This window comes from Peromyscus eremicus, chromosome 7, assembly GCF_949786415.1.
Source record: "Peromyscus eremicus chromosome 7, PerEre_H2_v1, whole genome shotgun sequence".
Taxonomy (NCBI): Eukaryota; Metazoa; Chordata; class Mammalia; order Rodentia; family Cricetidae; genus Peromyscus; species Peromyscus eremicus.
The window spans coordinates 11,091,612-11,152,559 of NC_081422.1; the positions used below are offsets into that span (position 1 = coordinate 11,091,612).

At 46.2% G+C, this 60,948-nt stretch overlaps 1 protein-coding gene across 1 annotated transcript; it reads right to left on the reverse strand.

The window, feature by feature from the left end:
- Positions 1–19,538: 19,538 nt before the first annotated feature.
- Piwil4 (piwi like RNA-mediated gene silencing 4) lies at positions 19,539–57,034 on the reverse strand. The gene is made up of 20 exons (XM_059267337.1): positions 56,841–57,034; positions 55,807–55,873; positions 52,991–53,122; positions 50,821–51,035; positions 46,694–46,815; positions 44,823–44,903; positions 43,937–44,134; positions 42,478–42,589; positions 37,523–37,646; positions 36,454–36,571; positions 35,305–35,416; positions 33,563–33,747; positions 31,007–31,079; positions 28,515–28,715; positions 27,321–27,424; positions 24,581–24,651; positions 23,230–23,383; positions 21,358–21,486; positions 20,752–20,899; positions 19,539–19,712 (listed from the first exon to the last, which is right to left on the reverse strand). Exons 1-20 carry the CDS (start codon positions 56,925–56,927, stop codon positions 19,596–19,598), a joined length of 2,550 nt encoding a protein of 849 aa, XP_059123320.1. The 5' UTR covers positions 56,928–57,034; the 3' UTR covers positions 19,539–19,595.
- Positions 57,035–60,948: the final 3,914 nt, after the last annotated feature.

Sequence of the window (60,948 nt, forward strand, 5' to 3'; positions counted from 1 at the left end):
CCTGACCCTCTCTGCCACTGCCGTGTTGATTAGCCCCAACTTATTCCTGTGTCTCCACTGCCATTGGGTGGAGAAACTTGGATGATCACAGTGACCTGATTTCTCTCCCCATCTCTACTCTTGCTCCTCTCTAGTCCCACCCTGTTCCCAACCCAGCAGTCATAGTAGTATTTTCTTACAGCAAATCTGAAAGTTAGAGCCTTGGTTAATGACGTCAAGGCTCCCATCGTTCTCTGAATCATGCAGAATTCTGACGGGAATTTTAAGGTCCCTGACCCCTTCCTGCCTCCTTAATTTACCATGTTTCCCTTTCATGTTACCAGACTTTTCCTTTGCACAAAGATGCCAAGCTATTCCCCACATCTAGAATATTCTCCCTTGCCAGTCTCTTGGATAGCAATTGTTGGTTTTTAGATCTAGCTTGCTGAGTTTTACCATAGGAGACTGGGCAGGTCTTTCGGCTAAGCTCCTGTGGAATCTTGTACAGTTCCTGCACACTCTGTAGTTATCTGATGGGTGGTTTAGAGCATGTCTGCCTTGTTCACTGACATGCCCCCATGATGTAGTATTGGGCACTAGGACGACCACTGACACATCTTGGGGAAAGCCATGAGTCAGCCAAGGATTTGTTTGTTTGTTTGTTTGTCTTTTAATTTCATTTATTATATATACAGCGTTATGCCTGCAGGCCAGAAGAGGGCATCAGATCTCATTATAGATGGTTGTGATTCACTATGTGGTTGCTGGGACTTGAACTCAAGACCTCAGGAAGAGTAGTCATGCTCTCAACCTCTAAGCCATCTCTCCAGCCCGAGCCAAGGGATGTTATGAGGAAGGTCCTGGCTTCTTTCCCCGTTTCTTCACTTCTAAGCTGTGTGATCTTGGTTAACTTGTCTTGATCTCAATTTTCTCACCTAAAAAGGTGAACAATGAGGCTGGGATGTAGCTCAGTTGGTAGAGCACTTGCCTGGCACACATGAGCCCCTGGGCTCCATCCCCAGCACTGAATAAACTAGATGTGGTAATGTATGACAGCAACCCCAGAATTCCAGAAGTGAAGGCAAGGGCATCAAAAGAAGTTCAAGGTTATCCTCCGTTACAAAGCAAATTCAAGGACAGCCTGGGCTATATGAGACCCCACCTTAATAAATAAAGTGAATGATAGTCACTTTGTACCCAAGATTGTGGAAACCAAATGAGAAATGTCACTTGCAACAGTCTGGAAGGTGTGGTACATTACGTGGCTGTCATGTGTCCTGTGTCTTTCGTTTGGGGTGATTATTTAGCCTGACTCTCAAATTGCATGCCTCTTAGCCTTCAAGACTTCCATTCTGAATAGCCAGAGGATTGCTGGTGCCCATGACTTGGTTGACTCTGGCTAAGAAACATGGGGTGAGAGGGCAGGGGGCTGATCCAAGTGAAGCGTGGGATGCAAAGGGAGCCGGGGTCTTTCCTACTGAAGTAGCACCTTGGCCTCACTTCTGCATGGGAGCCCCTTGCCCTTATGTCCTGTCTCAGCCAGTATAATTTCACACCTGCTCTGTCCCCAGGATGAGGGATCCTAACCATGTCCCCTCTTCTCTTTCTCTTCTCCCTGGGGCCCAGGAGCAATGCATTCTTTACGACAAGGCATCAGTTGCGGGACATCTGCTGAGGAATGGTTCTCCTGAGACTTCAGTGAAGGAAGAGCCTGCAGCCAGGCTGCAGGGTGCAAAGTAAGCCAGAGCAATGCCAACGCACTGAGCTGCCTCTCAGGTCACTGTCTGCAGAAGCACTGGAGCCATGGCAGGCCAGCTGAACAGCTGCTCACTCATTTTCTGCATAGCAGATTCAATTGAGAGTAAGGGTTCTAGTCTCATAGGCTAAGAAAGTCTGATTGACAGCTGGGCATGGTCTCACCGGAGGCCTAGGGTCTTCCAAACTCACAGCAGCATGTGCAGAAAGCGTGTTCTCACAGCTGTAGAACTCAAGCATCTTGTCCCTTGTTGACCAGCAACTAAGAATGTGTCCCTTTTCTTAATAACTTCCAGTCAATTAATTAGAGACTGCAGAAAGAGTTGCAGAACCCATCACAGCTAGGAACACTGGGCATGGAGGTCACAGAGGCTGGGAGTGGAGGATGCAGCTCAGTCTGTAAAGTGCTTGTAGAACAAGCACAAGGCTCTGGGTTTGGATGCCCAGAAGCATCTGAAAGCCAGGCGCATCAGGACGTGTGCAAGAGGATCTAGGGTCCACTGTTCAGCCAAGTGGAGCAAAACGCCAAGTGCCAGGTTCACTGAGAGGCCCTGCCTTGAACAATATGGCAGAAAAAGAATGAGGCAGTGAGCAGTTGAAGGAGTTCATGTACACACACACACACACACACACACACACACACACACACACACACGAATAGGAAGAATCACAGAGCTTTCGGGATGGAAAGATGAATCAGTGGTCAGTGGTGAAGAGCACTTCCTGCTCTTGCAGAGGACCCAAGTTCAGTTCCCAGCACCCCACATCTGGGGACCACAACCACATGTAACTTAAGCTCAAGAGAATCCAACTCATCTGGCCTCCGCAGAAACTTACACCCATGTGCACACACTACACAAAGACACACAAACATACACATAGTTTTAAAATAATAAAAAAATAAAAATTAAAAAAGAAACCACAGAGGCTGTTTAAAAATTCTGCCTACCACACCTTCCATGTGCTGAGCTGTGTCTCCCCCACTTCACACTCACGCTGTCTCTCCCTCTCTCACACTCACGCTGTCTCTCCCTCACTTCACACTCACAGTCTCTCCCTCACTTCACACGCTGTCTCTCCCTCACTTCACACTCACGCTGTCTCTCCACTTCACACTCACGCTGTCTCTCCCTCTCTCACACTCACACTGTCTCTCCTCACTTCACATTCACACTGTCTCTCCACTTCACACTCACGCTGTCTCTCCCTCTCTCACACTCACACTGTCTCTCCTCACTTCACATTCACACTGTCTCTCCACTTCACACTCACGCTGTCTCTCCCTCTCTCACACTCACACTGTCTCTCCTCACTTCACACTCACACTGTCTCTCCCTCTCTCACACTCACACTGTCTCTCCTCACTTCACACTCACGCTGTCTCTCCTCACTTCACACTCACACTGTCTCTCCCTCTCTCACACTCACACTGTCTCTCCTCACTTCACACTCACGCTGTCTCTCCCTCTCTCACACTGTCTCTCCACTTCACACTCACGCTGTCTCTCCCTCTCTCACACTCACACTGTCTCTCCTCACTTCACACTCACGCTGTCTCTCCCTCTATTCACACTCACGCTGTCTCTCCCTCTCTTCACACTCACACTGTCTCTCCCTCTCTCACACTCACGCTGTCTCTCCTCACTTCACACTCACACTGTCTCTCCCTCTCTCACACTCACACTGTCTCTCCTCACTTCACACTCACACTGTCTCTCCTCACTTCACACTCACACTGTCTCTCCTCACTTCACACTCACACTGTCTCTCCACTTCACACTCACGCTGTCTCTCCCTCTCTTACACTCACGCTGTCTCTCCCTCTCTTACACTCACGCTGTCTCTCCACTTCACACTCACGCTGTCTCTCCCTCTCTTACACTCACACTGTCTCTCCACTTCACACTCATGTAGCCTCTCAGTCTTTCTTCACATCTCTTGCTCTCCTGCCCTGTTTTCTCTGTAACAGAGAACAATCATCTTTCTTCAGTTCAATAGCAAAATCAGGAGAATTTCTCTTAAGGAAATAAAAGTGTCCTGTAGGTTGGTCCTCTGTGGCACATCCTGGCCGCAGGAGTTAGGATGGCCTTCTAACACCCCAGGCAGCCATGCCCAGCTTCTCCAGTGCCAGAGTGTGTTCCGTTCAACCCCAGCCACATGCTCACTCATCTCATTGTCTCTGGCAGAATTAGGCCCTGTTTTTCCTTCTCTCTCCTGGACCCACTGCTCATGTCTATGTGGCCATCTGTGGCTGGAGTAGACAGACACAGGCCACAATCATTGCTGCTAGTACTCCACCTCTGGTGGCCATGTAAAGAGAGAAGCTTGGGGGTGGAAGGGAAAAGTCAGTAGCCCTCTTGAGAGACGCTCCCTTCCTACCCCACTCCTCCAAAGGTATTTACTGACCAGCAGTTTAGGACTGACCGGAAGTTGAGCTCATGGGAAGATAAGGCTGGAACAGTAAATCTATATATCCTGGACTTGGTAAAACAGGACACAGGGAGTTAAAAAAAAAGTCTCTGTAGATACCCTGCATCCTGTCAGCCACTAGTAACCTCATGCTTATAGTTCATCCAGTAACTTCAAAGAACTACCTTACCCCAGCCCCCTCATCCAATCCCGAGATATGTAACCCTCTGCACATAAACCTTTCCTATATAAACCCTTTAAAGTGAGTGCTCGGGGCCGTCCTCCTCCACCCGCTGTGTCAAGTGTTGGACACAGACAAAGCCCCAGGCTTGTTTTGTTATTAATAAATCCCTGTGTGCTTGCATCGGATATTGGCTCTGTGGTGGTCTTTCGGGGGCGCGGGTCTTGCGACCTGGGCACAATAGGGGTCAGGTCTCAGAAAAAGCGGAAGTCCCAAGAGATTCTGGACTATGTTAAATACTGTCATCAGTGGTCATGTCCCAGTTCATCTGGGGTATTGGTTAAGAGCAAAGCCATTTGGTTGGCAAGGAAGAAGCGGAGTGGGGCATGTTTTATGGGGTCCCTCGGGTCACGCCACATCCTGTAGGTACCAGGAACTTGACTTCAGCCAGCAGCAGCTCTCGTCAAAAGGAGTTTAATGCTCTGGCCCATTAGCCCAACACTGAGAGGAAAGCTGGCTTCCACGGAAGGCTTCAGTAGCTACAGGAAGGCAGGCCCAGGCACAGAGAGCCCAGGTCAGAGACAGAGCCCCAGCAGCATCTTAGGAAACCATTCCAGGAGTTGATGGGGGGGGGGGGTGAGGTGGCGGGGTAGGGGGTGACGGGGTGGAGCAAGTGCAGAAAGCAAGGAAAGCAAGGAACACTGGGTGATCATAAGCCCTGATGGAGGGAGGAATGTTCCAGCACAGAATGTACAGCTCACATTCTCATCAGAGCAGAGTGAGACACAAAAGATAAGAGGCCGAGACCGGAATTTAACCTAGGCTAGTTCTGAAGCACTCTTACCAGTTCTTACCTAAGAGGAGCTGGTGTGAAACTCTCTCGTGTGTCCTGCACAGTTGCTCTCTGTGCTTATGAACTGGGTGTGGCTCTTGCCCAGGTGTGGGTGCCTTGCCAGAAAACTCCACTGTGGGCTTCACAGAGTTCAAGGATTATTCTCCACACTGACATCATGGGTGCTTGTAACCCTGGATCAGGTTCTGACGCTCCCAGGGCTCTGGGTCACCTCTCCTCAAATAGCCTTGTGTTACTGTGGCTCAGGATACTCTCTGTGTTTCAGAACAGGCTCAAAACTGGCTCATGTTAGAACCTCATGGTCATGGGCAGCTGTGACCAAGGACTGGCCATCGCTCTATCATGGTGCCAGAATGACTAAGTGCTCAGAAATATCCCCAGGGACTGGAGAGACGACTTGGTGACTAAGAACACATGTTGCTCTTGCAGAACACAGTTTGATCCCAGTACCCACACTGGGTACCCCATGACCTCCTATACCTCCAGCACTGAGAAATCCAGTGCCCTCTTTGGGCCTCCAAAAGCACTTACACACATGTTCACATATGTTCTACACACACACATATATATGTATACATAATTAAAGCTAAAATAAAATCAGTGATGGACTTTGGGTAATACTCCTCTTGCATGAGTGCAGTCACAAATGTCCTGACCTAATCTTCCATTTGAGCAGGACTTTGGCTCATGTGTCATTCAAAAGGTCACACTTTGATGGAGTCTGAGGTTCTAGCCTTTTCCCTTGTGATTTGTGAAATATTTCCTGCTCCAACTTCTCAAAGCCCTTCCCTATAGTTTCTCCTAGTTGTCAAGTTTTGTCATTTACATTTCAACATGAAACTTCTCTTTCTTTTTCTGCTTCAGATAAGAATCCCGCCCCCATCATGAAGCTCAGTTCTCTTAGTGCAGTCTCCTGGTGTGTGGTACCAGCATCACCCAGTGATGAGGGTCTCTATGTGGTGACTCGTTTTGAGAATTTTGAAGCTGTCTGTGGATAGCTCAGGTTAAAACACACTATTCCAGTCAGTCAACTCTATAATAGACTTCGGTATCTGGTAAAATACATAGTTCTTTCTTGATATTCTCAGGGCTACAATGACTATTTTTGGACTTTTATTCTCCCACATGAATTTTTAAGTAAATGTATAAAGTTTTATATTAGGATTTGTATTGGAATTGCACAGGTTGATGCTTTGAGAACAAATCTTTACCACATTGATTCTTCTCTCAGGAGCATAGTTCATTAAGATCAACTTAGGAAAACGTCAGTGACACTGATATTTTCTCAGTCAAGAAGTTTACAAATCTTTTGTTTTGTGTACTTAGGCAGTTGATTATTTTCAGTGAGAATTTTTTCCAGCTTGTGTAAATATTGCCTTGTAAGAATAGCATTGGATGCATTTATGATTCATCTATAGAAAATGTTGGTTCTGTAGGACTGCCTAGACTTTGTAATAGACCACCATACCAAGCAGAAATTATCAGATCTCCCTCCTCCTCCTCTTCTTCCTCCTCCTCTTCTGTCTCTCTCTCTCTCTCTCTCTCTCTCTCTCTCTCTCTCTCTCTTCTCTTCTCATTTCTGTTTTTATAATTTTGGAGACAATCTCATGTAGCTTAGGCTGACCTCAAACTTTAACTTTCCATGCAGCTAAGGCTGGCCTTGAACTCCTGATCTTTTTGCCTCTGTTTCCAAACTTTGGGACTGTAGGCCTGTGTCCCACCCCAGCTTCCTGTTCCTAACTTGAATGGAAAAGCCACTATTACACCCCTTATAACGCATTAAATGCATTACACAATGAAGGAGTTTTAGATGCTTTTTGTGAGGCCAAGAATTTTCAGGTTTTCTTGCTTCAGAGTTTGTTGCCTTTTTAAATCACAAATGAGTGCTAAGTATTCCTGAGTGCTTGTTCAGTGCCCATAACTGTCCTATGGACTGTGACTTTTAATCCGCTATTTGATAAATAACACGATAGTTTTTCCCAAAGCTAAGTCTCCTATGCATTCCTGGGGTAAACCAAGCTTGACCTTATTTTTTAAATGTTTCCTCTGTACTAATCTGGGTTTGCAAAGATTTCAGATTTGTTACATAGATGTCTCTAGATGGGGTGGCATATCCTGTCCTTGACTAGCTTAGGAATCAAATTATATTGTCTCATAAAACGAATGGATGGCTTTGTCCTTGGCTATTATCTGGAACACCATGTATAAGATGGGACGATCTGTTCTTTGAGTGAAGCAATCTTTCCTGCTGCTTTTCTTTTTGGGGAAGATGTTTTTGGTGACCGACACTTCTTCTTCTTTTTCTGTTTTTATCGCACTGGCAGAGTTAATACACCAAATGCCAGCTTCGACTCTAAGCTATAGCATTCCTCAGCTGATATTTACTTAGTCAACACAGTGTCTTTTGGGCTGCTGCAATTCTTACCATTGTACATATGAGGAGAGATGTGAAGAGGGGTCGGGCCGCTTGTCCAGCTCACTGTAAGTACAGCCAGAAGTCAAAGCCAGCCAGTCTGCATTCCAACCGCGGAACTCGTGCGCCTAACCTCACACTATAGTGGCTTTTTCTACTCTTTGTCCTGCCAAATTTTGTTAATTTACAAATTCTTTTTTGGTGTTTTTGTTTTGTTTTGTTTTGTTTTGTTGTTGTTGTTGTTGTTTGAGACAGGGTTTCTCTGTGTAGCTTTGCGTCTTTCCTGGAACCCCGGGCTGGCCTCGAACTCACAGAGATCCGCCTGGCTCTGCCTCCCAAGTGCTGGGATTAAAGGCGTGTGCCACCACCGCCCGGCTAATTTACATATTCTTAAAAATTACCGGGCGGTGGTGGCGAACGCCTTTAATCCCAGCACTCAGGAGGCAGAGCCAGGCGGATCTCTGTGAGTTCGAGGCCAGCCTGGTCTCCAAAGTGAGTTCCAGGAAAGGCGCAAAGCTACACAGAGAAACTCTGTCTCGAAAAAACAAAACAAACAAGCAAACAAACAAACAAAAAATTATATAACAATGTGTCAAATTTCAGAAAGATTAGCAAACGTGTTCTAACAGTCTCACATTTTGGCTCTTGCTGAACCTTAAGTTTTTCATTTTTATTGTGCCCCCTTTCGCTTATTTATATTTTTGTATTATTATTGCTGTGTATATGTGGGGTGGGGTGGTGCACATGTGGAAGTCAGGGGACAGCTCTGTGGAGCTGGTCCTCTCCTTCATCTTCAGGTGGCTTCTGGGGATCAGATGTCGGTCTTCAGGCTTGTGTGGCAAGCACCTTTCCCGGCTGAGCCGTCTTGCCTGCCCGGGGCCTGCTTTTTAAATTTATGAGTTTCGCTAAAACTTCATCCTCCTAGTCCACCCCTTCCCAGTCTAAGTCAATGAGGTTGGGAGAGTGACTGGGAGACAATGAAGTAAATATGAACACACTGGGCGGAGGCAGCCGGGCTACGCGCTATGCTCGTACTTGGATTTGGAAGTTTCCACAATAGAAAGTAAACAAACGAGAAAGAATGGGACTTCTTATTGGGCGGTAAACCCTGTTTCGGAAAAAAAAATAAAAGTGGGGGGATAGGACTTCTTTTCATGTTTCTTCTAGATTTTAAAATTTAATTATTTTTCAGTAGGGTATGGCTTCGTCTTCAGTCTCTAACTTTTTCTTTTGGTTTTTGTAATGGTTCTTTTTTTTTTTTTCTTCTTCTTCTTCTTCTTCTTCTTCTTCTTCTTCTTCTTCTTCTTCTTTTTCTTCTTCTTCTTCTTCTTCTTCTTCTTCTTCTTCTTCTTCTTCTTCTTCTTTTTCTTCTTCTTCTTCTTCTTCTTCTTCTTCTTCTTCTTCTTCTTCCCATTAAATGCTTATCTAAGGGCTACAATCGTGGTAGTGTGATAGAAGCCCCAAGTTCAGTTCCCAGTATTTCCAGGAGAAAACAGCTGAGTTAAATAATGTTCAATATTACTTTTTAGTACACACATTTAAGGCCATAAACTTCCCTGTGAATATCAATTTCACTATATCTTACAAACCTTCCAGTATGTAGTACCTTTTTTTAATTTTTAAAAAATTTCCAGTATGGTGTTTTTTAAGCCACACACTGCCCAGGGCTGTGTCCACAGATGTCTTATAATATCAGTTATTTGCAAATAGTGGAGATGGACTTTGTACCTCTCATTAAGTCACATTTCACAACTACTTTAAAAATGATCTCTACAGGGCCAGTGAGTAAAGCGCTTGCTGCTAAGCCTCAGTTCAATCCCCAGGGCCGGCATGGAAGGGGAACCAACTTCGAACAAGTTGTCTTGTTATCTCCAGAGACACAGTGCAGGCACCCTTTCAACACACACACAATACATAATTAAAGAACTTCAATAAAATTATCATTATTATTATATGTATATATAATTTGTTTTTTAGGTCTGGTGTTTTGTTTTGTTTGTTTTTGTTTTTATTTTTTGGCACAAGGTCTCTCACTGATCCAGGCTGGCCTTGAACTCTTGATTCTCCTGCCTCAACTTTTTAGTACTGGGATTAGAGACATGCATCACTCTGCTCAGACTGTCTGTCTTTTTGATCAGTTTTTAAGAAGCTCATGTTGAAGTCTCCTTGCTTTGCTGAGAACTAAGGGAATATTAAGCTTGTCTTTGTGATGCTCTGTCTTATGTTCAGACTTCAGATCGCTGTCACATGTGTGCTTGCTCATGTAGTTATTACATGATTGTTACATCCTTTCTAGATTCTTTTTAGTGTTTTTTAGAAATACATGATATCCTTACTTATAGTTTTTGTTTTCATTTGATACTTATATACCTATTATAAATTTATTTCAGCTACTAATACAAAGTATGTGTTTCCTTATTTTGAAATTTATTTTTCTATGTATGAGTGTATGCTTGTATGAGTTTGTAGGTACCACATAAATGTGGGAGCCGGCAGAGGCAGAAGGAGGCATCAGACCCCTGGAACTGGAGTATAGACAGTTGTGAGGTACCATGTGGTGCTGGAAACCAAATTCAGGTCCTCTGCAAGAGCAGCAGGCACTCACTTTTCTCTTAGACGCTTTATGTTTTCCATGTTAGATGTGTTCCATAGAGGCAACACATTGCTCAATTCTTTAGATACAGTCTCATAATCTTAGTAATAGCTAGCTAACTTTTATAATGCTGCCTTAATGATGTCTTTCTGTGTCTTTTTCCTACCATACATGGTATTTTCTACTTCTGTTCATTTTTCTTCCTCCTTTACTCTTTCTCTGGCCTCTACTGAATGGACTGTATCCTGCTAATTAAAATAAGCCAAGAAGCATGAGCCTAAATCTGTCTCTGTACTTTGAGTTACTGTGCAATAAACCACAGCCTACATTTTTGTACATAGCTGACTTTCAGCCAATTACAGACGGCTGAACTTCAGCCAATCACAGACAGACGCTGATCAGAGTCAATAAGGCAAACAGCCAATTGGGTGCTTCCTCTGCTTTGATTCTAATTTGCCCACCAGGGCAAGCTGCTGAGGGGAGGTTTTGCTCCAGAAGTATGTAACAATTCTTTGTCCTCTCTTTTCTCTCCCACTGAGTTCAGCTATAAAGTCTTGGGTTGAAAGCTGAGCATAGGGGCCTGGAGAGATGATGACACGGCTGTTAGGTCATTGAGAGTGGTGGTTGTTCTTGCTGGGTGCCCTCTTGGGGCCTCCTCAGGTGACAGGTGTGCATGTGATGTACAGATGTACATGCAGGAAAACACCCATATACATTAAAATAACTTCAAAAAATAAATCATTCAATTAAAATGTTATCTTCTAATCAAGCATAGCATTACTCTCTCTAGCCTCCTTCCTGACACGATCAAAATTTTCCTCCAAATGTGCTCTTACTGTTGCCCACATTGATAGCTAACCGTTGATTTACAGCCGATACAATTTAGCTTTACGAAGCCATACTGACTAAGCTCAGCTTGTTTCTTTCAGTGGGCTTATCCACTATCTTGCAGAAGGGCACGCTTTGGAAGACCTTTCAATAACCAAGCAGTGGACCTTGGTTCTACTTGAAGTTTTAAATTGCTTCTTCTTGAAAGACAGAATACTAGCTTCATCAATCATTTCTCTTTAGATTTTAAAGATGTCACCTTTCTTTCCCCTTCTCACTACACAGTATGTGGCTGCTTCTCTGTGGGCATTGCCTGTCTATTTCTTTCCTGAAGACTTGACACTTTCCTCCACACTAGTACTGTGCAGTCTGAGGACAATGCTCGAGGTGCATTCAGAGCTTGTCTGGGTTAGGAAGGGTCCCCAGAGGCTGTGTGTTTAAGTGCTACATTTCCAGTTGGTGAAAATAGGAGGCTTAGGAGTAGCCCTGTTAAGGAGGAATGTCACTGGGCAGGCTTTCAGCCATTCCCAGTTAGCTCTCTTTCTGCTTCCTATCTCTGGATCAGTGTGAGCTCTCACCTGTTCCCATAGCCATACCTTCACCCTGCCATCATGGACTCTTAACCTCTAAAACAGTAAGACAATTAAACATCTTTCATGGAACGTTCTCCTGGTCATGGTGTCTAATCACAGAGATAGAAGAGAAAGCAAGACCGTGATTTGTTTTTCTATGGCCATACATGTCAAATAGAACACTCCCGGGTGTTGACTTTTTATCTTTTCCCTGCATTCACTTCATTCTCTGATGTTTCTATGGTGCGTGGTGTGTAACTGAGTGTCTCTGACTTTGCTATGGTATGTGTGGTTCTGACACTGTCTCTGCAGGGCACTCTCAGTGATTCCTTAAAATCTGCCTTTTTCCTATTTCTCATTTTCAAGTTTTAGTTCAGTTTTTGTAAAATAAAGGGATTTGTGATCATTTGAATATAGAAACTTTAAATGTGTGTAGTTTAAAAATACATACATCATAATACTTCAAAGCACACAGCAAATTGAAAACTAAGACTTATGGTCTTTATAAAGGCTTCCTATAAGTTGATTTTTAAGAACAAACAAAAATATAAATGACCTGTAAGCATTTTCAATTTCTTTTTACTTAGTTATCCAGTTAGTCCTGACGCAAACCCCGGAGTGAGGCCACCCACCACCGCCGAACGGTCCTCTTAGGTTTGGTGGATGTGCAGATTTGACTATAGTGCCGGGAGTGAGGCCTCCCACCACCACCAAACAGTCCTCTTCGGTTTGGTGGGTGTGCAGACTTGACTATAGTGCCGCCCTGAGACACACTAGCAGAGACATTTTGGAGAGAAATTGGCAATGAACAGCTTTTAATGTATTAGAAATTTTGGGCTAGAGAGATGGCTCAGTAGTTGAGAGCACTGGCTGCTCTTACAGAGGATCTGGGTTCAATTCCCAGCACTCCCGTGGTGGCTCACAACTGTCTGTAACTCCACTTCCAGGAGATCCAGTGCCTTCTCCTGTCCTCTGCAGGACCGCACACACACAGGGCAGAGACATACATGCAGGTAAAACAACTCACACATAAATACTATTAGTAATAAAGACTGATTTTTGTATGTATTAGAACTTTTTGACTCTGCAATTTTTCTTGCAGAAACACAATCTCACAAAGCCACCCCAAAACACAATGAGAGAAAGATTGTATGCCATGTTTTCATAACAGGAAACAATTTAAAATACAATAAGAACAGGGAAAGGTGTTTGTTACATCTACACAGTCACTATAACATGCCTACAGAAAATTTGTAATCCAATAGAAAAATATACATACTACAGCCTTAAATGGCAAATAAAGTTTACATAACTACATGTACAGTACAGCTAAAGTATAATGTGAAACATGTCCATGTGCTGACCATGTTTACTGCTGGCTGGTACCAATATTGGTGACTTTTTTCTACTTTTTTGTATTTTCCACATATTTTATAGTACACATCTATAATTTTCACAATTTAAAATTAATGATTACACAAAACAAAAAGCCATTTCAATACACAGCACACAGGAAGGCTCTTTATTTTCTCCTTTTTATTTATCTCTTTATCCTTTCTTCGTTGGAAATGAGTCTTCCCTTCATCCTCCAGGAGCAGCTGTCGGGTTATTCTTGGCCAGTGGGCACTGGGTCAAATTGGAGTGCCAAGCTCAGGTTAATGTGAGCAACGAAATCCTGACATTTGACAACAAGCCTCAAGAGCAGTTGACATTCTGTGTTTGGGATCTTGGAGTCCGCTAGGAAGGCTTATGAGTAAAGTTTCCCACGGGAAATTGCTAAATCAAAACCAGCATTGAAAAGGTTATGGTGTCCTACAGTCCACAGTTTCTATTAGATTTCATGTTTTGATTGGTAGACATTGTGAGACTAAAAGTACTTTTTATTAAAAAACAAGATTGGCTTCACGAAGAGAATTGGGTCAGCTTGGATCTCCCAAGGAGCAGACACCAAGAGAAACAGATGTCAGAGACCCAGTGGGGCGAGGCCATAGGAAGGAGACAGGTGGATGAGAGGCTGGGCAGTATCACGTCTTCAGCACCAGTGTGTCACCAGTAAGAGCAGGTGAGGAAGGAAGGTGGAGTGGAAGAAAGAGCTAGAAATTCTAGCACATCTCTGAGACAGACTTGGCCATGTTCAGGAGGAGTCGGGCTATGTGACGGTGGAGTCTCCCACTAGGCAGAAATGGTCCACATCTATTGCCTCTGCTATGCTCAGGTGAGGGCAATGGGCAACTGGAGAGAACCATGGTTACCAGGTCCCATCATAGTGGGTCCTGAAGCTGGGACATTTAGAAGCTATCGGTCACCTTCATTCCTTGCAAAGGTCTTTATTAGAAAATGATCGTTGCACCTCTATGGCACTCACTTCTTCCATCTCCTCCCAGTGCCCCATGAAAGTGAAATCCCCCCAAACCCCGTCCTTAAACACCAACTTGACTCTGCCTCATCAGGGTTTGGATGTGAACTGCCCTCCATTGGCCTGTGTGTTCCATCCATTATTCCCAGCTGGTGTTGCTATTGGACGAGATAATGGAACCTTCAGGAGGCGGGGCCTAGATGGAGGAAGAGGGTTGGTTGTGACCTTCAGGAGGCGGGGCCTAGCTGGAGGAAGTGGGTTGGTTGTGACCTTCAGGAGGCGGGGCCTAGATGAAGGAAGAGGGTTGGTTGTGACCTTCCGGAGGTGGGGCCTAGCTGGAGGAAGTGGGTTGCTGGAGAGACAGGCCTTCCTGTCTTGTCTCTGCTTCTGATCCATGGAGATGTGAGGGTACCACCAGCCTCTGCAGATACTACAGTTGAATGCCTGTCTTTCTATGATGCACTATCCCTTCAAACTGTGAGCCAAAATAAACCCACCCTTCCTTAAGTTGCTTATGTCAAGGATTTGGTCACAGCAATGAGAAAAGGAACTGATAAATATCTAGGAAAAAAATGTGACACTTTGAGGAGAATCATAAGACTCAGAGTCCAGCACAGTGCCTGTCATACAAGTCTGTCTTAAGTCCTCTCCTTTTATCTAATCTAATGATGTGGTATTCTTTATTAAAGCCGGCTCCATTGGGTTTGACATCTGTCATCCTTACTATAAAATGGATGTAGGAATTTTTGCAAGATTCCCTAGAGGCTCAGGGTAGTTAAATAATTTACCCAAGGTCGCAGAGCTACCAAGTGTTAGTTCTAGGACTCAAACCCAGGGCTGTACTGAAGCTGGGCGCATACTTCCTTTCTCTTTATATCTGGTAGCTTTAATGGGAAGCTAATTAATGTAGGCGATAGGAGGCAGTCAAATAGCAGTGAGCCTGAATGGAGCTTCGGTTTTGTAGGCCAACTGTCATTAGCGCTGGTACCATACCAGAATGTGGTGTTTCAAAATGTTAAACCTAGTATTAAAACCATTTAGACACCAGGCTTCATCCGTGATCTGTGAAATCACTGTGTGCGTGGAGGTTAGGGGATGTGTAGCTAAGCATTAGAATGCTTGCCTAACACATTTGACCCCCAGTTCTAAAGGAACAACAACAAAAAGCTGTTCTGTGGTAAGTTCTGTCTCCCATAGTGCAGTCCACTTCTCTTCATGGCGTAGACGGTGTAAGAGAGTCCCAGGAGAGAAGAGAAGCCTGGCCTGTTGGAATCTGAGTTCAAGTGAGGATTTCTTAATCCCAAACTGCCCTGTCCAAGCGTTGGACCTGTCAACACAGCCGTGGGAGACTCTGCTCAAAGGGCAGTGTGCATGCACCCTCTGGTGGATCCAATCAGAAAGGCATCCTTGGCAAGGACTATAAACCCCAATATTGGCGAATCAAAATGCTGCAGGCAGATTAATACACGGCATCTGGTTGGGGGGACCTCTAGGTCACTTTTGCTGTTCATTTTGTCAGTTTGACACTAACCTGAATCACCTGGGAATCAGAAACCTCAATTAAGGAATCACCTCATCTGAGGTGGGCATGTCCACGGGGAACTTTCTTGATTAATAATTGATATGAGAGTGACCAGATCAATAGATAGAGAGAGAGAGACTGTGGGCAGTGCCACCTCTGGGCAGGTGGTCCTGGGCCGCATAAAAAACAAACTGATCAAGCCATGAGAACAAGTCAACAAGCAGCACTCCTCCATGGTTCCTGCCTTGATTTCCCTCAGTGACGGACTGTGATGGGGACCAAACAGAGCCCTTCCTTCCCCAAGCTGCTTTTGCTCGTGGTGTTTTTCACAGCAACAGACAGCAAACTAGGACAACCCTTCACGTTTGAAGGGAGGAAACAATGGTGCAGCCCCCCCCCCCCCCCGCCAGTGCCTTGTCTCTTCAGACTCCTGTACACAACACCTCCTCACACGAGGTCCTCCCTCTGCAGTCGTGGGGTGGGGTGGGGGGGTTCTTCTGTTTTACAGTACGTTTCATTACGGCAGGACAGTATTGTGACTCCTCACAGGTTTTGTCAAACAAGCATGAGGACAAGTCCATCTACACGACCTGTTAATCTCCTCAACTCTGGTGCATCTTGTAACTGATCCTTAATTTTATCAGTTGCTAAATGGTTGTTATAGCCTTGTCATACAGCTTCAAGTATTAAACGTGAATGTCAAGCTTGATACTGATCTGAACAGAACTCCCCAACACAGGCAGAATGGTTTTGGCTGTGTGTGAGAGTGTACACCTCAGGAAGCTGAGAAAGAGGTATTGCTGCAAGTTTTAGGCCAGCCTGGATTATATGACAAGACCCTGACTCAAGACAGAGAAGGGGGGAGGCCGAAGAGGAGAAAGAACGACAAAAATTCTTCAGTGCAATGTGACAAGACTTGTCTGATGACCCTCAGGTGCCTGGCTCCTCCTTGGGCCTCAAGAAGACCTGCCTCTCTCCCCTGCTGCACCACACTGCAGCTTTCCCCATGACCTTTATCTTGTCTCTATCTACTCTCTCATTCCCGGGGCATTCCACTACAGACTAGTTATCAGGGCTTGGGGGAGGGGGCTCCAGCAGAGGAGGAGTGCTGGTGAGAAGGGAGGACTCCCAGAATGGCTAAGATAAAAAAAAAACTGGTAACAGCTTATGTTGGAAAGGATGTGGAGCAAGGGGAACACTCCTCCACTGTTGGTGGGAGTGCAAACTTGTATAGCCACTTTGGAACTCAGTATGGTGGTTTCTCAGAAAATTGGTAATCAATCTACCTCAAGACCCAGTGATACCATCTTGGGCATATACCCAAGGAATTCTCAATCATACCACAAGGACACTTGCTCAACTATGTTCCTAACAACATTATTCATAATAGCCAGAACCTGGAAACAACCTAGATGCCCCTCAACTGAAGAATGAATAAAGAAAATGTGGTATATTTACACAATGGAGTATTACTCAGCAGTAAAAAACAATGACATCATGAAATTTGCAGGTAAATGGATGGAACTAGAAGAAAAGTCATTCTGAGGTAACCCAGACCCAGAAGGACAAACATGGTATGTACTCACTCATAAGTGGACAGTAGATGTAAAGCAAAGGATAACCAGGCTACAATCCACAGACCTAGAAAAACTAGGTAACAAGGAGGAGCCTAAGAGGGATGCATGGTTCGCCCTGGGAAGGGAAATAAATGAGATTTCCTGGGTAAACTTGGATCAGGGAAGTGGGAGATAAAGGCAAGAGGATGGTAAGAGGGAGACATGGTTGAGTTGGGGGAGAGACAGAGAGGGAGAGCAAAGAAGGAGATATCTTGATAGAGGGAGCCATTATGGTATTAGGGAGAAACCTGGTACCAGGGAAAATCCCAGAAATCCACAAGGATGACCCCAGCTAAGATTCCTAGTGATAGTGGAGAGGGTGCCTGAACTGGTCTTCTTCTATAATTAGATTGGTGACTACTCTAATTGTCATCATAGAACCTTCATCCAGTAACTGATGGAAATGGATGCAGAGATCCACAGCCAAGCACTGGGCCAAGCTCCTGGAGAGCAGTTGAAGAGAGGGAGGAGGGATTATATGAGCAAGGGTGGTCAAGATCATGATGGGGAAACCCACAGAGACAGCTGACCTGAGCTAGTGGGAGCTCACAGACTCTGGACCAACAGCTACGTAGCTTGCATGGGACTAACCTAGGCCCTCTGCACGTGGGTGACAGTTGTCTGTTTGTGGGACTCCTAGCAGTGGGACTAAGATCTGTCCCTGGCACATGAGATGGTGTTTTGGAACCTATTCCCTATGGTGAGATGCCTCACTGAGCCTTGATGCAGAGGGGAGGAGCTTGGTCCTGCCTGGATGTGATATGCCATGATTTGTTGACTCCTGTGGGAGGCCTTACCGTTTCTGAGTGGAATGGGGGGGGGGTAGAAAAGACGTGTGGGGAGGGAACTGGAGGAGAGGAGGCAGGGGATATTGTGTTTGGTATGTAAAATTAAAAAAAATTAAAAGGGAGGACTCCAGCAGAGGAGTGCTGGTGAGCAGGGAGGACTCCAACAGAGAAGTCCTGGTGAGCAGGGAGGACTCCAACAGGAGTGCTGGTGAGCAGGGAGGACTCCAACAGAGAAGTCCTGGTGAGCAGGGAGGACTCCAACAGAGGAGTGCTGGTGAGCAGGGAGGACTCCAACAGAGGAGTGCTGGTGAGCAGGGAGGACTCCAATAGAGGAGTGCTGGTGAGCAGGGAGGACTCCAACAGAGGAGTGCTGGTGAGCAGGGTTGGGGGGGCTCTGCAGAGCAGAGGTGAGTGGTGGTGCAGGGGAGGCCAGGAGAACACCAAATGGCCAAATACTGTCACATGACATCTGGCTTAACACTTACCCAAGTGGAAGCCCATGGAGCCCTTGAATAAAGCAGATTTGGAGCTGGGCAGTGGTGGCACAGCCCTTTAATCTCAGCATGCGGGAGGCAGAGGCAGGTGGACCTCTGAGTTAGAGGCCAGGTGGTCTACAGAGCGAGTTCCAGGACAGCCAGGGCTACACAGAGAAATCCTGTCTGGAGGGAGGGGTTGGGGGGAGCAGATTTGATGTAGTGGTTGTGATGAAATTCTAATTAGACCAAGGAATTGTGTACTTGGAAAAAAGTCTGTGAAGAGGAGGAAAGGAGTGGGTGCTAGCTACAGAGGACGACAGTTTCTTTTTAAGGACACAGGAGAGAAAAGCCTGTTTATAATGTCAATGGTCAGTGAGGAAAAACTGGTGATCTGGAAAGAGAACAGAGAAGGGCACCCTTCACAGCTGGCCAGAGGTGGCTCTGGTGTGAAGATATAGAGTCTTCCACTAGGGGGCTAATTGTAACAGTCGGGGAGGCCAAGTCTACAGGCACAGGCACCCTCAGGCCTGTGGCTCCTACCTTCCCCGAGTAGGAAGTCAGGCTGGGCTCCAGCACAGGGCGCCACTGCTGGACCAATGAGATCCGGCAGCAGACCAAGTGCTGAGTCCTGCTTCAGAGACAGAACATTCGTTGACAGAGAGGTCCAGTGGGCGTGTCTGTGATATGGCTACTTAAACTCCAAGTTCAAATAACAATAAACACACATGTGATGCTTAGATTTTCTTTATTTTGCAATAATTACTTAAACTACTCTACAAAATGCTCTACAATATTTAGAAAAACTCTGGTAACCCCAGAAGGAAGTTAAATCCCACTTACCCACCATTAAAAGACCAAGATAACATTGTTTTAGAACCTGGTTAACTGTGGTTATATATCCTAAAAGCCACAGTGAGAATTCACTCAAGCATTTGCTTAAAAAAATACAACAACAAATAAAGACAAAGTCAAATGACATATATGTATGAAAAAAGCCGTAAGAAAACCTGGTGGTGTTTTTTTTTTTGTTTTTTTTTTTTTTAAGACACAGTGTAGAAGGCATAGGTTTGTTCTGAACTGTTTCAGCTGCCTTTTTTTTAAACCTCCCCTCCCTGATACTTAAAATTAGGCCCAACCCTCTTTAGGGAGCAAGAGCCTTGAGCTTTTGGCAGATTTGTACAAAACACAGTAACTGAGTTGTTTTTGTTTTGTTTGTTTTGGCATCTCCATCGAGCCATGCGATTGGCTCAGTTGTCACAGGTAGAAGAGATTGTTGGCTAATTCCAAACTTGGTTCCTTATGGATGCTCTGTGCCACCAGGAAGGTCAGCTTGTGGGCGTACTGGCATGGCGCGGGAACACTGATTAAGCCCTGGGAGGGAAAGGAGTGAAAACATTGCACAGATAAACTTGTTTGTCCTTCAAAGTCACTTTTAAACAGTGTTTTCACCTACCGTTACTTACCCAATAGAATGTGTCCTAGATAAACGATAATTCAATTCAACCGACAGAGGACAGCCTCACCCACTGGAAACTTACGCTCACTGGCAGGATGGGATGGAGGGGCTTCTGTCTGCCTCACTGTGTGGGAGCTGGGAGACATGGCTTACAGGCCTACCCTAAGCTTCATGTTCTAGAGGGGCTCAGAGCAAAGCTGCGTCTTGGGCTCTTGCCTAATAATAAGGGCAGGCCCATGACTCTTATCCTCACCAGGCACATCCGTCCTGGCTTCACGTCTCTCATGGGTACCATGGAATTGACAAGACCACTATCCCCAGTCTTGCCTGAGGTAATGAGTATCATAAAGTCCTGAGGAGACTGAACCTGGGGCTGCCGAGCTGCTTCCTGCCATTTTATTTCTTTGACAGAGCAGGTTCCTCCTCCCATGGATTTAAGGACTCATGTACCTACTCCTCTCTGTGAGTAGGAGGGAAAGGACATGGCAAGTCCCAGGTGGTAATTTTTAATGACACACTTCAGTAAACAGCTGTTGCTCATTGTACTGGCTGGTTTTGTGTCAACTTGACACAGGCTAGCATCATCAGAGAGGAAGGAGCCTCAGCTGAGGAAATGCCTCCATGAGATCCTGCTGTGAGGCATTTTCTCATTTAGTGATGATTGAGGGAGGGCCCAGCCCATAGTGGGTGGTGCCATCCCTGGGCTGCTGGTCCTGGGTTCTATGAGAAGGGGGCCTGAGCCGGCCAGGGGAAGCAAGCCAGTAAGCAGCTCCCCTCCATGGCCTCTGCATCAGCTCCTGCCTCCAGGATCCTGCCCTGTTTGAGTTCCTGTCCTGACTTCCTTCAGTGATGAACAGCAATGCTGAAGTGTAGGCCGAATAAACCCCTTCCTCTCCAACTGATTTTTGGTCATGGTGTTTCGTCGGCTACAGAAACCCTGACTAAGACACTCACCTGCCAGTTGTAGTAGAGATGGCAGAGTTTGAAGGTCAGTCTCTGCATGTGGTCAGGCTTCAAGCCATTGTCATCATAGATGACGTTATAGTAGCTGGGACTAACTGTGCCCCGGTTAGCAGTCTGGCTGACCAAGTAGAAGTCATACCTGCAGGGAAACACAGAGGAGCGGAGACAAGGAGTCACAAAGCACGGCCAAACAAACACTCCACGCAGGGTGCTTGTGCAAAGTCCGTCTCCCGGGGCTGGGAGATTCGTCAGGAGAGCAAAGCACTTGCTGTGCAGACAGGAGGCCCTGAGTTGGACCCTTCAGCATTTGTGTAAACACAAACAACCTCAGGGGTGGTCGTAGGCCTGCCATCAATCTCAGCCCTGGGGAAGCAGGGACCACCCAGCCAATCCCTCACCTCCAGATGCAGTGAGAGACCGTCTTAACAAGGAAGTACAATCAGGGAAGACATTTGCTATCAAACCCTGGCTTCCGCATGAGCATGCACACCTGTGCACACACATGCATACCCCCAAGCATGGGCACGCACGCGCGCGCGCGCGCGCACACACACACACACACACACACACACACACACGTTTTCCAGTAACACTTGCCAATCAGGGCGTGTTGCTTCCGAGTCCACAACCGTGCCGACTGGGGGGTTCTGCATAGTGTGGCCCGTCTCGGTGAAGAAGCGCAGCAAGCTTTTCTTCCTGACCACGACCACTGACAGTCGGCTGCTGCTGCAAACCGAAAAGGTGGGTGTGAGGGCACTGAGGCCGAGCCTCGGTGTCTGCTGTGTGGCTATGTGGCCAGTTTGTAAGAGAAATGACTAGAAATTCACTCTAAAAACACTGCAAAACAAAGGAAAAATCAACCATGGATCCTCATTCTCTAGACAATTATTTTAATTAGGGTGTATTGGATTTGTAACAAAAGTGAACTAGGCCACCACCTAGTTTACACCACTGAACAGGCCAGAAGAACGGGCGACTCCAGCTGCCTTTTCTTTCTGTATGGGGGACAGAACCAGGGGTCTTGAACATGCCAGCCAAGCTCCGCCGCTGGTGTTGTGAAGCAAGGTCTCACTAATTGCCCAGGGTGGGCCTGCAGGCCTCTGTCACTCAGATTTTCAGCTGAATCTTAAGGAAGAGCTCACAGAATTATCCTACAGGAGACTCCCCTGTGTTAGCAACAGTCACCCCATTTCTACCCGAGTCCTTCTCTACCGTTCATCTCTGAGGAGCCAAGAAGAACTTTCACCCCTTCTATGTCATCCCTCCAGCTCCTCAGTCATGCAAAACCCAGGCTTAGGCGGGTGGGTGGAAGGATGGATGAGTGGACAGACAGACAGATGGCTGAATGGAAGGGGAAGAAGGAAAAACAAATGCTGACTGGCCAGCTGCTAAACATATTTCACAACACCAAGGCCAACTCCAGTATTCTCTGTCATGGGAGGACTTGGGGGAAGGTTCACTTGGAGCAGTTTTCGGAGGTGAAGACCTTTTCTAAGCTGTGGGCAGTATTCATGGCACTCTTGTTGCTGACAGCGATGCTCTGGAGTAATGAATAAGTGCTTACAAATGTCACCTATGCTGAAACTTCAATGTTAGCTTAAGCACTCCTTAGCACCGTCTCTTCGGGATCCACCTACCTCCACCAATGACATCATTTTTATTTTTAATCTTTCAGCTGAGATACAGTCACCTGAGGTCTGGCGAGGGGCAAACAGATCCCTCTACCAGTTTGGCTACAGCTGCAAGTGGCATTGCCCCACATCTGTACCAGTAACAGCTCGAGGCCAAGACCATTTCTCTGTGGCTGGTGACTGTGGGCTTTGGTTGATCGCAATGGTGTGTGTCCAGACACAGACCTGCATTGCCTGGAATAAAATGACCCCTAAGAATTTTTCAGACACGAATCTGAGAACATTGTTCTTGCTTTCCCATTCTAGGATTTTCCTTGCATCTGCCCCACCACAGAATCACTGAAGAAAACTGCCTAAGGCAATGCTGGATCTAGAACTCAAGAATAACCAGGGCACTGCATGATCCAAACAGTCTGGTTTCTGCCTGCAGAGAGGCTCCCTCACCCCAGTCATAACTTCTCTGTGCACTGGTGACTGTATCCAGAACCTCTGTCTGTGTGTTGACTTGAGCCCCACCCCCATGGGGTATTAATACGTATACAGCATCTTTGATACTCTGAGCCTCACTAACTCTTGGAAACACTGCCAGCTGCTCAGAAAGAGGCCTGCCTCCCTCTAGGTGCCTTACTCAAGCTCCCCAAACAGTACAGCACCAGGGTATTGATATCAGACCATCTGAACTACACCCCAGTCTCAGGAAAACCCATCCAAGTTCAGTATGCCACAGAAACACAGCAAAACGTCAATGTCTAAAAAATAAGAGCCATGTTCACAAACCACACATTCAGGACTGCAGGTGTATATGTTATAAGTGTCGGAGAATGAGGGAACAGAATACCTGGCACCTGGGCCGCACTCAGTCACACTGCTCAGCAGCTGTGGGACTTCATATTCCAAAACTGCCTTCAGCTGTCCATTCCCCACGCCATCTCGGTACACGATTATCCGTGAGGGTAAGCTATGGTTGTGCTTGTACCATTTGTTGAGAGCGCCTGGGGAGTGTGATGTTAATGAGAGAAAAGTCATCCAGGGCTACAAAAAATAACATCATGTTTAAATAACTTCACTTCTTCAGAACACAGCAAAATGGCAAGACTTAGTTTGGGTTGTATCTGCTATAATATATATATGGCTAACTAAGACTATTCCTTCATCTCTACTCTTTGAGCAATCACAAGGGTTTCTGTGGTGTAATATACTCTTAAATGTAACATATTTCTTTAGCCAAATTTGAATATTTAAGTGACAAATCAAAATTTAATTCCTGAAACACACAAGTGCCTAAAGCCAAATGAACACTAATTTAACTTTAAGTCTTCGAATCTGCTCAGTACAGGCTGGATGTGTTTGTATCATTTTCTTCCCTAATGAGAATAATATGAAAACACAAGGAAATGACTCTGGAGTTCTCTCAGAACAGCTCCTCACACCGACTCCCAATCTGAGGCTAACTGTCACAGATGGGATGGAGTCTGAAGCATTTCCACCCACTCTGACTATAAACTGCCTCAGAGTAGGCACCAGACAGCAATCCCCCGTGAGAGAGACTAACATTGGCCAAGTTTTTAAATGAGGACAAAGTAATGGGCTGCAGTCATCCCTTTTTGTGTATATATTACATAATTTATTTCAGGAGACTTTTTACTGCCTAGGAAATTGGTTTGGCTTGACAGAAGTTAGTCATACTTCCCAGAGCAAGCCCAAGGAGAATCATCATGTTCACTTAAAAGACATCCCAACCCCTCAGGTGTACAGGCTGGAAACTAGAGATGGGAACAGGGCAGATATGCATATGGACCACAGGATAAAGCCAAAAGTGGCTGGGCTCTGAAGAGGACATGGCCCCTCCTTTCCTATCTCCTGTCTTCCTCTACCTTACCACACTTTATCTTCTAGCATGCCCATCCTCGGGGAGGTAGGCTGGTCTTCCCCGTGCGGACTCTATCATCCTCATTTCCCAGTGCAGGCTTGCCAGGGCCACCTGGGGAGCCACGCACACTCCTCACCCTTGGCTTTGTGCTCAGTACACACGGCGACATAAACACTACACATCTGTTAGCCTGTCAGTCAGCACACAGATGTGGAGATCTCCACCTGGGTGAGAGCTGACAGGTTTGGGCACTTGCTGCCATCAGTCTGTGGATTTGGGACGTGAAGGAGCAGGCCCCAGAGCCCACCCCATTGAATACCAGTCATGCAGACTTTCAGGCAATCTGCAGTATCAGCTGCTGTTCTCTGAAGAACGCATCGGGAATTCCACCTGAAACAACCGCAAAAGTTTAACGTCATTTCCAGATCCAGCTAAAAATGCGTCCATTAAGTTAGAGACAGATGCCAGCTGCAAAAGCCAGGGCTCCTAACTTTGTGTATGCTGTCTGCTACAATCAGACTAAACGGTCCTCTTCCTAGCTTGAAGTCATCCTTCCGTGCTGAGATCTAGAATCAAACCCTGACCAGGAAATCCAACAGCTATGTGACCTTAACACAAACGCGAACTTAAACTCCTCTCTCTGCACCGGGAGAGTTTTAAGGACAGTCACTAGCACCTCCTAAAGTGGTGGGAATTCAGTTCTGTAGCACACGTGAAGTATTTGCAGAAGGGTACCTGGTGCACAGTGCATGCTGATACAAACTCACACCTCGATTGCAAGAGTGTGTTAGTTCAGCACATGTGCTTGTAGCATGTTCGAAGATTTCTCGAGCTTTAACCCAGTCCTAGAGGCCTCTTCTAGAATTACCATCCCAACAAGATTAAGCTGTAGGGACTTGAAAGGTGATCTTGATAGTTGATAATTAAAGGGACATGGAAAATGAAAGTCAAGACTTAGTGTGTCAGGATATGGCTATGAAGGGTCTCCTCAGAAGGCCTGTATGTTGGAGGCTTGCTCTTCAATTTGTGGGGCTATGGAGAAGTGATTCTATCACCAGGGCACTAACTGCATCCGGATTAATCCACGGCACTGAGCTGACCTAACAGCTGAATGTGCTCTGAGGAAGGAGGCTTTGCTGGAGGAAGGTCACTTGGGGCATGCCTTTGAAAGGTGTGTCTTTCTCTGCAGACCCAATCCCCAAGGCCTCTTTCTGCCTCCTCGTTGCCGTGAGGTGAGCAGCTATGCTGAGTGCAGATTCATGTTCAGGCTCATCTCAGGCCCAGAGCAATGGGGCTGGGTGACAAGTGCCCGCCCGACACCTCCGCAGCCGGGAGCCCAGTCAGGTTTTCCTCCTGGAAGAGTTGTTCTCAGACTCTTTCACACCAGCCGGAAGTGACTAACACCTTTTGCCATTGCTGTCGCTGTCCCCTGACTATCTGTAACTGAGGTAACACAATGACTGACAAACCAGGAGTCTTGAGTGACATCAGGATGGCAGAGCAGGCACTTTCTGAGATCTGCTTGATAACTGACAGTGGGGCATGGGTGGTGTCCGTGCCAGCATGGTGTTTACTCTTCCTGTATCCATGCCTACCACTAATTTAATGGTGTACATCAAACAGCTCAGACCAGGAAACAAAGATTTTGTAAGCAGCTGCTGTGGCCTCAAAATATATTATTTAATTGCAAATCCTGAAGTAATCTTAAGGCCACAATTTAACAAGAGCCAGAAGCCTGTTCAAGGCTTTTCTATCTTTGTCCTGATTTTAACAGCCTTTTACGCGCCCCACTCATCAAGTATCTGCAAGTGTTGACAAGAAAAATAACTGCGTGTACGGAGGCATTCGCTGCAGGCTGCAATGTCTGGAGCATCGATCTGATAGAACCTCCACAGAAGCCTTATGAAACAGCCGCTGTCACTCTCCCCCATTTACTGGGTAACTATGGGACTTGTAGCTAAACTAGACAATTGGGCCCCGCTTGCAAAGTAAAAAGTAGATCAGGCAGAACTAAAAGCAATCTGTGTTCAACACTAAGATGCTTTACATGATAATGAGGTGCCCACGTCACAGAGCGCTTCTCACCGACTTATAACAACATGCACAAGAATTTCCATGCATTCATGATCCAGGGATGTGGCTGGAATACAAACAATAACCCGCCCAGTGAATGTGTGAAACTGGTTTAAAACTGAGGCTTCATTTTACTCTAATAGAGCCAATCACATTGTACTATGTAATTCATTAACTTCACTGCCGATATTTAAAATATGAGTACATAATACAGACTGGTATGTATGCCATATGTTCTTCAACATATAATGAAAAATCTGGTGGAGGAGCAGGTGAGATGGCTCAGAAGGTGAAGGACAACACCAAGCCTGAGGGCCTGAGTTCAATCCCCAGAGCTCACATGGTCCAAGGAGAGACCCAACTAATGTCTTCTACTGCAAGCTGTCTTCCAACCTACACACCCCACGGCATATGTGTTTCTGTACACATACATAAATTAATAAAACATTAAGAATGTGACAGAACAATAATGGCAATAATGGGGTTGACTGGTTAAAGTACTTTCTATATGTTTGAAAATATAATGAAACATCCACACCAGTGGTTCTCAACCTTCCTAACGCTGAGACCCTTTAATACAGTTCCTCATGTTGTGGTGACTCCAACCAGAAAATTATTTCGTTGCTACTTCATAACTGTAATTTTGCTACCATTATGAATCGTAATGTAAATATCTGATATGAGACCCCTGTAAAAGGGTTGTTTGGGGTTGTGACCCACAGGTTGAGGACCACTGGTCTATACTCTTAATATGTGCTACTTTAAACTTTAAAGCATATTCTAACAATAACTTTTAACAGAGAGAGAGAGAGAGAGAGAGAGAGAGAGAGAGAGAGAGAGAGAGAGAGAGAGATAGAGATAGATAGATTGAGATTCTCCAGGATAAGCCTCTAATAGGTTATCCAGCCCAAAGGTGTGATCCCTAAACACATATTCATATAAGCAGTCCTAAAGCGACTCAGAGGGTTAGGAGGAGTTTAAAGTACCTGGTGATCCTGGAGTTAATGCTGGCTACAAATCCAATGACCATCACATCCTTGTTGAGGGCATCTCTACAGGTATCAATACCAACCACCATCAGGGACTTCAACTGTTAAAGCAAGTTGGTCATGATTTAATGGCATGAGCATATTTCTCCCAAACAATGGCATTTAAAATACTCTCTAGTTACCACATTATTCAAGTTAAGCTATGTGTCAAAATCAAGTTCCAGATGGAACAGATGATTAAACCAGAAACCAAAGAATGGAAGATGGAGGATTATGATAGATGCTTCACTGAGGAGCCTAAATGACCACCAGCCTCCCTAGGAGTGGACAGGGGTGAAGGTGGGCAACGAAGGAGACAATCCCTTCATCCCCTACCTGGTCACAAAGATCTGAAGATGAACCCCACTCCTGTTTTTCTGTCTGCTTGCTGAGGATCCTCAGCTATGCTGAGGTGGTAGACACATGCCCACATCTGCCATGGTTGAGGAGGTACGAGGGACAGGAATATTGCCCCTTCTCATTTTCCTCACTCACCAGGCAGCCGGTGAGTTCCCACCACAGGTGGGCAGTCCAGATAGCAGGTTGTGTTCCCTCAGGGTGCAAGGCCACTCTGAGAGGGCACACTGTACTGGACACAGGTATAGACAGCAGGCCGTGTCCCTCTGATAAGGCACATTCCACTGGACACAGGTAAAAGTAGAGGCCATGGGACAGGGTTTAAAAGGGCAGCCAGGAGAACCCAAATCAGTCCTCCTCCAGGTCTGTGACACCTGAGAGTCTCTTCCATGACGTCCATTAACAGCTAAGCAGAAGCCCCCTGCGAGGAGGGGCTGTGTATTACCCCTTTTGGAATTTCTCTGCCAAGGCTTGTGTGATGCCATAATGCAGAGGGAGCTCAACCACACACATCGGAAAGAGTGGGCCACAGAGGGTCACGGGTTTTCATGCCCATCGTATTAACAGCTAGAAGCAATCTGGAGCTGACTGAAAGCCTGCAGGTCACACTCATGGACTTCTTGCACATACACACCAATTAATTATATAAGGAAACTGGGCATCTTCAGGAGATCGGAGAACCAGCCCCAGCCCCCAAGATATCAAGGGGACTGAGACACTGGGATCATGTGATACTGTCTCTAATTGGACATGAAAACTACAGGTGATGAAAAAGGAAAATGTGACAGTTCTCACTGGAATCTCCACGGCCCACAGCTCGCCGCCAAGCTTGCAGGCCATCTGCATGGCAATCTTGGTGGTCACACTCATCATCATCCCTTGCTTACTCAAGGTCCGGGTTAGCACACACTGGCTCGGGACCGGGCAGTCAGAGCTCAAATACTTTTTAATGGAGTCGTAATAGTTGTTCTGATTAGAAGGCAGAATGCACATCACCTAAAAGCAAAATGACAACAGCTCAAATCCAGCCACTTACACTTGTGAACAGCTTATGGGCAACATGAAAGTACAGTTCTCCAAACATCCTGGTAGATGTTTGAACATTCTCTGAACAGGTCTGATAGAAAAGTCAAGACAAAAGCACAGATTTGCTAGATATCATCTGTCCTATGTTCCCACAGAGCAAAAGTAAACATGGCTGTGGATCCCTTAAGTGGCCATGGAGCCACTGATAAATGAATCTGTACCACTTGAAATGCCATTTTGCACAGCCAGCTTCTCTCCAATTGTCCCCATCACCCTGGCAAAGTCAGCTACACAGGCATTTGAGCTTCACGGACACATCCATGATTCCTCCTCATCCTCTCTTGACCTGAATAGTCTCCTTGAATCCCCTTCTTGCATGCTGTTTCTCCAGTGGTTAGCTGTCCACCCTACAGTTCTGTAGTACAGTGGCCTTGTGTTTAGGACATCTGTACCAAGAGTAGTCAAGAGTAAAGGACACCCTGTGACATACCCTCAAAGGGTTCCAAAACATGACAGGAACTGTCAGGAACTCTGAGTTCTGGGAAAGACCATGAGAGATTTTTGTGCATGCTTGTCCTTCTCTTTACAGTTTGGCATTCACTGAATTTAATGCTCTTAGAGTGAGAATTCCCTTCATTTAAAATATGATCCATTGAATAGTGTGTGTGTGTGTGTGTGTGTGTGTGTGTCTGTCTGTCTGTCTGTCTGTCTGTAACAGACAGAGATAACTACAGTAGTCTGCAGGGGAACTGAACAGGCATGTGAGCAGTTGCATGGCTTAGCTGTAGGGGCCCAGGCATGGTAGATGAGTAAAACACAAATTTTTATTGTAGGTAGAAAGCTTTCTACTAACAAAGAAACATTAACTTTCCTGGGATGTGATAAAATCATGCTTTGGCCCCAGTCTTCAAAATCAGCTACACGTGCATTCAAAGCAGGAATAGGGACACACACATTCATACGTCCACACACATATACACAGGCAAACACACCTGCAGGCAAACAAGCACATGCACACAGACAGGCATACATGCACACATGTGGGTGTGCATACAAGTGTATAGGCACATACACAAGGGCATGCACACAGACAGGCAAACATGTAAGCATGCACACATACCACATACACATGAGCACGCGCGCGCGTGTGCACACACACACACACACACACACACCAAATTCAGGCAAGCAGCTACGCAGAGTGGCACACATACATGCTCATTTTACTATTCTGGGAAACTAGGTAGCTGCAGATGCCCCGCAGGGCCACACCATGCAGGGAAAAATGGCACTTGCCAAAGATGAGGGAACTAAAAGATACCTAGGACCTGGCAAGAATCCCAACTACTGTGAAGACCACAAATACCTTAACACTGCAGGAGGAGATGGGAGCCAAGTTCCCTAAAGCATACGTAAAAGATGACCCCAACAAATTATAGAATATGTAGACATGAATAAGGCTTGAGAGAACAGTAGCAGGTTATTTAGAAGTACTAGAATTAGGAATATCAAATATTGGTTAAAAAATACTGGCATTTCTACTTTGAGTATTTTGAGGGAAATGCCCAGTAATTTGAAAACATCATGAGACAGTGTGCTGGTTGGTTTTATGTCACCTTAGCTAGTCACCTGACAGGAAAGAACCTCAGTTGAGGAAATGCCTCCAAAGATGGGGTTGTAGGCATTTCCTTAATTAGTGATTGATGGGGAGAACATCACACTGTGGGTGGGGCCACACCTGGGCTGGTGTTTCTGGGTTCTATAAGAAAGCAGGCTGAGCAAGCCAAGGGAGCAAGCCAGTAAGCAGCTCCCCTCCATGGCCTCTGCATCAGCTCCCGCCTCCAGGTTCCTGCCATCTGCGAGTTCCTGTCCTGATTTTCTTCAGTGATGAACCGTAATGAGGAAACATAAGCCAAACAAACCCTGTCCTCTCCAGGTTGTTTCGGTCATGGTGTTTCCTCACAGCAATAGTAACCCTGACTAAGACAGACAGTATGTTCAGAACCTTTATTAAGACTTCAGACATCGGCTGGGCGGTGGTGGCGCATGCCTTTAATCCCAGCACTCGGGAGGCAGAGCCAGGCGGATCTCTGTGAGTTCGAGGCCAGCCTGGACTACCAAGTGAGTTCCAGGAAAGGCGCAAAGCTACACAGAGAAACCCTGTCTCGAAAAACCAAAAAAAAAAAAAAAAAAAAAAGACTTCAGACATCAAGAAAATATAAAATTATACATCTAAAACCCAGAACACATCCCACACTTACCAACTGAACATCAGGGTTGACATGCAGCTGGATGGCTCGAAGGAATGCTGCTGGTTGTTCATCTACTTTTATGCTACATGGAAAGATTATTCAATTGTCTTTTTAGTAACGTGTGATCACGGAGTGTTCGAAACTGCAGAGATGGGCTCTTCAACAGACCAGTCATTTTATGAAAAAAAAAAAAGAATCCTTAGAGAAAAACGAAAACCTCTCAGATCTAATGTTGTTTCTCCAGTGCATGATGTGCCAAAATACTCAACAACCATTCTGTTAGCATGGTAAAGTTAATGTAAGTAGAAATTTCCTCAATTATACAGAATCCCCTTAATTAATAGCTTTGCTATTCAAAATTGGGTTAAACATGAACTTGTGAAATTTCAAATCCATAACGTCTGAAGCAGAACCGAGATTCTTCAGGAATGCTTCAGGAATCATTAATTAATGGCCGAGGTGTTTGACTAATCCATACAAATCACAAAAGGGGCACTGGTGACAGTGTTTTCCCTTACCTAGGAAGCCTGTACTTTCCAGCCCCAATCAGCCAATCAGTCAGCAAGTATTTGTCAGTTACATGACTGTATCAGGAGCCAGAGGCTACAGGAAGGATTCCTACATACAGGCATTTGCCAACCCACTCTCTACACATGAAATAAAACATCTGCCCTGCCCCCAACCAGGTGGGGAGAGGGAGAGAGAAGAGTCTCAGGGGTCAACTGCCTTTTTAAATACAGCTGCCCAGCAGGTGGCAAGCCTCCTGACCTCTTCCAACAGCCACCTGAAGGACTGATTGCAAGCACTGTTTCAGTAATTCAGTGGCTCGGACTTTTCCAATTCGGAAGCTCATACTCCAGCTCAGACACACTCATCGTCACCGGGCAAATATTTTAGCTGAAAGAGGCCAGGCATGTGACTACAGCAGGCAAATGGATACTTCACAGATGAGAAAAAGTGGAATAAAATAGGCTTTCATATAAGAAAAATCCAAAACCACACGGGCACAGGCTTGCTCGCTGAGCCTGTGTGACCCAAAGCCTGCTCTAGCAGTCCAGGTGTGCTGACTGGGACTTCTGCCATCCTGCTGCATTACCTCCTGGCTCAGAGAAACCAGAGAAGGGGACACTCGAACCTGACGATTTGTCAGCAGATTCGACGATAAGAGAATTCTAATGTGGTGTAAAATGAGACTTTGGGAAGAGCTGTGGCTTGGACGGTACACATGCTGCTGACGTAATTAGCTAGTTACTGTGTGTTTAAGGAGTAACTTCCCACAAGACGTAAGAGGAGTCTGGCTCTTTACCAGCACATCAAGGGTCAGTTTCATGGCAAAAACAGTATTTAGTTTTGAGCTTGACTGTGTGTGTGCACATGTAGGCCTAGGTCCTTTTCTTCTTCATCCCTGGCGGCCAACTGAGTATCTAGTGCACGGCAGTTACTCCAAAAATGCTGGAGGTATGAAAGGATGGCCTTGGGTTTTTGTTTGTTTGTTTTGTCAGAAAGTTATCTAAACATTAATTATTATTATTATTATTAATTTATTTATTTTTGGTTTTTCAAGACAGGGTTTCTCTGTGTAGCTTTTGGAGCCTGTCCTGGAACTTGCTCTGTAGAGCAGGCTGGCCTCGAACTCACAGAGATTTACCTGCTTCTGCCTCCCGAGTGCTGGGATTGAAGGTGTGCACCACCACTGCCCGGTCCTAAACACTAATCTTACTGTAACTTTTTGAAGCCCAAGATCTATCAAGCCAGCCAGGAAGTACAATGTTTACTTTTTAATATCACGTTTGCTACTAAGTTTTATCAATAACTGACCTGAAAGGTTAAAGTAGAGAGGGCACCACATGGACTTATTCAGGATGTATACCCAACTAACGGAGAAAGATTCTGAGGGAATAGGACTTGCCTATAAAACAAGCTTCTACAAAGATAGTAAAATGTATTTTAGGGTTCTTAAAGATTTACGTATTTTTGTTTTCTGTAGATGAGTGTTTTGCCTGCATGTATGTCTGTGTACCACATGTGTGCCAGATGCCTTAAGAGTCAAGAAAAAGCTATCGGATCCCCTGGAACTTGAGTTACATACAGTGGTGAGCTGCATGGGAGTGCTGGGAATTGAACCCGGTCCTAATGCTCTGAACTGCTAAGCCATCTTCAGCCCCTAAATTTTAGTTTTATCAAGCAATTAAATAAACATAAAGTCTAACTCATTATGATTATTTTTGACACTTTAAGAAATATTGCTGATGGCCTAGAGAGAAGGCTTAGAAGTTAACAGCATGTATTACTGTTCTTGCAGAGGACTGAAGTTCATTTCCTAGCACTCACCCTGGGTAATTCAAAACCACTTCTAAACTCCAGCTCTGGAGGGTCTGACACCTCTGCCTTTCATGGCCACTCCTATTCACGTGCCCTTACACATACATAGACATACACATACTTTTACAAAATAAATTTTTTAAAAAGAAACACTTCTAAAATGAATGTTCTATAGATATGCCAGGCATCATTTCCAACTTTCAAACCAAATAAATACATGAAAAAAATTCACTGTATTCTCACATTTTTGGGTAGCCCACGTTAAACCCCATGGGACCTCCAACTCTCCTCAGGCAGCTCAGGAGGGCTTCAATCAAGTTCTCAGCCCTGCTGCAGCATATGATCAACCATCTGTTCAAAGGCTGGGAACTCAGAACTTTGCAATTGCGCATATCCTTGGACCAATTAGCAGCAGATGCAGGTTGGCACTGAGAAAAACCAAGAGCACGAGAGGACTGAAAGAAGCTATTCAGAGAGTAATTTAAAAATGTTTGTCACAGCAGAACAACTGAAAACATAAATGAGGCATTGTTCCTCTGAAGAGGAGGCACTGTTCCTCTTAAGAGGACACATGGGTTTCCGGGGAGTAGAGGCATCGGGAGTCACGCAAGGGCTGATGGGCCCTGTGTAGGCAACCTTGGATGAGCTATGTTGCTGGTGTCTGACTGAAGAAGAGAGCCCAGTGTTCCCTCCACCTCTGCTTGTCCTTTCTCATGGGCGTTCAGGCATGCAGGTGTCCCCTTTGGACAGAATGACTGCTGGCCTCTAAGTTCATCGTGCTATGGTGGATTAGGCTTGCAGGAAGGGAGTCTGTTTTAATGAGAAACGGCTACACACAAGAGCAGAGAGGAGGCCAATAGTGCTTTCATGTGTGTGTCTGTGTGCATGTTTGTGTGTATGTTCAAAGGCCAGAACTCACAGATTCAAAGCCCCAGGGATCCCCCTGCCTCTGTGTCCCAGCAGCAGGATTGCAGGTGTAACTGCTGCACTTGGCTTCACGGTGCTGCACTTGGCTTCACGTGGGTGCTGGAGATCGGAACTCAGGGTGGACAGAACCATCACCCCAGGACTAGAACCACTCATTTTGCAGAAGCAACGTGATACTTCTCACAGTTTCTACAAACTGAGAAATGGTAGTAGAGAGATGCTGAGGGCCAAGTGACAGACAGCAAGGACAAGGACAGCTCGGCATTTTCCACCAAGCACTGAGTTCCAGCCACTGCCACCGGCATCAGGTACATGGCTGGGACGCAGCTCCAGGAAACCTTAACACACAAATGGAAGGGCAGGCTGACCCTCTAAGTGATTACACTGGGAGCCAAGTTCACTGCAGTGTGCAGAGAGCCCGGCTCACTTGCCTCGCTGCTGCTGCTGCTGCTGCTGTTCTGTGCAGACCATGGTCCAGGACAAAGTGCCTGCAGACCTTTAGTTCACTAGGTCCTTAGGGTCTGGCTTCAGAAAAGCACAGGACAAGAAGCTGATGACACAGCCATCTGGAATCAAGGGCCTCTACATTTGATGCCCCTTTCATTTCTTCAAGCAAAGCCTGATGAAGGGTGATTTCTCTCATGTCTCAGCCCACTTCTGCCCAAGCACTGTGTCGAGAGGTGAGGACTGTACGAACCGCTGACCTTCTATGTGAAACTGGACAATACCAGCCATTAAAACTCTATTAGTTAGAATTTACTTGGGGGATCGTGCTTGCTTGTTTGTTTTTAGTTGCCTAAGAGTGACAGCTGGTCATAGGCAGCCCTGTGTGGCTTGCAATGGTTTGAAATAGCAATTACAAAAATACCTGAGCCATGCCCACTGGATGCCGCTAAGTCCACACAAATGACCTGACACCAAAGAGAAAATCAAAAGAAGACAAAGACAGGGCAGGGCCATTGCCTAACACGTCTCACAGGCCCCTTCGCTCCGGGGAGTGAGCAAACGTACACATACTCAAGCGAACACTTTCAAATGAAAAGAGAATGACAGCTCACTGTGTGGTCCTGAAGCAGTATTTTTTCAGAAGAAACTACCCGGCCCGTCAGGGATATCTGGCTTCCAAAACGCAATCCCCAGGTCTCAAGCTCAAATCGAGCCACCTGGTTCCTGTAAACAGAATCAGTTACAATCACTGCAGTGAATGTCTGCTGGAGGTTTTTAAATATCACAGATACAACAGTAACTTGCTGAATTATTCAGGGCTGATTTTCTATCTTTAGGGTTTCTGGCCCCTATTTCTCATGATATACGTAAAATATATTTATTTTTGGCAGCTCAAAAGAATTATGTCCCACCGAAAACAGGAAGGGAGGGAAGGCGTGCAGGGGGCACAGGGGTTCCAAGGCAAACCCAGCTTCACTGTAGCTACCCTTCAGTAACAGATGACCTTGAGCACACTGTTACATTTTTTTCAAATGGCTTGGCTTCCTGAAAGGCAAAATGTAGATACTGTATCATGCACTTGTAAAGACTGAAAACGGCAAGACTTGAAAATGTTTACACAGCACTGCCTGCCACTGCCAATGAAGGTGAGATACCATCCCTGAACAAACTACTCACCAGAGGGATTATTTGGAGTTGGTATATGCAGATTTCTCCTGGGAACATTTGAATACTTTGGCTCGGGAGCGGATGGGGGAATGATAAAGGATGGGGAGAAAGGAATTCAGTTTTATCTTCTAGAAGAGACAAGACTGCAGTACCCGTGAATGCACTGTAGGGGGCGACCTGCACTAGACTGGGCCCATTAATGTGGACAGGAGAGGGGCTCAGGCGCCTTCGCTCCTCCTCCTGGAGCTTTGGGCAGTCAATGGCTGCTGGGAGAGAGGGAATCACATTCCTCAGGGGCAAGGACACTAGTAAATTGTCCTTTATCAAATAATACACCCACCTTTTGTAGGCAACTCAAAAAGGCATGGAAGAAGGAGGGCTTCTTGGAAAGAGGTTCAGTGGGAGAGAAAGGTCAATCATAGGGGACTGTGATCAAAGCACATTACATATGCATACATTTCATGTATATGAAATTATTAAGGAATAAATATGTTCAACACAATAAAAATAATTTAGCTTCAGAAAATCCACAGGCTACACCTGCTGGGAGAACCAAAGAGGCTTGTCTTGTCAATAGAGCACGTGGCCTGTACCTCTGGATGTCATCCACAAGCCGGGCCAGCTGCTGCTGCCGTCCCACAGGACTGAGCTGAGTTTCTTCAGCCACTGCCTTCATCAGGTGGAAATCTGAGGTTGCCTGGCTAGACAGGCCTGTGAGGAGCAAGCAAAAGCCACGGAGAAAATCCCACAGGCAGAAGGGCTGGCCCTGCCTAGGCATGCTTCCCATTCAAATTAGTAAGACGCGCCACCTGCGGAACGCTGCCCAGTGGAGAGGCAAGCCCCGGGAGTATTAACAGCTGAGTGTGGTGACACACGCCTATAATCCCAGCATTCAGGAGTTCTAGGCTCGCCTGGGCTACAAAGTCAGTTCAAGGTCAGTCTAGGTTACATAGTGAAACTGTCTCTCTCTTTTTCTTTAAAGGAAATTTTGAGCTGGAGAGATGACTTGGTTGTTAAGAGCACTTGTTGCTCTTCCAGAGGACCCAGGATCGATTCTCAGCACCTATACGGCAGCTTATAACCATATGTGACTTCAATCCCAGGGGATCCAGTACCCTTTCTGACCTCCTTGGGCACCAGAAACACGTGATGCACACAGGCCAAACACCTATATACATAAAATAATAAAATAAATAAATTTGGGGGCTGGAGAGATGGCTCAGCAGTTAGGAGCACCTGCTCAGGCAGACACTCAGGCTCTATTATATAGTGAGAAATGACACTCAGGCGGGTTCTATATATAGACAGTGAGAACTGCTTTTTAGAAACTGGTGCATGAAGAAACTCGGGGTCATTCTGGTCTCACTCTAACAAAGTAGCCTGGTCTCCCAAAAAAAAAAGTCATGTGATTTCCTCAACCAGTAAACTTCAAAAACACAGCAAAAAGGCAGTTTGGCCTCTGGAAATTACCCAGAGTTTGGTCTGGCAGCAAGTTTATGAGTAGAATGCATGATGGGAAAGAGGTTCCAGAGGGCACTTCACCCTCCGCTGGCCTCACTATTGTCTAAGCCACTTAAAGGGCCCCTTGTCCCTGGCTATGCGAACACTCTGGCATTCAGCTAACATAAGGGAGGCCAGTGGAGCTCTACACATAAACCTTACCTGTGAGAAAGCAGAGCTCCGGGATCAGGTGCACCATCTGAGGCTCCGTGTTATCATTCCTCTTTCTTTTCAGCAGACTAACAAGCACGGGCTGATTTAGGTCAGATAAAGTGATATTGTATTGCTATAAAATACAAGATTAATGAGGGACAGCAAATTTGGAGACAGAGCAGAGGGGCATCCTTGGTTACAAGCCACACACAAACCCCCAAACGAGTCACTAAGTAAGTCTTTTTACCACTCCTTACAACTTTCTTTCCAGGACTCATTTTTTTTTCTACCTTTAATTATCTTTCATTTTGAATTACATTTTAATCTAGTGTAGTGTGTTATATGCATGTGTCAATGCATTTATGTCATGACATAACTGTGTACTCTGGCATCACCTTCCATTACGTGAATCCTGAAAAATTCAAATTCAAATCATTCAGGCTTGGCAGACAGTCTTTGCCTGCTGAGCCATCTCACTGGCCCTGTATTATCCCTTAGATTGCAACACCATTTTTAAGACTTAATCCCCCGCTTCCTCTGGGCTTCCTCCAGATTCCGAACAGCCTTCAGCTACCTGTATACACATTATGACCGAAGCATTTGCTCCATGGTTCTACCCACCTAAATTCACCTTAACAACGTCCACATACAAGTTGCAGGCCGAGGTTATACTGTACTCAGTTTCCCAAAAGAGCACGAGGGTCTTTGATGCCCAGGATGGTACTGTGCAGCAGGGAAGTAGAAGCAGCTCAGAACTGACGGGGGAATTTGATACCCAGCTCTTCTGTGCACTTCTATGAAATGAGGGTGCCAGCAGCTCGCAGGTGAACCACTCACCCGGTGTGTGGTTTAAGATAAGTCCTCAGCAGCTGTCTGGTAACACTCCTCTCTGTCCCCTTCCTAAACGTGAAGTTCACCTTGCCAAAAGTTCATTTCCAAAGGCAAATCATAACTAATAATAACTTCCAGTATAACTAATGACAGGACTAGAATTATAAAATTATAATCTACAAAATACCTGGGAATTATGTTTTATTGGCCATCATGATGATAACTATGGGCATACTATGCAAACTTTTCTCTAGTCCAATAAGGACTTTTTACTCTTTAAAATGAAGACCAACTCAGGAATGTGGGGTTACAGTTGTGAGCACAGCGGATACTGAGGGAAACTGTTCAGAGAAACCTTTCTCAAAAGAGTCTATACAAAACTTCATTGATTCAGTATAGGTTGCTGGAACACTTTCTTCCTCTCAGAAACTGAGCTGGACACAGACATGGGAGAGAAACAGTCCTTGGCTTTTCTGTTAACCACATTCTCTACACAGCAAAGCTGCACACCTAACAGACCACACCCATGGGGACAGACCCTGCGCGGGCCCTCAAAATGAGTTCCTGAGGGCTCCACAGCTGAAGAGCTGGGATTTGACCCACAACTCTGTGCCACACCACAGGGCTTGAGCTGGGAAGTCAGGGGAGCTTCATGGAGGCAGAGTCCAAGAACAGAGAACAGTCAAGAGTAATAGATCCTACAGACCAGCTCTGCCAGACCTGGGCTACCTGGGAGGAGGGTCCCCTACTCATGGTGCAGGGCAAGCATTGCTGAAGCGGCTGTCCAAAGGTAGATTTTTACCTGCTCCCTGGACCCAACTGTCTAAGAACTTTCAAGTATTTTCCATAAGATAATGTGTTCCACTCTGAAAATAAATAGAAATTTAGCATGCATTTCCTAGTTCAGAAAGTAAGACATTTTGAAATCTGACGTGATTGTGTTTTCTTTCCTCCGTAACTACACAGAGCAAGCCAATTCACCACAAAAAAGAAATGGGTCTTTTCACAGTGCCCTTTTTAGAAAATGACAGCTCCTAAAATACATTTGTTCAAAAAAGAACCAATTCACTGGTGTGGCGCAGAAACCCAACCGTCTAACCAAGTATGGGTTTAATGCGCACACTCAGAGCACATATTATGTACAAGATGCCTTACTGCGCCACCAGGATTCCAAAGGCACCTCCACTCTAAAGAAAATGTGCCCAGAAACAGTGTGATACACTGGGGCTTGCTCGCCTTCTGTGTGAGTAACAGAAAGTCAAGTCAGAAAGCTGGTCACAGACTAGGCAACACTTGGTCCTGAAGCTACAATCTGACCTGGTGATAGAAGAGAAAGGTACAGTGTGGCTCCATGCAGGGATCTCAGGCACATGCACAGGGCCTGGGCCGTTAGTGATAGCATGTAGACAGGGATACAGCAGGATGGATGAGTTGGGGGGGGGGGGCGTGATACCGAGGGAGATGAGGTTAAAAGGCGGGATGGGCCAAGCTGTGATTCTAGAGATGAGGAAGAGGAGGGTGGCAAGGGTCTCCACCACCTGCCTGTGAGTACAGTGTGCAGCATTAGGCTGAAGGCACTGGACGCACTACTGCCATGCTAACTGCTCACACTACACCGTAAAGGTAGATACAACTCCCTAACAGGCAGCTTTAGGTCCCTCACTGAGCTCTGAGTGTACGACTTGGCCGAAGTTACACAGCTAGAGCCATGCCCTTCTCACTTCGAGGAGGCTTATGTCCTTAACCACATGCCTGGGCAACATTTCCAGAAAGCTCTCTCCAGTGGCAGAGGCCGTGAGGGGAGAAGGGACGCAAGGAGACCACAGGACTGACAACATCACCTACCCAATGGGGCCCTACACCGAGCGATACAGTGGACTAGGCTAGGGAGGCGTTCCAGAGAGAATGTCACGGTAAAGGTGGAGAGCTCATCCCGTGGCAACTCAGTGAGGAGGTGAGGGCAAAGAGGAGGAGGAAGAAAGCAGAGACATTTCCAGCTGAGATGCACCATCCTTAGAAGGAATGGGTGCGTGAAAGATGTCCAACTGAGACCACAGCAGGACGTTCAGGCAAGTAACACGGTCAGGAAGTGCGTGCGCAATTCGGAAATGGAGGCTAGGCCAGTTACTGGAGCAGATTCAAACTACAGTGGGGAGAGCAGCCACAGCGAACGACAAGAGAAGGAAGAGAACCATGTCAAAAGAGACCGACAGATATCAACCTGAAACTCAGCGGAGAGCCACGAGGAGAGCCACGAGGATGTGACCAAGCAGTCAGGTCAGACAGTGGGCGTGGTCACGGAGGTCTAATGTCATTGTGATACACAACACAGTATTGTTCATTGTAGTCAGCCTCCCGCTTCGGCGTGGAATGCCAGCATGCATTCCTCCTGCCTGACTGTGGCTTTCTCCACCAGCCAGTCTCTCTCACCTCCCTCCACTCTGCCCTCCCTGGCTTCTGGCAACCTCAGTCGCACCGCTAAGCCAATGAGCCCACCCGTTTCAGATGCCGGAGGAAAGCTGTGCAGTGGTGTCTTCCTGTGCCTCGCTTCTTTCACGTAACAATGATTTCAGGGACACAATGGATCAATGTCCCAAATATACATCATGGAGATGTGTAGCTATCTACCCATGAAAAAAAATTACTGATAAGTAAGGTGGAAAAAAGCCACTGAAAGCCACTGAGGCTGAGAAAGTGAGTGATGTAGACCCTGACGGTGCTATTTCTGTAGTGACAAAGCCAGATGCCGGACCAGCGACACTTCCAGGAGGAAGAACTAAAGAGGACTTGGAGCCACCACAGCGGGTCTCCAAACGTGGCTAAGGAGGAAGAGAACCTTTCCAGGAGATGGGTGAGGATCAAGTCTGCTTTCTGTTTTTCAATTCCGCTGTGAGATTTAAAGGATTACAGAGAAAGCACCTCTTCCGGAAGCCTAGAAAGGGCAACAGATTGTAAATGAACACGGAGCTTCCGGAGGCGGCAAGAGACTCCACCAGTAAATGGCTCTTGAGTGTCTGCTATGGGATAGGAACTCAGCTGACAACCTAAGGTGCCCAAAAATAGTTCAAAGCATGCCTCGAGGAGAGATTCCAGGGGAGGGGGCAGGCCTGCACCCAGCAATGATGCTGAGTTCAGGGATAGCAAGCCTGTCGGGCTAGCACCCCACACTCCCAGGAGACACGCTGCCTGGCTGAGAACTGAAGGTTGGTCAGTGCTTGTCTGGCTTAAAGGTATCTGGGAAGAGGAAGCGATGTACATGAACATGCACAGGGGAGACTGAGTCACGAGCCACAAAAGGCCAGTACTCCCACACCCAGAATAGTTTGGGAGATGGGGGGGGGGGGACAGAGAGAGAGAGAGAGACACAGAGAGACAGACAAAGAGAGAGAGAGAGAGAGAGAGAGAGAGAGAGAGAGAGAGAGAGAGAGAGAGAGAGACAAAGACAGAGAGACAGAAAGACACCGAGAGAGACACAGAGACAGAGCAAGAGAGAGTGCGAGCACGCAGTGGCCAGATCAAACTCCACAAGGACTCTTACAACTGACTCCTAAGGAAGGAGAGCCATGGACACATCAAAGCTTGGTGTAACGTGATCAGATGTGATTTTAAGGCCGATTACTACAGGAAGAAAGAATACAGGAGGCAGGGTGGGGGTCCTAGCCAAGCCAGAGACAGTGAGGGTAGAGAAGGGACAAGTAAGAGAATGAGTTATGTGGGAGGTAGATTTACCGTGACAGTTCAGGGAATTTTCTGGAAGGAACAGTGTTGTGGTCAACTTTTGTGAAATGTTCCCTACAGACTCCTGCATTTGAACATCTGATATCTAGCTGGAAGTGTCATTTTAGAAGGTTGTGGAAGCTTTGGGAGGTGAGGCTGATGAAATGGGTCACTAGGGGGTGGAGGGGGGAATCTTGAGGCTACATCTGGTTCATTCTGCAGTACGACCAGCCAGCTTCCTGACCCTGCTCCTACTTCCTCCTCACCATGGTGAAATGATCCCCTGGCACTGTAAACCAGAAGAAACCAGTCTCCCCTTAAATTGCTCCTTGTTAGAAAGGTCACAACCACAAGAGAAGTAACTAAGCAGGGAACACTGTCTCTAGGCTAAGGAAGGAGACAGGAACCACGCCTACCTGCTTGTAGTAATCCACATACGTCATCTCGGAGCCGTCCCGCTTATGAAAGGCATGTGTAGGCTTCACAGACCAGTCAATGTCGTCGATACGGTATGTTTTATTGTTGTATCTGGTAAATTTGAGACACTCTGAAAACACTTTGCCAAATCACCTTAGGTGCATGGCTACCACACCACAATCTTGAGTTAACTCAAAATACAAGGTCCACTCCTGAGATTATGGAAGACAGTGCTATAAGCCTAGTCACACCCTTGTGCCACACAATCAGCTTGTAACTGAGCTGAGTGTGACTTCTTCAGATCTCTGCATTCCAGCTGATGGGCTCAGCAAGTCACAGCCCACAGTGTTTGTCTCACTGACAGAGCCGAGCTCAAGGTAAGTCGTTCTTAAATGTCCTATGGTGAAATTCCATTCAGTTTCCCTGCCCTCCTCTGGTGTCATAGATCAGCTCCCAGGTTGTCCTCATGTTAAAAAAAAAATACCAATCCATCTGGCCAATCACACAATTCTGGAATCCTGTTAATCTGTCATGTCGGACTGACCCTCAGCAAAACAAGAACCAGCGGGCTAGGCCGTTCCAAGTTCTTTTTGCTCTTTCAGCAGTATGATCTCCTATGGCCTGGCCTGCAGCAGAGACCTCTAAGGCAGGTTTCCCAGAGCTCCACATACCTTACAAGGTGTCTCTAAAAGAGCGTGGCAAGCTAATGCATCAAAATATACATGGGAGGGCAGAGGAAGCATTCCTGTGCCTGGGAAGGTTCACCTTCACCTAGGCTCAGCTAGGCCACCCTTTTGTTGCTCAGCCCAGGAAACCAGCGCCAAGATGAAAGTCCAGACCAGGCTAGTCACTGGGATGGTCCAGAAGGGAAATTAGTCTTTGACAAGCTATTGAGAACCCAGGAAGACTCCTAACCTGTCCGTGTTTGATTTGGCTCACTGTTCATTGAGGGTAAACTACATTGATAAACCCAGGAACTTACAAAGGGGTGAAGTACACCCTTTGTCTAAAAGGCCTCAGAATCTCAGGGTGCAGCAGGGGAGCAAGCACACACTCTGTCTTGTAACACAACACAATGACCATGAAGAGGCACCCTGAGCAAAGCACTCCAGGGAGTGGCCGGAGGAGGGTGGATGGTTCTCAGAGAGGGGACGGGGCCACCAGGAGCTCCAGAGCTGGGTGTGGGGAGATCTGGGGGGGGGGGGGGGAAGCAGACACTGGGAACCAGGCAGAGGTCCTGGAGCAACACAGTGCAGGCCACTGAGGGCCGGGTGGAAGATGAAGGCGGCAAGAGAAAACATAGAGCCAGCCATGTTGACTTGGGGTGGTCCAGAAATCAGAAGTGACTTCAGGAACACACAGGCCTTCCACAGGGGCGAGCCAACCAACAACCCCCACCTCCTGTCCCCCAGTACTCTGGCCAATGTGACTAGGTAGAAGTCAGGGGCCAGCCCTTACCGGGTAAGGACAATGAGCCCCACTAGCTCTCTCTGGCATGTCTCAGTGAAGTGGGACATGCCGGTTCTGAAGCAGAGATCAGTCATGAATTCCAGAACAGTCTCATTTCGGAGGACTTTGTAGCTCACGTCAGCATTGAACAGGAGTCTGCTTTCAAACTGGGACACAGAAATGGCAAACCCAGGCCACAGGGACAATCTTCAGAGACAGATAAAAAAACACACACACACATAGTACTTAATATTTAAAACATACTCCCGGGAAAGCCTGTAACGAAGCTGACACGGTGAGTTTTCATTCTAACTCTCTGGAGGTCACGGCTTTCTTGTTTTGTTTTTTCCTTTTGTACCATTTATTCCAGTTACTGACGGAAAATGCTAGCGTTTTTCAGCTGGGGTTTCTTCAAACATAGATTTAGGATAAAATTTCTGTGAATAAAAATTCCAAACCAAGCCCTGGCACTTCAGACCCTACATTTCTGGTAGGGGCTGTTCTGGGTGTTGCAGAGTGCTCCCCAGAACCTGTCAGCTGCTCTGGCTGCGCTAACTTCCTTTCAGAGAGGGCACAGGATGCCAGATGGATTTCAAAGTGAAACATGCTGCTTTTGTTGCTGGCTACCCACAGAAAACTGAGTTCTGAGTCCCTTCTAGAGGTTATGACCTAGCACACTAACCAAAGAACATACACTTCTGGCTTCACATCTGGGTTTACTAGACCCCCAACAAACAAAACATGAAAGAACACTTGAAAATTCCAAAAGCCCATTGCATTCCATATTCCAGACACATGACACCTCACAGGAGGTAGAGAAGCAAAGTACTGGTTCATAAATTATGCCACTTGAATCTTACCATCTCACAGGAACAGAAAATAGAAAGAAACATACTTGTACTGAGGAATCTCCACTGGTTCTGAAGGCTTATAGAAGTTCCGTCCAATTTGGTACATTCTCAACTTTTTAAAGATTCTGGAAGTATAGTTTTGGAATTTTGGGTAAATATTTATCACAGTGTAATTCAACTTTTGGGGGCTGGGGAGACAGTTCAGTGACTAAACTGTTACAGGAGCATAAAAGGCTGAGTCTGGAACTCCAGAAGCCATGTAAAGCAGGACACAGAGCTATAATCCCAGTCCTCCTGTGAGGAGATGGGAGGGAGCCACGGAGAATCCTCCAAAGTTCACGTACCAGCTAGCTCGGCATAAGCAGCAGCGAACAAGAATGAGAACTTATCTCATACAAGGAGGATGAGGACCAACAGAGGAGACTGACCTTTGACCTCCACATACGAAGACAAATGTGCCCCCCACACGTATACACACACACACACACACACACACAAAACACTAGAACAAACACTAAATATACTTGAGTATATGTTTGTAGGAACTATAATTCCATAGTTTAAAAAAATGTAGTTGACATTTTTATTTTGTTTTATTTTTTTCAAGACAGTGTTTCTCTGTGTAGCTTTGCGCTTTTCCTGGAACTCACTCTGTAGGCCAGGCTGGCCTCGAACTCAGAGATCTGACTGCCTCTGCCTCCCAAGTGCTGGGATTAAAGGCATGTGCCACCACCACCTGGTTTAGTTGACATTTTTATACACTTAACTACAATAATATAATCAATTCTGTGTAATTGTTTAGATGACTATAACATTAAGTCATGCCATGCATTGGGCCCTCTGACCCTCCCTGTTTTGAAAGGAAGAGGCTGTTCTTGACTAGCCACTCAAGTTCCCAGGGTGTCCCACATCATTGTGACACTGTCTTCAGCAACTATTATCCTGGTTACCTCTGGGAAGGGGAGATGGTGTCCAGTGCATGGGGAAATATAAGCAGCTTTGAGTCAGAACACAAGAGGGCCAACTCTGGTGACTTGGCTGCTAATGTCACAGAGGCCAGTCTCCCATATGTAAAGTCAGGGTGTATGTAACAGTGCGCAACGAACAATATGATGAAACACACTGGAAAGCATCTTCCACGTGTCAGCTGGTGGAACATGGTCCTCCCTCCAGGGCGCAGACGGTCAAAGAAACCAGACAAGGCTTTTGACTAACTCTAGGAAGTGGTATGTTGGATACAGAGGAAGTTACTTCTGTGCCCAGATATTCTAGAAAGCCCCAAACTTCCTGACCTCCTCCCCCTCAGTCTCTGGTTGAACAGAAGATGGCATCTCTATGACAGAGTTACAAACACAGCATTCTGACACACCCACGCACGCACACAGTGCTGTATTGGGGGGCGGGAGGAGTCAGGGATTCTGCACTGGTCGAATCCCTTCATCTCCGAGGTAACTGTGGATCACATGACCCTCACTCCATTCTAAGGACTGTCGAAAGCTTACATACAACCACTCCTCTTCCCCGACTCATGCTGTGAAGAAAGATCTGGGGCTTGGGATAGAGCCAGGGCAGAACACAGCCCGTGACAGCCTCCTATGTCCGAAACCAGCCAGCCAGAGGAGAAACAAATCCCCCATCTGGCCATCCTACTCAGTGAACTTGATTGAGTCTGGGGTCAGAGTGCCGCAGCACACAGGAAATGGAGGAAAGGCTAAAAGCAACACGGCCTAACTTTGCATAAGGCCGAGTAAAGAGGATTTGGGCCAAAGAGTGGCTGAGATAGATTGTGTGCCATCTTACAGGCAGAGTATATCAGCGTCCTTGAAAAACCATCCTAGAGCTGCTGCTGACCCATTCCCCACGCAGCACAGTCGCGTTAATACCCAGGCTGTATGCCGCAAGGTCAACAACTTACTTTCTGAAGATGATGTTGAGGAACTGAATGCACACTGGGGAGCTTGCGGACAGCTGGCTCGTCAGGGTGAGCATCATCGTGACAGTCTCACCTCTTTGGGTTTCACTTGTCAGTTCTGTGACCTGGGAAAAGGGGGAGGTAAAGGCACAGCTCATCCTCAAGTGTCCGGAACGCAGACATGAGTTTAAAGCAGTCACACACATGAACAACGATGGAGCTGGGGGTGATGGTGTGTAGAATAACCCAATCCCCATCGGGGATCAAATTACTTTAAAAGCCTGATCAAGAAAATCCCATGTGTGTACATACAGAGAAGCAATGTACATTATCTTTAGGAGGTAGCAGACTGCCTGGCCCCTTCCAAGTTCACGAATTCCTGAGAAATTCCTCAAAAAGCTTATTCACAAAGCAGGAAAGTGGGAGAGAGGAAGTCCTTCAAGGAAAAAGGCCAGACAGGAGGGCGAGAAAGATGAGGGGAGTAGAGAAAACGGGGGAGCTAAGTGCGAAATTTCATTCTATTAATAAAAGTTTGCAAAGGGCTGGTGAAAGCCTTAGGGCTCACCTAAGATGAAGCTGTTTTAGCAACATAAGGACCACAGGGAGAGGCTCTGTATCAGCTCCTCAACTAAAGAAAAGTCTAAGTCACCAAGGGCTGGAGAGACGGCTCCTTGTTGTTACAGAGAACCAGAGTTTGGTTCTTAGCATCCACACTGGGCTGCCACAGCTGCTGTAAGTCCAGATCCACAGGATCTCATACCCTCTTCTGCACTGCAGACACTTACACACACACACACACACACACACACACACACCACCACCACCACACATCACACATATAATTAAAAATAAAAATAACTCTTTAAACAGCTGCAAAATAAAACCTCTAAGCCATGCAAAGCTCAGAACAGGATTTTCAAATACAAACATTCACAAATCAGTCAATGATCAGGGGGTTTTCACAGGGTGATGAATCGGAAGTCAGCTCATTAGCAAGCATCTGCATATTCGCACCCACCTTCTAGTTACATTGTCAGTTTTTACAGCAGGAACTGGACAGCAGAGATGCAAAGAGAAACTTGTCCCTCCGCAGTGGGTGGGGTATTGCCCTGGGGAGACTCCTGGTCTCAGACAACTCATGCGGAAATGGCAAGTTACAGAGACCTCACCAAGGTCAAGGTAAGTCCAATCCACAGGAGCAGGAGGGACAGACATCCTGCTCCCAGCCCGTGGGGACCTTAGACAAAGGATTTGGACCACAAGGGGTGTGGGAGAAGAGCTGAAGGAAGTTGGCAACAGGCAGTGTTGGAAACTGTATTTCTCAACAGCTTCCCAAGATCAAACACTCCATCCCCCTTGATCCTCTCTCCAAACACCAACTGCTCCTGCACTTCCTCCATCTGTTCCTGGACCTGCCTCTCCAGCCTCCACGCTGCTAGCCTCCCAGTACACACCACCACCCCCCCCCCCCCCCCCGCCCCTCAACACCTGAGCAATCCACAAGTCTCAGTACATCCACACAGCAATGTCTCTACGTGATTCTGGCTGTTCTGGTACTACCATACCATGTGCTTAGAGAGAGAGACTACGGAGGCTGCCTCCTACAGTCTACTGTGTGACCTGGAGGAAGCTGCATCAATGCTCAAAGCTTCTCCACAATCTCTAAGGTGGGAGGGAGGCCAGCCGGAGTTACAGGACTATGAAGATAAACAGGGCACTCCAGGATCTTATCTTCACACAGAGCACAGGCGCTCACAAAGGTCAGTAGAGAGCAACACTCTGGACTTTTATTCAATTCCTTTTGACACACTGCCCGGGCTATTCCATTCTTCTTCCCACCCTTTTCAGGAAACTTCAATAGGATGTGACTGGGAGACTCTCTTGTGGTGCTTCACTGGTCCAGGAAAGACACACTCTTCTCCCTACCTCCAACGTTCAAAAGGACATTTAAAGTCCTCCCTACCTTCAGGGCCACTTCCACACCTTGCTAATTAAACCTCGATGACCAAGTTTCTCAAATACGCCCCTTCCCTTCTGCCCTTCCTCACTGTCCCCTGCTCTGATCCTGAGGTCCTTCCAGAGACACTAATCATAACTCTCACAGGCATCCTGCTTCTCACCATGCTCTGAGTTCTGACTCTGTGGTAAGATCCTCAAGTTCTCTGAGCTCCAGGAGTGATAAGAGAGTTAAACACACAGTGCCATTAAGAGCCTGGCAGGGCACATAGTCACAAATGTAGTCTGGTAGATATAACAGCAGCATAAAGGAAGCTGTTCTTTAGACCTGCTAAGCATAGAACTCTACACTTAGTAAGTGTCCGACAGACGTTAGTATAATAAAAATGCTAATTCAATACTAATTATTACCAAGGCACTTAAGCTATTCTATCTCCCTGTGTTTATTTGTGACTCTGATGTTAAGCTGAAAGCCTTTTAAAGAAAAAGACCCCTGTAGTACTTGTCTTTATTTTCTACACGGTGCTAACACCCTGCTAAGTACACAGTTGACTCTTTCTAATTACACAAAGGTGGCAAATAGATATGAGTGAATGAACCTCCCAGCAGACAGATGGAGTATACACTGGAAAGCCATGAGGCAGCTGGAAGGCAGCTTCCAGAAGTATGGGCGGAATGTAATGTAATGCAAAGGACTCTTCAAACCCTAATAAGCACCCTAGAAAGGTGGAAACTGGCAGCAGTGGAGGATTATACCCAAGTCCAATAGAAAGTGAGCAATCGGGCTGGAGAGATGGCTCAGTGGTTAAGAGCACTGGCTGTTCTTCCAGAGGTCCTCAGTTCAATTCCCAGCAACCACATGGTGGCTCCCAACCATCTGCAGTGAGATCTGGTGCCCTCTTCTGGCATGTAGGCAGAACACTGTATACACAATAAATCTTTAAAAAAAAAAAAAGTGAGCAATCAGTGTCACTGTCAGAATGCCCACTCTAACCGAGTGACAGGACATATACCAATTAAGGGACACAACAACCTTCTGTCTGCACCCAGCACGCAAATGTGTTTGACACATGACATGCTAGTTCTCAATTGAGATGAGCAGCGCGAACCTATTCCTGGTATGTGCACAAAAGAATTTCTCCAGCTTTGCTAGGAACAACTGAGGTAAACCAGACCATCCCGGTGACACACAAGTGACTTGTAACACCACCAAAGCCTCTCAACTGCTGCATTGCTATCGACGTGTCACTGGACAAAGGATTTGAAGGGGAATAAAAACATTTCTAAATGCAGATTCCAATGTTCTGAGCCACCAGATCTCACCACTTGGCGTCATCCATTTCAAGGTCTTAAAAAGGATAAAGGCATGCTCAGAAACGCATTTCTTGTGTAAAATCACAAGAACTTACTTATATCTATCAATGTTATCCTATGCTGTTGGCACCATAGTACTTAAAAATGTTGCACTCACTGACTAAACTTTCTCACTGGAAGCATCAAAGATCTAATTCTGTGTTCTACTGTGACTTTTTAAAGCCTGGTTCTTTTTTCTCATAGTACTTCTAATCTTGTTTTAAAACATAATATTGAGAGACGAATGCCTACTGATATCTAGTTGAGGACTGGTAATGTTGAAAAAAATCTAAAAAAAAAATGGGTAAAGGAAGATCAAACATTTAACTACTTCAATAGTCTCGTTTTGCAAACACTCTTAAAATTGACCTCAGTATCTCATCTTTCCTGTGACTTAGTGAGTGTTGAAAGGAAGGATGCTTCTGCATTCAGAAACTGACATGAAGCTATTTGGCCACACAGGCACAAGAGCAGTGAGGAAATTCACAGTCCCAGAGCCATGGAAATGGTAATTCTGGAGGTCTCACCTGCTTAGGGAAGGTTTCCAAGTTCATCTGTCTTAAGAATTTGTAGCTCTTAAATGTTTAGCATGCTGGAGCATCAGTTTCATCTATGACATCAATGCCTGATGACATCTTAGGAAACCTTTGAGCTCTCAAGGCAAGGGAGCAGGGACGAGGAAGAAGCATGGGAAATGTTCCTTCAAACTGCTAAGAAAATCAGTGATCTTCTCGGCACATACATAATAAGCAACTATATGTGTGTACACACACACACACACACACACACACACACCGAGTGAAATACTGACCACACTGTACCGTTTGGTCCAGCTTTTCTGAGAGGAAAAGGCTGGTGCCATCGAATGCTTTGGCCTTGTCCAAGAGTTTGCTGTGACCATAAAGCAAGGCAATCTTCAGCCTCCTAGAGGCTAAATCTGGGTTAAACACGACATGGTACTGGTAGAGCTGCCAATCCTGGGGCAAATCTACACTAAAGAGATTCGTGACCAGCCGCACAGGTATTCCGTTAGAACCTGGGGAAGAGAAAAGATGTATTTCACCAGAAGAGGACACCATGTTAATATTTTTTAAAATATTAATCATTTTTTAAAAATTGTACATGGACTGTGGTTGCTATAAAGCAGGGCTTTTGATCAGTGGTGTGGGATAAATGCTTGCATTTTCAACCTGGCAATACCACTGGCAGTTACTGTGAGCTCGTGTACGCAGCAGGCCTCTGAAAACAGAACAACACATGTGACTTTCCAAGCTCAGGAAGAGCAGCATCTGAAGGCGACTGCCTGGATCCCTGGAGAGATACCTTCCAGATGAGTCTCTGTGACCCAGATCAGTTAGCCGACAGTCTTAGATTCTGCTCTGAGATCACAAACACAACCAAGACAAAAGCCTAGCCCATTTTCACCATGAATGACACTACTCCAACCTCTAAGAAACTGAGATAGTCAGAACCAGGACTTAGTAAGTTCTGATGAAGTTCCATCAGTAGTTAGAACACTGTGTATATCCCACAAAGAGGTAGAGGGAGGCCGTGAGACAGAAGCAGGAACTCCTGTACAGAAGCAGCGTGACTGAGGTTTCTATTTTGTACAGGCTCATGGAGTCCATGTGTGCTCCCTGGAATTCCTTCCCCTATAGACATTTTTGCTCGCTGCTTAAACATCTGCAGGACAATCAGAGCCGACCAGAGCACAGCTGGCTGCAAAGATGTCACAAGCTCCTCCCCAGGACAGAATCTAGGAGGGCACTAATGACTTTTTTCTCACTTGTCTTCACAGAAAATGACTAAATTTGTATCTTTTAGCACACATATACTATTTTGCTTTTTTTCATGGAGAAAGTAGAAATGCAATTCCCAAGGCATGAGGAATAAATGGTACTTGTACACCTTACTGCTCCCTCAGCCTAGGCCTGTGATACATGTGTCTGGCAGAGGCAAGAGATATTGTCATTTTTGCTTAAGAAAAAAATTTGTTCTCCCAGATTCTTAGTGAATGGCAACAACACATTTCAGCCTGGCATCACTTGGACTGAGAAAAGTCAGTCTGGACTGTCAGAACTGGCAGGGCACTGGAGATCATCTGCGCCAGCCATCACCATCAGTGCTGAGGTCAGGAAGGTATGTAAGTCAGCGCGCTTCATCGTGGGAGGGGCTAAAAGAGACTTACTATCATTTGTGTGCTCAGCCACATGCGCAGGTGCGCGGGTGTCCATGGAGGCTAGAAGGGGGGGTGCAACTCCTTAGACCTGGAGTTAGGGGTGTTTGTGAGCTGCCTGACATGCGCAGTGGGATCTGGATGTCAGCCTGCTAGGGTGGTGTGTGCTCTTCTTCACTACCCAGCCCTCTCTCCAGCCCAAGCACAGCAGAACGGACCCAGAGCGCCTGTGCGCGCAGGGAGGGAAGCGCTTCCTGTGAAACGTTAGTTCAGCTGTACAGCTGTTTGCTGGATAATAACATCTATTTCTTATTCTGCTGCTTTTAAATTCAAACAAACAAACAAACAAACAAACAAAAACAGAAATTCCCATTAGTAAGGAGGGAGCCACAAAGCTTCCTGCAAATCCAAAGAAAACCACAGATCCTGCTTCCCAGCAACCCACACCTGTGCATGCAATTTTAGAAGGAGCCTGGAGTCTGAATAAAGAAGTATCCCCATTGTCTGAGGTTTCCTTTCTACAGCTAAAATCCCCACAGGCTGATTCTCCACGTAGGGTAACGGTTGGAAAGGGAAGACACAGCTTCCTGTGACTTCCCCAAGTGAGAAGAGCGTATCTTTCCTAAAAGTGAGATGTGGTTTGAGGAAAACAGTTTTATTTCTGACACTCCGTGCCGAGACAAGGCCTTCAACAGAGCAGATGCTCAGTCAAGAGCTCTCGGGTGACTGACAAACTTACCGCTTTAGAACTAGGGATTTAAATTCCAGAGCGATACTTGGTAACCTTTAGAAAGTAACAAGAAGAGACTGGCTACCTGTTTTACAATCTTTCACATGTGCCAACTTCTCCCTGGTACAGACAGTCAAATCTACGAAGTCCCGGCTGACTTTGTCTCTTCTTTCCATGAAGGTCCGTCCACCATCATCAGAAGAGACACCAACCTCATCTGGAACAAGAAGATGTCACAGTATGGTGGACTGTGTCACCCTGTACACCAAAACCACACCAACAGTCAAAACGGGTTTTCCTATGATGTACCTGACTGCTGACACATCCCTGACTATACAGAAGACTTTAGTCTCAACACTGAAAATTACAGAGAAAGCCTGGGATGTTCAATTAGAAATATTAGTGTTAGCTTTTACAGTACCACAGACTTCCTCTTCTTGGCTCAGGAGACAGCTCCCTCCCTGTGTTCCAGTCCCACATGCTAGCAAGTGACAATCCCTTCCTCCTCCTGTTGTTCTAGGTGGACTGAACTCTGAAGAGATCCGGGCTAGGACAGGGAGATCTCTCACTTTCCCCAGTGAAAACAGAAAACACCCAGGCATAGCCATCAATAATCATGATAGATTATTCCTTAAGAAAAGACAGGGTCCCCCTCAGCGTCTACCATTTACCTTCCATCACACTGAAATAGATGTCACCGTCGCAGTGACTTGGTTAACTGAGTACAGGAGATGGCAGCTTTTTAAGTGTCTTCAGCACTTAGAGGATAACTTGAAACCCTCAAAACCCAGGACTTTAGGGCAAAAACAGCATTTGTATCAGTGTGCTGAACATCTGGGCTCTGAGTTCACCTGTCCTGTGATGTAGTCACTGTGTGCAGTGTCCCCAAATGCTCCCACCAAACTTCCATCTAGACCCTTCTCCCTGGACATGAGTGTCTCAGGAAGATTTAAGCAATAACAACAACAAAGAAACCAATTTAAAAAAACCTTCATGTAATTTTAAGATATTGCATTAATTTTAATTAATCATCTATATCTCTCACTGATCTAGATTTCAAGTGATTTTTAGACAGTTCTAAAATTTCAAACTACCAGGGCCAGGGAAACAGCTCAGTGGTTAAGAGTACTTGCTTTCTTGCAGAGGAGCAAAGTTTGATTCCAAAAACCCACATCAGGTGGCTCACAATTACTTCAGGGGGATCCAATGCCTCTGGCCTCACACATAGACATATACAATACACATAATTAAACATAAAATCAAATCTTGTTTTTAAAAAGTTGAAATTATGCCAGGGAGTGGTGGCCCACACCTTTAATCTCAGCACTTGGGAGGCAGAGGCAGGTGGATCTCTGTGAGTTCAAGACCAGCCTGGTCTACAGAGCAAGTTCCAAGACAGGCTCCAAAGCTACACAGAGAAATCCTTGATTTGAAAATCCTTGTCTTGAAAAACAAACAAACAGAAAAATCTAAACTATTACAGAAAGGTGGTTCTCAGAAACTGGGAGATTGGGGAGTGGGGAATTGTTGTTTAAGGAATAATACGTTTCAGTTTTACAATACAAGAGAGTTCCAGAGATGGATGGCACTGGTAACTGTACAATGTAAGTGGGCTTAAAACCCCAGGACTGTACACTTAAAGTTAAAATGACAGCACTTGGGAAGCAAAGGCAAGTGGATCTCTGTGAGTTCAAGGTCAGCCTGGTCTTCAGAAACAGGTCAGCCAGGGCTACACAGAGAAACCCTGTCTGGAAAAACAAACAAAAGAGTTAAAATGAGGAAAATTGGGTTCTATGTATATTACCGTAATTTAGGGAAATCAACAAAAAGTCAGTCTCTCTTCAAAGATGAACTTTTTCCACCCTGTGTCACTCATAAGCGTGAAATGGTGTTTGAGTGGCAGGAACAGACTGGCCAACATGCTGCCTCTCAGAGCAGACCTTCTGTGTCCGCGTAGTACATTCTCACTGCAGTTCAGATCACCCAGGACTGTGCACGTGGATCTGGAAAGCCCCCCTCAGGACAGAGGGCCACACCAGAGATGGACTCTGAGAGTTCATGGGCCCCTCAGTGCTTACAGCTTACTCACTGCCTGGAAATCAATGACGTCACTCCGTGGTCAGAATGAGGGACACAGTAGACAAGTTTCACCCAGGGATATGAAATGAACTGTGTTCTCAGATTCATTTCAACCCTCTGGAATTAGGAAGAACAAATGTCTCTTATTTAAGCCCTTCAGTCTATGCCACTTCCTCACAGCAGCCCAAGCAAAACCCAACACACCTGGCATGCCAACTCAAGCTGTGTGACCTAGAGTGGGCAAGAGTCCTGGGATTGAACCTGGCTTTGCAGGGAGAACTGATGTATCCCCAGGTGGGGTTTCTCCCATCCTGTAAACGAGGGCTTTGGTATTTGTGTTCTGTGTTTTTGGAATGTGTTTTTCAAGGGCTGGCAAGTGTAACTCAGTTGGCAAAGTGCTTGTCTAGCATGCACGAGACCCTGAACCCAATCCCCAGGACCATATAAGTTGGGTGGTGTATACCTGTAATCCCAGTACTGGAGGGCTGGAGGGTCGGGGGCAGAGGCAGGAGAATCAGAAATCAAGGTCCTCTTGAGGAATACAGTAACTTTGAGGCTAGTTGGGCTCTGAAACTCTGTCTCAAGGGTGGTGGGATTTCAAAATTATTCCCTGAGCAGAAAGAGTCAGAAAAGTGGCTTCCCCATCTGGATTCCTGTGTCTCGGGGGTGACCAGGAAGCTCAGAGAATCCACAATGAACATGTGAGGAGGACCCTGGGGGGGCGGAACAGAGCAGTTGATGAATCTGGTGTCTCAGGGCTTGGTGGGTCCTTCTGCTCTGCTCAGGCTGAAGGAGGTGGGGAAACAGACCAGCTGCACTTACATGACTGTGAAATGGCGTTCGCTCCACTGCTCAATGCCTGACTGTCCTCAGGACCAGCAGATGTGGTCTACAAAGCAGAAAGTTTGCTCACATGTCAATCAACTCACAACCCACAAGGTTAACAAAAGGCAAGAATGGTATTACGTCTCAGGTCGTGGATTACCACAATCCAGGAGCAGAAAACATGAAGAGGTAGAAACCCTGGAGGGACTAGGGAGGTGGTCAGTCTCCACAAAAGGCTAAGAAGGAGCTGGAGCGCTCCCTTTGTGTGCTTTAAGCATGAGCCCGCTGGCACCTGACCGTGAGAGAACAGTATTAGACCCCAGAGGTGTAAGATGTGGAAGTGGGGTCCTGAGCATAGGGATGGCCCTGTAAATGAACTAAACCAAAACTAGTTCGTAACACAGGATAAGACAGGAGCCATTAATATTTTCTCTGCAGAAAGTTCTCTTTGCCCAAGAAATTATTGTATCTTGGCCTGTTTTTGGAAAAAAAAAAAAAGAGCAAAGTTAAGAGGACACTAAACGATAACAAAAGTAAAATGGTCACAATCTACAAAACAGTTTCTCCAAACAGTGGGTGTGTAGTTGTTATTCAGGATTGGTTCCCTCTGACCATCCAAATCCAGCAAGCAGCCACACTCCGAGTGTTTGCTCAGCCAACAGCAGCGGAATCCAAGCCACATCTGAATTTGATACGATTTCTACTACCAGTTACCAGGACCATAAGAGGTAACACGCTGTAAGAGGCAAGTGGGGCTACTTCAGGGTTTTGACTGTCTATCTTTGGTTTGTTCTTTCTTTTTTTCTTCTTCATTCTTTCACAAACAATTTGCAATCAACTGAATCAAAGCTAAGAAAGAAGGCAGTTCCGCTCCTCCTACCCAATCTTTTGCACTTCCAACTCTCAACAATGGTATCCACTTGAAAGAAAAAGGTGGGAACCCTGGGAAGCCTGGAGAAGTCAGAGAAGAGAGGCATGCACAGGAAAGCCTTGTGGGGCTGGACACAGGGAGAAGAGGGAGAAACACTCACCATGAGGTCTCCTGGGGCACGCCCCTCTTCCCTGGCACCATGGCTGGGGGCGATGCCTCGTGCCCTCACTCGGGCCCGTCCACTCATGTTCCTGGGTACACAGAGGCTTTCCTGAGCCCCTGAGCCACAACAGGGGTATTCTCTCTCTGGTGAGGAGAGGGTGAGGCTGTGACCAGGAAGTTGCGAGTATTCAGCTCCTGAGATGGTTATGGTTGCAGTAAACAGCAAGCCAAGCGTGGGCGTATGGTGCACGTGGACCCTCAGAATGCGCAGGAGCACGTGGGGGGCGGGGTTGGTGGTGGTCGTCCAGTAGCATTGTGGGAATCCCTCTGTCTCCCTCTCCCCCCACCCCCACGCCCCGTTTCTCGTTCTTTCTGTCTCTCCCATATTTTCTTTTCCTCCATACCTCCTCATTTGCTATAAAAGCCCAGCTTACAGTCTTTATCACTTAGAGGATGGAGTTCTGGCTCCAGGTTTTTAGAAATTACCCCAATCATAACCGTATGTCAAGTTGCATTACATACCACTCTGGACCTGATGGGAAGCTTGTGCAAAGGTTATAAAATGTGTTCATCTGAGTGTTGTTAGGGGGTACCCTGAGAAGAGTGGGAGCAAAGTGTGGGAAGTCAGGAGAGGGACCGTTAGACTAATGGTATCCTAGAAATGGAAGGAGCAATGTGAATCAATCTTACAGAAATTAGGTTGAGAGCTGGAGAGGGCTTAGTGGTTAAGAGTATGTGTTGCTCTTTCAGAGGACCAGGGTTTGGTTCCCAGCACCCACACAGGACTCAAAACTGTCTGGAACTCCAGTTTCAGGAGACCTGGCACCATCTCCTGACCTCCTTGGTTTTCTACATGTTCCCAGTGCACATACAGACACACAAAGATGTTTTTAAAAGTGTAATTGAGGCCAAGTGTGTGCAGAGTCTTGACAACTCTAGGAGATGCACAGTTGGTGGGATGAGGGAGAGCTCCAGGGTGACTTCATTGAGGACAATCGCGTGTGTGTGACTATGGATGAGTCACCGTAGTTAAGCATGATCGATCTGTCTCTACCTGGGAAGAGCAGTATTGTAGCAGAGACCTGCGTGTATTGTGTTCCGAGGTCTGTGTGGGCTTCCGAGGTGTGTAGTAGTTTTCTCTGAGACGCAAACCTCGTGTTCTGGAGGGAAGCTCCACGCGCCCAACCAACAGCATCTGGACACTAGACACAGAAAGGGTGTGAAACACTGGGTGTTCTAAGAGGAGGTGAACATTCCATCCTGCAGACAAGCTCTTGGGCTCAGGAAATAAACAACTCAAAGGCTTCACAAGGTTCCTAAAACTGACCAGATCCAGTCGGCCTCTCCGTTCTCAACCACAGAAAAGCTGTAGGAGAGCTGAAAGACTCTCAAACAAGATGAGCGACCCTGAAGAGGCTCTGACCTGCTGAAGGGCCCCCACCTGCTGAGCTGTCTATAAGTTGTGCCATAAGCTCTGGGTTTCCAGTTTCCATGAATGGTCTCCCGTGCTGGGGTGGTTTTTTTGGGTGTTGCAGCTGTCTATTCTTGTAAGTAACCCATCACCCATATTCCTGTAAATAACCCCCATAAAACTTAGTGGTTCACCAGGTTAGACTGCGGTGGTATCCTTACTTTGGTCTGCGGTTGGTCCCTTGTCTGGGGACAGTAGATGTTTGTTCACATCCCCCGGGAATAGTGTCAGATAACACTGACCCAAAGGACATGAAATCTGGAATGGCACCCAGCAAGGCTGCTGGGGTGCCGGCGATTTCAGCCTCTCGGAGAGGAACAGCCTGAATCATTTCCTTCCAGCAACAGGAAAACACTGCCAGGTGTCCAAACAACTAAGAAAAAGGATATGGGGAGCAGGGATGAAAAGCAACAGCATCAAAGAAAATAATTCCTCCTGTGTCTTAGAGTATTCAAAAGCTGGGGCAGCAAAGTCAAGCAGTATGCAGTTCAAGGCATAAATGTAACAAACAAGAACTTGCTAAGCCCACTGAATTTTCCATATAACCATCTAGATTAAAGCCCAGAGTTTGAAGAAAAATGATTATTGTTATTTAAGGAAAATCACTCACATACAGTCTTCTATCTTATGTCCCAGTGAAAAGAAAAAAGGGGAGGGAAAGGGAAGAGAGAGGAGGGGGAAGGGGGGGGGAGAGAGAGTGAGAGAGAGAGAAAGAGGAGGGAGAAGGGGGAGAAAGAGGAGAATAGGAAGGTAGGGAAGTACGAAATGGTAGGAGAGTGTTGATGCAAAAAATGTCTCTCAATTCCAAGGGAATGAGAGCTAGTTTGTTCTGGAACAAACTCTGGGTGACCATGGCCTGAGAACATGGGGCTAGGTTACCCCAGGTTCCAGCGCAGAAACAGGTTCATGGCATTTTTATATGTTAACAGAACAAAGAAAGTTAGAGATCACAGCACCTTTAACATACCTCGGTGGAAACATCTGGGAGGCAGGTTCCTGAAGGATGGAGAAAGCTCCAGTACAGGCCTCAGATGCTGTAGTCTAATCAGCATTTGCGGACACAGACTCTTCTCATGAATTCTCATTCACAAAAGAAACACCAGCAGATAGGGCGGCAGTAAAAAAGAGGAAGAATGAGGGAAAGGGGTTTATAACACAGTCTTAGAAAGTCAACCATCACTTCTCCTGTACACTCCTTATCAGCAGTGGGTCACCCAATCCCCACCAAGCTCCAGGAAGGTGATCACATGACTGCGGAGACCAGGAGACCAGCACCAGTGGTTGTCACCATCCTACTGTCTTTCATTGAAGGGCAATGACTAGAGAGTATGAGCCTAAAGTATCCTGCATGGACCAGGAGCTTTGCAAATTGCAAACCTTAGTCAGCTAGACCCTGTTCAAAAGCTGTGTCTCTGTTCCTCCCCAAGAAGGCTTGACAAACCGTAGCGCTTCCAGCATTACCTTGAGGCATTATTATTTGACCACAAGATAGTAGGTAGACGCGGGAGACTTTTAAAATGTTGATTTAACCTCAGGGGAACCAGAAAATCAGAGGGCATGGACAGGTGTGTCTAGTTGCTAGGAGAGAAAAAAATCCCCTGCGGGGATCAGTCATTTTGAAGGTGCCACTTTGACACAGCTCTCATTTTAACTATAGTACTAGTGACAACCATTGGGAGGACAGCATACTGAGGCCGAGGCTGCATTGCTGGCTTTTTCTGAATAACGCTAGAGGAACTTGGTTTGTAGTGGGGGAGGGGGGATGCTTCTCTAAATTGCAGGGCTCTAATGTTCCCAGGGTTTCTATGAGGACTCTAGACTGGGTTCCACACATGCTCTGATATTTCTTCCTATAATAGACATTTATTATGGCAATAGCATATGTTGGAGGTATTTGTTGTTGACACAAGAACCGCAGATCTCATCTTAAGAGATAGAAGAAATGATTTATTCTGGAGCCATGTAGGGCAACCATGGCCCAGGAACACAGACTTAGGTTACCCAAAATTTCGGGTTCCAACGTGGAAGCAGCTTTACAGTTTTTATAGTTTTAAAGAAAAGAGAAAGTCATAAATTAAGGAAAGTTTAAAACACATTGGTGAGGTGGGCATGGTGGTGCATGTCTTTAATCCTACCACTCCACAGCAGAGGCCAGCCTGGTCTACAGAGTGAGTTCCAGGACAGCCAGGACTGTTAAGCAGAGAAATCCTGCATGGGAAAACCAAACCAAACCAAACACATTGGCGAGTACATCAGAGAGGCAGGTAAAGGAAGATGGAGAAAGCTTTCATATAGGCTCAAGATGCTGCCCGGTGACACTTTAGCTTTTGGATTAGCAGAAACTAGTTGCCTGTTAAGTCAATGGATCCTAAAAGGTTTTTATCTGTTATCACAAGATGTTAGTTTCAACACAGAGGAGGGCAAGGAATAGCTGTTCTGGAGAGCCAGAACTCAGCCCAAGTGAAGGTCCTTAGCCTCTGGACCTGCAGCTTTCCAATCTCTCCACGGTCCTGAAATTCTGATCAGTCGATAATGTCTGCAGACAGGTTCCTTTCAGGAGTTTCCACTCACCGCCAGAAGCAGCTTCTTCTCAGAAGTTTTCATTCAGTGTCTAGGTGTCCGTTTCCCTGATGAG

Coding starts and splice junctions, on each gene's coding strand:
- Piwil4 (XM_059267337.1), bottom strand. CDS start 56,927: ATGAGTGGACGGGCCCGAGTGAGGGCACGAGGCATCGCCCCCAGCCAT. Junction 55,874..56,840: donor GTGCCCCAGGAGACCTCATG/GTGAGTGTTTCT, acceptor TCTGCTTTGTAG/ACCACATCTGCTGGTCCTGA. Junction 28,716..31,006: donor TCAACCCTGATGTTCAGTTG/GTAAGTGTGGGA, acceptor TTTTGCTTTTAG/GTGATGTGCATTCTGCCTTC.